This window comes from Pinus tabuliformis, chromosome X (genome assembly GCF_031772625.1).
Source record: "Pinus tabuliformis cultivar Carrire ecotype Pingquan chromosome X, CPIR1, whole genome shotgun sequence".
In the NCBI taxonomy this organism is placed as follows: domain Eukaryota; kingdom Viridiplantae; phylum Streptophyta; class Pinopsida; order Pinales; family Pinaceae; genus Pinus; species Pinus tabuliformis.
In genome coordinates, this window is record NC_142308.1 from 1,134,486,265 (window position 1) to 1,134,558,353 (window position 72,089).

General features: G+C 39.1%; 1 protein-coding gene across 1 annotated transcript; it reads left to right on the forward strand.

Annotated features, from left to right (window-relative positions):
* The first annotated feature begins 28,152 nt into the window (after positions 1–28,152).
* Positions 28,153–30,045, forward strand: LOC149143839 (F-box/kelch-repeat protein At5g15710-like). Its single transcript, XM_089448556.1, has one exon. The coding sequence runs from the start codon at positions 28,391–28,393 to the stop codon at positions 29,540–29,542; it is 1,152 nt and encodes a 383-aa protein (XP_089304682.1). The 5' UTR covers positions 28,153–28,390; the 3' UTR covers positions 29,543–30,045.
* The last annotated feature ends 42,044 nt before the right edge of the window (positions 30,046–72,089 follow it).

Consider the following 72,089-nt stretch of genomic DNA (forward strand, 5'->3'; position numbering starts at 1 on the left):
TCATGTGATGGGATTAATGGTCAAATCATACCATCTAAGAATCAAATGGAAGGAATATGCAAAAAAATCTCCCATTCTAAACATCATCCAAAACCCTGTGTATTGCATGATGTAGTCCACATGGACATGTTGTCTTGTTTAGTTTGGGGCTTGTGACACCTCATTTGATAAAGTTATGACTACTATGTTATTGTAATTATAAAATTTAATTAAAAGATAATAATAATTGAGTCAAGGTGTGTTGCCCAGTATGGGGGAAATGTTGCAATGGTGTAAGTGTGTGTTTGCAAACATTTACATGGCTCAATTAACATAAATAAAAAAATACCTATATGATTTCAAATTCAATTTGTTGTATTGTAATTTTGTGTTTAATAATAAAATTACAAAAAACAAATTCCAACAAATTACAAACAATGGTGACAAACAAGTTGTCTTAATGGTGACCTGTGAGTTGCCGCAATAGTGACGTAGATAAGTGTGATAGCGGAAACTCATTGGTCACTGTTGCGGCAACTCGTTGGTCACCATTGTGGTAACTCGCCTGTCACTGTTGTGACAACTCATTGGTCATTGTTGCGACAACTCATTGGTCACCATTGTGGTAACTCGCTTGTCACTGTTGTGGCAACTCCTTGGAACAACATCTCAGAGCAAAAATAATGCATATAATTGTAGATAATTTGTAAAAAAAAACAGTAAATTTACCTTTGAAAATGGTAACCCTGTCTCGCATGGCAGAGGAGAAATGCACTTGGCAAATTGCTGAAAACAGTAGGAAAACACTCCAGGTATTACAGGGCGCGAGATTGGTGAATTTTTTTTTGAAATTATACACCCATTAGCGTACTCCGATGGAAATTAGGTTTCCTCTCTGAACTAGTTAGATTACTCCGATGGAAATTGGGTTTCCTCTCTGAACTGGTTAGCTTACTTTGATGGAAATTGAGTTTCCTCTCTGAACTTGTCAGCTTACTCTGATGGAAATTGGGTTTTCTCTATGAATTGGTACACTTATTCCCATTAGCTTACTCTCTGAAAATGGAAACAAATCAAGGTGTGCCAGCTCCGACAAGTTCCTAAAAGTGGCAGGCGAGAACCATGAAAATGATTTATTCATGTTGCATGAGAATGGAAACCGAGTTGTTCCATTCCTGAAAATGAAAATGGCGAGCAGACTCTTGATTGTGCTCGAAGAAATGAATGGGCTTCCAAGCTCCTGAATGTCACTCGATGAAATTAAAATGAGAATGGAGCTTCCAGACTCAGCAGCAAAATTCTCCCAAAATTCTTTGTCTGTCCTCCCACATGTAGAAGATTAGTCAAAATTTCGACTGTATGCTCCATTTACTCCCCCATAAATTTTCTAATTCAAATTTCAAATTATTCTCCCTCACTCTGTATACAGCTCGTAGGTGGCCATTGATGAACACATATGCGACCTGTCACTTCAGCGAGCTGGCCTGCAAACGAGTGTCTGTAATAAGCTAGCAGCAACGTCGATGCAGACGTTGTGTGAGGAAACAAACGTTAATGCCAACGAAGTTGTTTTGTTTATGTTGAGGATGATTGGGACCCACATCGCGGAGGGTCATCAGAAGGGCCTCGCCGACGACGAGGGGGAAAAGGTTCAAGGTTGAAGGATTGATGTTTTACCTTAGCTTTAGCCTCAGTTGCATGGAGGAAAGCCCGTGGGAGTGACTAGAAGGCTCCAGTCATTGGAAGAGCAACCTATGGGAGCAGTTACAGGCTCAGTCACATGGATACAGTGCTATGGGAGTGACTGAAATATTTTCACAAGTTTTTCTACATATTTCTCATGTTTCTCAGCTAATTTTTGTGTTGAGGCGACATCCTTGATCGAAAATTTTTGGTTTATGATCAAAAAAGTTCGTGGGACCTCTAGAAGCTCATTAAAGTTGAAAATGTCAAAAAGGCTAGTGGAGTTAGTGGTTGATAGAGTCAATGAGTTGAATCCGGATCAAATCAAGTGTATGAATAGGATTGTTGAGCTCATTAGTTCTATGTAATTATTGAGTTGAGCACTTGAGTTCATCCATATATTGGAGAAAGCTCCTTGCTAGTATGGTTGATTGTCTAGTTGTGTGGAGTGAGTGTGAGATTGGAGAAGAGCCTGCAAGCTGTGTGAGTTCTCTATGCATATTTTATGAATCAATTCGCAGTTATAGCAACAAACAGATGAATTTTATTTCAGCCATTATATTATGCAGTGAGTGAGGTGTTTATGTGTGGATTAGAGTAGAGTTTGAGGAGATTGTTTTGTAGCTTGTGTGGGAATTTTGTTTGGAGCTTTTTATCGCAGCTTGTGCTACAAATTTTCTATTCGATTGTGCTTTGATGCTATGTTACTGTAGTGCTCATGTTGAGCAATTCTCGATTCCAGTATGAAAATGTATGAAACGAGAACCACATAGAGAATAGGATTTAGGCGACTCAAGCGAAATCAATATTAGTGATTAGTTTTCTCAATCCAATGGTGGTTAGATAGTTCAGCATAAATTGGGTGAGGCTTTTTGGTCGTGGTGGCTTCGAGCAGATTGGAATCTGTAGAGCTGATTGATAGTTTAGGAGTAACCAGGTGAGGATCGTTAATAGTGGTGGCCTTTGGTGGATGGTAATCTGTAGATCCACATGAGAAACAATCTCCATTTGATAGTAGCCATGTATATATCTATGTAAATAATTGTTTGACATAATAGAATTTAAGTAGCACAGTAACAATAGGGTGGTTTTTTTCCCAGTGAATGGTCTTCCACTAGACATACTTTGGTCCATTATGTTGATTGTTTTAATGGTTGCATGTTTATTTTTTATGCTTTGATTTATGGTTGTGTGTTTCAGTTTATGAGTGGATTAAAGTTTAATTAATTGGAGAAAAAGTTTGTATGTGCTCTCACTACTGATTCACCCCCCTCCTTAGCAGTGATGTAGTTTCCAACAATAGGTATCAAAGAAGGGATCTCAGGTGCAACATGATCGCTAGAGATTGGATCTTGGAAATTTTGATAGAAATTTGCAAAATTTTTCAGAATGAACTCTTAAGGAATTCCTGCTCTTACTGCTGCAAATTTCAAGGTTTGGAAAGAAACTATGAAATATAAGTTATTTTCTTGTGGATCTAATATGTGGAGTTTGGTTTGTGAAGGATGTGATGATGATTTTCCTTCATCTAAAAATAAGAAGCTAAATGCTCAAGCAAGGGAAACTAATCTTGAAAATCTCCATAATGCAAATTTGGAGGAAGTTGGAGATTTAAAATTTGCCAAGGAAATTTGGGAGAAATTGCACACATTATTTGGAGCAAGTTACAACAATAGTGATGAAGAGTTTGAGAAGAGAAACAAAAATAAGAAGAAGAAGAAGAGATCTATGAAGAAAAAAGCTCCAATTGAACTAGCTATACAAGAGGACAATAGATCTGAAGGTATAAGTCGCATTGATTTACTTTCAAGTTATATGTTTAATAGTAGTGGTGAAGAAAATGATGATCATACTTATTTTCTCCTTAAGGTTGAATATGAATATGTCATGGTTGTTATTAAATAATCTTCTAGCGAGATTTGTAAACTAACAGATGTATTCAAGGAGCATGAGAAGAAATTGTAGGTTTGTGAAGAAAATGAGAGAAATATCAAGGAAGAAATTACTATCTTGAGAACACATCTGACAAAATTAAAAAGATTAGAAGAAGTAAATTGTAGCAAGAAAACAGATAAAAGGATTATGTTGAAGCACTTGAAGTTGTGATTGACAAATTAAGAAAGGAGCTTGAGGAAAAGGAATAGCAGTTGGAGAAAGCAAAGAGAACCATAAGAGTGAGCAATTTTGGCAGCAATTTTCAAAAGGGTGAGACTAGTTTGCATGCAAGAAAGAATGATAAAGCAGAACCAAGGAAACCTGCAACAAAGAATGAAGCTTCCGGACTCGGTGGAAAAATTCTATGTTTTTCCTCCCACGTGCAAAAGATTTGTCAAAAATTCAACTGTATGCTCCATTTACTCCCCCATAAATTTACTAATTCAAATTTCAAATTCTTCTCCCTCACTCCGTATATAGCTCGTGGGTGGCCATTGATGAACACATATGTGACCTGTCACTTCGGTGATCTAGCTTGCAAACAGGTGTTCGCAGTAAGCTAACGACAAAGTCGACGTGGACAACAAGCGAGGAAACAGACGTTAAAGCCAACTTAGTTGTTTCATTTACGTTGGGGACGATTGTCACCCACATTGCGGAGGGTATTTGGAAGGGTCTCGCCGGTGGCGAGTGGGCAGAGTTTCAGGGATGAAGGATTGATGTTTTACCTTAGCTTTAGCCTCAGTCACATGGAGGAAAGGCTGTGGAGTGACTGGAAGGCTTAACTCATTGGCAGAGCAGCCTATGGGAGTAGTTATAGGCTCAGTCGCATGGATAGAGTGCTATGGGAGCGATTGAAGGATTGTCACGAGTTTTTCTTCAGATTTCTCGCGTTGCTCAGCTAATTTGTGTGTTGAGGCGGCATCCTTGATCGAAACTTTTTGGTTTATGACCAGAAAAGTTTGTGGGACCTCCAGAAGCTCATTAAAGTTGAAAATGTCAAAAAGGCTAGTGGAGTTAGTGGTTGATAGATTCAGTGAGATGAATCTAGATCAAATCAAGTATATGAACAAGATTGTTGAGCTCAGTACTTATGTGTAATTATTGAGTTGAGCACTTGAGTTCATCCATATATTGGAGAAATCTCATTTCTAGTATGGTTGATTGTCTAGTTGTGTGGAGTGAGTGTGAGCTTGGAGAAGAGCCTGCAATCTGTGTGAGTTGTCTATGCAAATTTTATGAATCATTTTGTAGTTGTACTAGCAGATAGTTGAAGTTTATTTCAACCATTATATTATGCAGTGAGCTAGGTGTTGATGTGTGGATTGGAGTAGAGTTTGAGGAGATTTTTTTGTAGCTTGTGTGGGAATTTTGGGTGGAGTTTTTTATTGCATCTTGTGCTACAAATTTGTTATCCGATTGTTCTTTGATGTTAGGTTATTGTAGTTCTCATGTTGAAAAGTTCTCAGTTCTAGTATGAAAATGTATGAAACAAGAACCACGGAGAAGAGGAGTTGGGTGGCTTAGGAGAAATCAATATTAGTGAGCAGTTTTCTCAACCCAATGGTGGTTGGATAGTTCGGAAGAAACTGGTTTAGGCTCGTTGTCATGGTGGCTTCCAGTAGATCGGAGTCTGTAGAGCCGATTGATAGTTCAAGAGCAACCGGGCGAGGATTGTTGATCATGGTGGGCTTTAGTGGATGGTAGTCTATAGATCTGCATGAGAAACAATCTCCATTTCATATTAGCCATGTATATTTCTATATAAAGAATTGTTTGACATAATAGAATTAGAGCAGTGCGTTAGCAACAAGGTGGTTTTTGCCTGGTGAAGGGTTTTCCACCAAACATACTTGTGTCCATTGTGTTGATTGTTTTTATGGTTGCATGTTTATTTTTGATGCTCTGATCTATGGTTGTGTGTTTCAGTCTATGCATGGATTAAAATTTAATTAATTGGAGAAAAAGTTTATATGTGCTCTCACTACTAATTCACCCCCCTCCCCTCTTAGTAGTGATCTAGTTTCAAACCATTGGTATCAGAGCAAGGCTCTCGAGTGCATCTTGGTCGATGGAGAGTGGATATTGGAAATTTTTATAGAAATTTTCAAATTTTTTTTTAGAATGAACTCTCAAGGAATTCTTGCTCTTACTGCTACAAATTTCAATGTTTGGAAAGAAACTATGAAATATAAGTTATTTTCTTGTGGATCTAACATGTGGAGTTTGGTTTGTGAAGGATGTGATGATGATTTTCCTTCATCTGAAAACAAGAAGCTAAATTCTCAAGCAAGGCAAATTATTCTTGAAAATATCCATAATGCAGATTTGGAGAAAGTTGGAGCTTTAAAATCTTCCAAGGAAATTTGGGACAAATTTCATACATTATTTAGAGCAAGTTGCAACAACAATGATGAAGAGTTTGAGAAGAGCATAAAAAAGAAGAAGAAGAAGAAGAGATCTATGAAGAACAAAGCTCCAATTGAACCAAATATACAAGAGGACAATAGTTTTGAAGGTATAAGCCACATTGATTTACTTTCAAGTTATATGCTTAATAGCAGTGGTGATAATAATTTAGATTTGGTTAGTGAAGAAAATGATGATCATAATTATTTTCTCCTTAAGGCAGAATATGAATTTTCCATGGTTGTTATTAAAGAATCTTCTAGCGATATTGGTACACTAACAAATGTATGTAAGGAGCATGAGAAAAAATTGTAGGTTTGTGAAGAAAAGGAGAAAAATCTCAAGGAAGATATTATTACCTTGAGAACAAATATGGCAGAATTAAAAAGATTAGAAGAAGTCAATTGTAGCAAGAAAAAAGATAGAAAGGATTATTTTGAAGCCCTTGAAGTTTTTATTGAAAAATTAAGAAAGGAGCTTAAGGAAAAGGACCAGTAGTTGGAGAAAGAAAAGAGCATCATAACAGTGAGCAAATTTGGCAGCAATTTTCAAAAGGATGAGATAAATTTGCATGCAGGAAAGAATGATAAAGAAAAACCAAAGAAGCCCGCAACAAAGAATGTGATACACAAGGATAAAAAAAATAGAAACCCAAAACGATCTTTTACATCTTAAAGATCATTTGCTCCTATGGTTGGAGGTAGTAGTTTTTAGAGGGGAATTCAAAACTCATTTTCCCCCTTGATGGACAAGATCGAGTGCTTCAATTATCACAATTTTTCTCATGTGGCAATTGATTGTAGGAGAAGAATTCACACATTCATGTAGAAGTATAATCACCTAAAAGGAGGACGTGCATTGAGGTGTAAATTTGTTTTCAATAGTCATTGTTTTGCTTGTAACATGTATAGGCATAAAGCCATTGATTGTAGATCTAGCGTAAAAAGATGGAGGTCTAGTATGAGCAGCAAAATATTAGATCCTTTGGCTACATATATTGGTCACATAGAGTGTCATGTGTGCCATAATTTTTGGCACATGCGAAAGGATTGTAAGATGCCTAGACCTTTGAGGCCATTTGTTCAAAAGCAATAGTCAAGGGAAAATGTGCAACCAAGGAACACATGGAATAACGAGAAGCAGCTAGGAAGATGTGGCATTGCACTTTTTTCTCGTGATGTGGATGACATGTGGTATATAGATAGCGGATGCTCACACCATATGTCAGGAGATAGGAGAAAATTTCATTTTCTCAATAAAACCAAGGGTGGTCATGTTGTGTTTGAAGGTAGTGAAACCGCTAGAGTGTTGGGAAGCGACAAAGCCAATCTTGGTGAGAAGAGGACAAATGTAGAAGATGTTTGGCTCATTGAAGGCCTAAATAATAATATCTTGAGTGTGATCCAAATGGTTGATGGAGGAAAAGAAGTGATTTTCAACTCCAAAGGTTGCATCATCTGGAAAGAAGGATCAAAGAGAGTGATTTCCAAGGGAGTCAAGACACCAGATAATGTGTACGTGTTGAAGGGAAGAGTGAAAAGAAAGAAGAGACAAAGAGTGTATTCTTCCTCATCAAATATTAGAGTAGATGAGATTAGTCCCTGCTGCAGTCCATTCTTTCATGTTAAATCTACTTGACTGCAGTAGTATGTATGAGAATTGCATGGTCTCAGGGGGAGTGTTGGCAACTTGATTTAGTTCCTTCATGCATTTTCATATGAGTCAGATCACTTCATGTGAGGTATATCATGCTCAAGGGGAGCTATGTTTTTCAAGGCTTGATTCTTTATGTTGATTCCTTTTCACTCATTATTTTTCCAGCTAATGTATTTATTGTATGTGAGTGGAAAAGACATGTCTATCAGCCTTGTTGCATCATCCATTGATTATTTTTCAACTATATTATTACTGATGGTTTTTGGAGCAGCTGCATGTTCAGTTCTTGGGATGTTATTGGAGATATGACAGCCACATGGTTTTCTTATGCATATGGTCAAGGTGTGATTGAGGATCACACATTTAGGGGGAGCATATGTGCTTCCTAATGTATTTTCAAAATGTTGACATTGTTTTATGCAAGACGATTTTTATTACTATTGTCACATTTTGCTTGTTGGATCATCTAGAGTTTATGTACCTCATTGATTATGGTTTCACTTCTAGATGAATCATGCATGTATCTGATATATTTTAGATGGTTGAATATGATGTGTTGGACATTCATTTGGTTTAGTGATGTTGATTCATATGGTTGATTATGTATGGAGAGATCATTGATGCTCATGATGAGGATATGTATTTGTTGTTGCTACTATTATTATATTGCTACTATCAGTTGATATTGTTTGTTTATGCACATCTGGATCATGGTGGTTGCTAGTGGATTATGATTATGCTACAGGATCTTCATTGTTGGGGTGATGGCCAAGGTGTTGAGTGGCCATGCACTATCATATGGTTTGGGTAAGTGCTCCTATCATTGCTACTACATTTTGAGAGCTTATGTCATAGCTCGTGGAGGCCTTGCACTTGATGGATATGCCATGTATTACATTTATATTGATGCTGGCATATGAAGCATATGTTGATGCTAATTGTTTCCATGTACTCATGCTATTTCATGTTTTGGACACATTGTTCATGGAGAAACCCTTGATGTCTATCATGTTGTGTCATTATCTATGTATGGGTTAATGGGAGTCCAAGTCATGTATTATTTTGCATATCTTTGATGTAGCCCCACTACATTAGGAGCATGATGTAAACTTGGGTCCATAGGAATCATGGTTGGTGATAGGTGTAGAGGAGTCATATGGCAGTCCTATGTATTTTCTCCATGAAGCATTACATTGTATTGTACTTCATTGTATATTTCACTTGGAAAGGAAGCTTATTGCAACAGACATAGTGTATGATTGCAACTCCATTATATGCTTAGGGGGAGCATGTTCAGTTTCAGAGATGGAATTAGTTAGAGACATGTTGGCAGCTGTGTTTCTTGGACTACATCATCCTTGTATTAACATGGTGTTAAACAGGATAGGGGGAGTCCTTCTCTCATCTAGCACATTATTGGCATTGTTCTTCAATGTTGGTATGGCCCTTTTCCATTGATGTCAAAGGGGGAGATAATTTGGATGGATAATTGCAACATCAATATATGAAGGTCAACCTCACTTGTTGGATGGAGGTTGACATCAATGCCAAAGGGGGAGTTTGTTGGCCTTGTAGTGTTGGCATTGATGTAAATAGGTTGGAAATGCTTCTTGTCATGTGCATGTGTGTTTGGATTGATGGTCCTAGTGGTTGGAATTTATGTCAACTTATATGTGGCATGGCTTAGTGGAGAATATTTGGAGGCTGAGTAGAGATGAACATGTAGTGTTGGAGATGTTGTTGCTGCTGGAGATTAGATTGTTGCTCTAGGTGTTGCATATGTCTCTATATGTCTTGGAGACATTGGACATGCTGCTACATGAGTTGAGTTGTGGCTGCTTGTGTTGGAGGTGCTTCTACTAGTGTTGGGGGCAGTTGTATGACATAAGATTGTTGCTACAAGAGTTGGATATGTTGCTACAAGGGCCAGAGATGTTGCTATAGGTATCAGAGGTGTTTACATAGGTTATGGTTGTTGCTTAAGGAGTTGTAGGTTTTGGTCTTGGTACTACAGTTGGAAGAATAGGTCTTTCATGTCATTAACTTGTTCTTACCCTATTTCATTAGTTACAAACTTAATACAGTGGCTTGGAGGAGTGTTCAAGAGTTGAGGAAGATGTTCCATTAGGTGGCAGAGGTTCAAGGCTGAAGGATTGATGTTTTACCTTAGCTTTAGCCTTAGTCGCATGGAGGAAAGCCTATGGGAGTGGCTGGAAGGCTACATTCGCTAACAAAGTAGCCTATGGGAGCAGTTATAGGTTTAGTTGCAAGGATACAATGCTATTGGAGCGACTAAAGGATTTTCACGAGATTTTCTCTAGATTTCTCGCACTACTCAACTAATTTTTTTGTTGAGGTGACATACTTGATAAGAGTTTTTTGGTTTACGATAGAAAATGTTTGTGGGACCCATAGAAGTTGAATAAAGTTGAAAATATCAAAAAGTATAGTGGAGTTAGTGGTTGATAGAGTCAATGAGCTGAATCCAAATCAAATCAAGTGTATGAACAGGATTGTTGAGCTCAATAGTTCTATGAAATTATTCATTTGAGCACTTGAGTTCATCCATGTATTGGAGAAAGCTCATTAATAGTATCGTTGATTGACTAGTTGCGTGGAGTCAGTGTGAGCTTGGAGAAGAGCCTGCAAGTTGTGTGAGTTGTCTATGCAGATTTTATGAATCAATTTGTAGTTTTAGTAGCAGATAGTTGAAGTTTATTCCAGCCATTATATTATGAAGTGAGTGAGATGTTGATGTGTGGATTGGAGTAGAGTTTGAGGGGACAATTTTGCATATTGTGTGGAGTTTTTTATTGCAGCTTGTGCTGCAAATTTTCTATTCGATTGTGCTTTGATGCTATGTTGTTGTAGTGCTCATGCTAAGCAATTCTCAGTTCCAGTATGAAAATGTATGAAACGAGAACCACATAGAGAAGAGGAGTTGGGTGACTAAGGCGAAATCAATATTATTAAGAATTTTTCTCAATCTAATGGTGGTTGGATAGGTTGGTAGAAACTGGGCGAGGCTTGTTGGTCGTGGTGGCTTCCAGCAGATCAAATTTTGTAGAGTCGATTGTTAGTTCAAGAGTAACTAGGTGAGGATTGTTGATTGTGGTGGCCTTCAGCAAATGGTAGTCCATAGATCCACATGAGAAATAATCTCCATTTGATAGTATCCATGTATATATCTATGTAAATGATTGTTTTTACATAATAGAATTTGAGCAGCGCAACAACAACAGGGTGGTTTTTTTCTCGGTGAAGGGTTTTCCACCAAACACACTTGTGTCCATTATGTTGATCATTTTATGGTTGCATGTTTATTTTTGATGCTCTCATTTATGGTTGTATGTTTCATTTTATGTATGGATTAAAGTTTAATTAATTGGAGAAAAAGTTTATATGTGTTCTCACTATTGATTCACACCACCCCCCTCCCCCAGTAGTGATCTAGTTTCCAACAACGAAGTCATGTATATGAATAATTCTCTTCTTATCAACCTTTCAAGGAAGTTATTTTTAAAGTTTTTTATAATTTTATGTGTGCTAACAATAATATTATTTTATTGGGTTGTTAAGGTTTGTCTTGATTTGTTAATTATTATGAATGTTCTATGAAATAATTTATGACGATATATTTTATAAGTTATTTTTTCGTTTGACTTAATATTTTATTTAAGACTAGAATTTAGTTTTACTAACTTAATATATAAATAATGAAACCAATTGAGTTTAAACTAGAGAAATTAAAGAAAATAACACACTTTTCACATAATGAATGTACGATGTATCTTATGAAATTTGGTGTGGGAATCAACTCAAAGGTAAGAATTATGCCTTGTTTTTTTTTCTTAGTTACAAAATGCAAACACAAAAATATCTGAACTCACTAAATGGAGTTACCATGGACATTGTGGCTTGTATGGCTACTACAAGGTCTTCTACTTCTTATGTTTTATTCCACTATCCCACTCCCTTACTATACTTAAATATGAAACAATATTCAATATAATAAGAATGAAATCCATTCCTTTCCTACTGGTATTGTATTTAATAATATCTTGATATTCATTTAGGGTTATGGTTGGGGATTTTGCATATCTCAACTCTTGATTAGGATTAGGGTATTGGAACATCTGAAATATTCTTAAAAGTCCACACCTGACTAGTTCTATATGTGTGAATGATGGGTGTTTGACATGGAATTCACTTGGTACCATGGTGGTCAACAACATGTCAAGTTGTACAAGCCATAACTTCCGTAGAAATTCCCACCATACATCACCTGATAATGTAATATACTAAAGCAAAATACTTGATCTACTTCTACAAACAAACTTGCGGAAGCTTAATCGATTTTGAGCAAGATCAAATAGAACACATATGACAAAGAATGAGAAATCAATCACACATGAACATAGAGAATACTCTGGGGAAAGATTCAATTGAAACCTCGCTATCTGTATTATCATACAAGTGGAAATATCTCCAGATTAGACAAAGCTTTAGCTCACAAGCTATCCATATCTCAGTACAATCCCTCAATGTTGTTCATAGACTGAATAGACATAACATATGCCTTCCCTCAGTCCTCCAAGCCTCCTATTTCCTTGTGCAGTTTCTCCTAGGTCCTCTGGCTGCCACCTGTGTGAATTGACCTCTCACCAAACTTAGAAATAACTAAGCAATCCTCAAGGAATGAATTCCTTCTGCATGCAAGAGATATCCTCAATGGAATATTCCTACCACTGATAATACACTGTCCCATACTCTGATCTCAATTGGGTCTCTGACTGAACTGACATGCATGAGTTATTTATGAGAGAATATTCAGTTATGTGAAGTACACTAGTTACATGCATGCATGCATTAACTAACTAAACTCACAATCAATTCCACAAATTGTTGGAACTAATCTAACTAGACTTAACTTAGTTAAATGAGCTAACTAATTACAACTCAAAGTACAACTCATCCTGATCTCCTTAATTAAGGGATAACTTCCTCAATCAAAGGGATAATTGTTGCATGTCTTCACATAGACTTCATGTTTGATTTTCTCCAACTAATTAACTCAAGATGAATTAATTAATTATTTTTCAAATAGTTGCTAAGATCAAATTCGAATTTTAATTCTCAATTTTAGTTCAGGGACTAACTAAAATTGGAATGTATCCTGAAATGCTATTTATAGCACTTCTATATTTAGCATTTCTTGTTGCTATTTTCAACACTCCCTCTCAACAAGAAAGGGATTATCTATCACCCCAATCCTGTCTCTATGGAACTTGAATTTGCATTTTGACAATGCCTTAGTCAAAATATCTACATCCTGCTCCTCGGTCGAAACATACAGCAACAACATGATCCTCTTCACCACACAATCTCGAAGATGATGATACCGGATATCAATGTGCTTGGACCTGTCATGAAATACTGGATTCTCAGAGAGTTTGATACAACTCTAATTATCGCAATAGATCACAGTTGGATCCATCCTCTTATCAAACAATCCGACTAGAATTTTCCACATCTAAATGGCCTCACATGATGCTTGACTGGCAGCCATGTATTCAGCCTCTGCTGAGCTAAGTGCAACTAATCTCTGTTTCTTGCTGTACCAAGAAACTGCAGCTGAACCAAGGTTGAAAATTCATCCTGAAGTGCTCTTCCGATCTGATGGACTCCCTGCCCAATCTGCATCTATGAAGCCCTGAAGCTTCACTCCCTTTGTCTGTCTATACCATAATCCATACTGAGATGTGCCTCTGAGGTATCCTAGCACATGCTTTGCTACCTTCCAAAACAGCTTGGTAGGCTGAACCATGTCTTGACTCAGCTGGTTCACCGTAAAGCACAAATCTAGTCGTGTGTTCACTAAATATATCAATGAACCCACAAGTTGTCGATAAACAGTAGCAGCTACTACCTCACCTGAAGTAGCATCCTCCTTCCTCCAGTTACCTGCTAGAGGAGTCTGCATGGGCTTGCACTTCTCCATGTAGAATCTCTTGAGTATCTCATTGGCATATTTGCCTTGAGACACAAACACTTCCCCATCCTTCTGCCACACCTCCATGCCTTGAAAGTAGTGCATGAGACCCATGTCTTTCATCTCGAACTCTCTTGCAAGGTCCTCCTTGCAAGACTTAATCAACTGATCATCACCTATCAATATCAGATCATCAACATAAAGAACAATGATCAATGGCTTACCTTCTGCCATGATGTGGTAAAGGTTCGCATCTGCTTCACTCTTTGTGAAGCCCAACCCGGTGAAATAGCTGTCGATCCTAGTGTACCAAGCATGAGGTTCTTTCTTCAGCCTGTACAAAGCTCTCTTGAGTCGACATACATGCGACTCATGGTCGAAGGTCTCAAAACCTTCCGGTTGCTCTATGTACACCTCTTCCTCAATCTTTTCATTGAGGAACACAATCTTCACAGCCATCTGCTGGATCTTCCAACCCATCTGTGCTGATAGTGCCAACATCGATATGATATATAAGTACCTTGCTACAGGAGAAAAGTCTCATCATAGTTGATCCCCTCGACCTGTGAGAAACCATGGGCAACGAACCTTGCCTTATGTTTCTCCACACTCCCATCAGCTGCTTGCTTTACCTTATAAAGCCATCGGGAACTCACTACTGACTTGTTCTCTAGTCTTGGAACAACATCCCAAACACTGTTCCGAACTATGGAGTCATACTCCTCCACCATATCATCAACCCAGACTAGTTGCTGCATTGGTTCCTCGAAGGAAGATGGTTCGGTCTCTATACATTCCCCAACTAGGGCCATGTAACCAGTGTACCGCTCGGGTGACCTCTTCTGTATGCGCTGAGAAGATGGCTGTCACACATTCTCTCTCGCATCCAGCATCAACCTGTTAGCTTCCCTTGAGCATTTCCTCCCATCTCTGGAAGACTCTGCATGAGTGGATGTCTCCACTCTTGGATCCTCTGCATGCGGCTGCTCCACATCAGTCTGAGGCTCCTCCTCCTTAGGAACCAAAAGTTCCTCCTCTGCATGCAACTTGAGCTCCCTCTCAAGGGATACTCGCATGGCTTTCTGCTCATCGAACTTCAGATCTCTGCGTACCACTTTCCTCTGACTGGTAAGCAAGAACACCTGATAGTTGTGGGGTGTATTAGTGTACCCCACAAGTATCCCCAACTCAGCTGTTGGCTCTAGCTTCTTTCGGGCATCTTTGGTCACATGGCAATAAACCGATGATCCAAAGATCTTGAAGTGACTTACATCTGGTCTCTTCCCGGAGAAGGCCTCCACTGGTGTATTCATCCCCAGTATACGATGCAGGCTTCTATTCTAGAAGTATATTGTTGTATTACAGGACTCATCCCACAAATGAAGTGGCAGGCCTTCGTCATGCAGCATCACCCGAGATGCTCTCGCAATTGTTTTGTTCTTCCTTTCAACCACCCCAATCTTTTGTGGTTTATGGGGTGCCATCAACTCCCATTTAATTCCTTCTACTGCAGAGAAGTCCTTAAACTGTTGGGAGACATACTCTCCACCAGTGTCGCTTCGCAAGGCCCTTATTTTCTTTCTAGATTCTTTCTCAACCAAGGCTTTGAACTCACAAAATCTTGAGAAGGTTTGATCCTTCTTTTGCATGAAGTAGATCCAACATCTACGAGAAAAATCATCAATAAAAATAACATAGTACCTTTGTTTAGTGGTGGAGGCTGTCGAGAATGGTCCACACACATTTGTATGAACTCGCTCCAAGATTGCTCCAGCTTGACTGTCTCAATCATGAAAGGAATATGTTGCATACTTACCCAAGGTACAACCTTTGCATGTATCCACTTGCTCCAGTTTACCCTTGGGAAGTCTAGTAGAAATCTGTTGCATGATCTTCAAGGCCCCATGGTGCAAGTGGCCCAATCTTCTATGCCATAGCTCACCAATATCTTGGCTTTGCACCAACTCTACTCTGGAACTCAATGCAACACAGTCATCTACCTCCATCTTGTAGAGATTCTTTACTCAAATCCCAATCCTCTTGGTTTGTCCAGTGCCAATGTGCCTTAAGAATGCCTTTCCTTTGCTAAAGACTACATCATAGCCTTTGTCTTCCAACATTGCGATGGACACCAGGTTCTTCTTCAGTCTAGGCACATACTTTACATCAGTCAGGGTGAGAGGAGCTCCATGCTTCCTCTAAAACACAACTGTGCCTTCACCTGAAACATGATACTTTCCATCATCACCCATCTCTATGCACATCTTGAGGTCCTTCTCCTCCAAGGTACTGAATAGACTCTTGTCACCGGTCATGTGGAATGAGGCTCCACTGTCCAGGTACCGAACACAACCCACCATCGATGAAACCATGCATGCAATGAGGATGAAACCCAATTCGAACTATGAGGCCAGTGCCTCACCATCTGATCCTTTCAAGTATCCCTTCTTGGATTTCTTCTGTGGACAATTCATAGCATAATGGCCCACCTCATGACAATGAAAGCATCTCACTTTCAATTTGTCAATCTTCTTCCCACCATGGGAAGAACTCGATTTGGAATGGGAAGCATTCCCTTTCCCTTTCCTCGCCTTATTCACTAAGGCAATCTTTTCTTCATCGTCATGCTTTGATGAAGAACCATCTCTTGTGCTTCTCCTTATCTCCTCCTGCATCAGATCCGACCACAGTCGTTCCCAATCTGGAAATTTCTCTCTTCCAATTACTGAGTCTTGGTAGCTATGCTAGCTCTTAGGAAGATCGAGGAGAGCAAGACTCACCATGTCATCATTGGTTGTTGTGATTCCTATACTTCCAAGCTCGTCCCTGCAGGTGGTCAGCTTGTTTAGATATGTAGAGATTGTGTCACCCTTTTCACACTTGATTTTCCGAATCTTGTCTTTTAGCGCCAGCTTCCTCAGATCGTTGTTGTTCTGATATAGATCCTTCAATGTTTTCCACATTGAAAACAATGTCTCCTTCCCATGGAGACTCAAGACAATGTGGTCTCGAACTCACTCCAGAAGAATCCTCCTTGCTCTAGCCACACATTTCTTCCATTCCGCCAATTCTTGGGCATTAGCAGCTGCTGGCTTGGGGACTTCTTGATCAATGAAGTCCTTCAAACCATTTTCCTCTAATACCACTTCCATGCGATCCTTCCAGGCTATATAATTCAAGTTGCCATCCAAGGCATATTTGAGTCTCAAATCATTGAATGCCATTGGTGAAATTTGAGATGTGATAAGAATTCAATTTCTATAATCAGGAACTTCAAACTTCGAACTTCTCTCTTCTTTGTATAATTTTCTCTACTTTGATCAACTTGGTTCTGATAACATGTAGAAATTCCCACTGTAAATCACTTGATAATGCAATATACTAAAGCAAAATACTTGATCTACTTCTACAAACAGACTTGCGGAAGCTTAATCGATTTTGAGAAAGATCAAATAGAACACATATAACAGAGGATGAGAAATCCATCACACATGAACACAAAAGAATAATCCAGGGAGAGCCTCAACGAAAAACCCCGCTATCTGTATTATCATACAAGTGGAAATATATCTGGATTACACAAAGCTTTAGCTCACAATCTGTCCAGATCTCAGTACAATCCCTCAATTCTGCTCATAGACTGAATAGACACAACATATGCCTTCCCTCAGTCCTCCAAGCCTCCTATTTCCTTGCGCAGTTTCTCCTAGGTCCTCTGGCTACCACCTGTGTGAATTGACCTCTCACACAACTCACCAAACTCAGAAATAACTGCGCAATCCTCAAGGAATGAATTCCTTCTGCATGCAAGAGATATCCTCAATGGAATATTCCTGCAACTGATAGTACATTGTCCCATCCTCTGATCTCAACTGGGTCTCTGACTGAACTGACATGCATGAGTTATTTATGAGAGAATATTCAGTTATCTGAAGTACACTAGTTACATGCATGCATGCATTAACTAACTGAACTCACAATCAGTTCCACAAACTGTTGGAACTAATCTAATTGGACTTAACTCAGTTAACTGAGCTAACTAATTACAACTCAAAGTACAACTCATCCTGATCTCCTTAATTAAGGGATAAATTCCTCAATCAAAGGGATAACTCTTGCATGTCTTCACATAGACTTCATGTTTGATTTTCTCCAACTAATTAACTTAAGATGAATTAATTAATTATTTTTCAAACAACTACTAAGATCAAATTCGAATTTTAATTCTCAATTTTAGTTCAGGGACTAACTAAAATTGGAATGTATCCCGAAATGCTATTTATAGCAATGTTATTTTTAGCACTTCTATATTTAGCATTTATTGTTGCTATTTTCAACAACTTCCTCATATGAAGTCTAATTGAGGTGATCTTTACTTTATCGAAAGACCCTTAATTTGTAGAACAAATTCAAGTGGCTAGAAATTTTGTTCATAAATTTTTGATGCCAAAAAATGTCGTTTAATGTTTGAAATGAGCTCCAGTTATTCATGGACCCCAAATCACCAAAATGGGATGCACCCCTAAAATGGGCTTTGCAAGCCAATAATACTCATTTTTTCACTTTGAAAGTACCAAAACATATGACAAATTATATAGTAATCTGCTTTGAATCTTGTTAGATTATCGAGCTTAATCGAAACAAGTAAATCATCCTTTCTTTATGAAACCATGAGTTATTTATTTATTTTTTCTATAAATTCTAGTAGGTACCAATGCAACAATTATTTCAACTACTTGGTCTTTTTACAACTTCTTGAAATTCGTGATATTCAATCAATATTAAAAGGCCAATTATTTCAACTAGGCCTATAATAATGATTAAATCCCATGGCTTTCTAGAAGTTGTAAGAATCCTAATTCCATTCTGTCTAATAAATCAATGAGTTCATTATTTCTATTTGAAGAATTTCAAATGCTTGAATACACTTTATTTGTTAATTTTTAAACATACAAATTTTTTAATATCTTCTTTCCAACATATAACATTGCAAGTGCCTCACAATGAGCCATGTCATAAGTTTGATAATATTTAGTATATCGATTTTGATAATTTAAAAAATCTATTTTCATGTCCAAGCATAGGTGTAACACCTTTAACAAAAGTATGAATAATAATGATGATACAAATGAGAGTGAGGGGCCTACTTATATACTAGGCAACACCTCTTCATGGAAGGTCATGTCCCATTTAGACATGCCTCTTCAGTACTAATTACTAATTAACTAATCTTTATTACAATTATCCTCATTATTTATATTTATATTATTTTTATATTTTTATTCGTAACATTGCCTTCCTCCTCAAAAAACATTTGTCCTCAAAGCTTGTTGATGAAAGGACTTGATTTTTTTATTTTTTTTTGCTGCTATGAACGTCTTCTCATCTTGGGACAGTCATATTTGTTGATACAAGTTGATATGTTCCTTGGAGTGACATAAATTTTTTGCACAGAGAAGGGATCAGACCATCCTAGATCAACCTTCGGTGGAACCTTACGGTGATCGAAAACTTGTGATGAATTGTTATCACTTCACTGAGTTGTGCGCACTTCAATGTTCTTGGGAACATAATTTTGTTGTTTATGTTCCAAGTGACATTGATTTGTAGATTGATTGAGATGTTTGTTCTTGTGATTTGGATGTAGATAAAGACTTCTTTTAGTTTCCCTTATCATGTGTGTTGCGAGATTATGATTTACTTCAAGTTTCGATGTCGTCGAGCTGGTTATAGAACCTTCACTTGAGATGTTCATCGTCTGAATTGCAACATCTAAGTTTGTATTTTCTTCAACTTGCTTGTCTTCTTCTTGAGTTGTGACATTCACTGGATCAATATCTGTTACTTTCTCTTCCACTTGGACTTCTACATTCGATGCTTCCTTCTTGATAAACTGTTGCACCTTATTTTCCAATGACTTCTTGTCCTTCTTAAGCTTATTAATTTGTGTCAATAATTTTTCACTATGGTCTTTAAGCCGAGAAACTTCTTCATTTTTGTTAGCAGTAATCTTGTCGACTTCGCTTTGCATATTTTGTAGAACTTTTTTACCTTCTTGAAAAAATATTTTTGAAATATCTTGTATGTCTTTGGGTGTTACTGAATTTGGCTTTAATGTAACATCTTAAAGTGTTATTTTCTTCTTCTTGTAAGAAAATGTAATTTTTTTTTTTGTATTTAGAATAAAGGACCATAGAGTTTCCATCCAGGGTGAGCCCAAAACAATGTAACTATCATTAAAAAATAAGGTTTTCACGTTGAATTGTGATGTAAAAGTATAGTCCCCAATACTTGGTTGTAGATGTTTATGTGGTATTGTTTGTTACTTGTGTCAACAAAAATTGTTTCGAATATATTTGATTCAGGAATTACTAATTGGTTAGCACATTTAGTACTAACATAATTACTATCTTCAGTAAGACTGATAGAGATTATAATATCTCTTCCTACGAGTGATCCTTTGATTTTAAATAGTGTACTAACACAATTACTAAATATTTTAGGAAATTTTTCATTACTGTTGGTCTCCATTTTTTTTTTTTTAAATGAGCTTAGGGTTTCAAGGGTAACCCTTTTTCAGTTTTATAATATATCACTTTTTCACTTTAACTTTTTTTTCATTAAAAAATATTCAAAAATTCTTTAAACCTTGGCATCTTTGTGTCTTGACCTTTTTCATATCACCCTTTATCTACTTGAATATCTTATATTGTCTTTGTATTTATTTTTAGATTATATATAACTCCTTATGTTTATCTCTTAACCCTTTAATTATATGAAATTATGTTTTGCTTGATAAAAAATCACCTGTACGTATTTGATAAAAAGTCACACTTGTACGTATATGAGTCACGACTTTTGACTTCATAAAATATAATGGCCGCAACCAGATAATTGTTGACTAGTGGTTCTTTAAATAGAAATATGGCAATTGTTAAAACTCTGGTTTTTCGTAAGTTTCAATACCCCGATTCATAGATTGAATTTTTCAAGGTTTTCCGACTAATGTACGTATCGATGATTTAAGTAACACACTTCCAAACCCAGCACGAATACGAATTGATTGCTGATACAACTAGAGAGACTGGTTAGGTTTTGTGGTTGTGTATAGTACGATGGCAACATACAAATTCGATGCTTCTGCTTGGCGTAGTTCCAAGAGTCGTGGAAATCCTAGCGAAAGAATCTAAAGCTCCATTATAGGTTCCGTTTGTGGCTGTGACGGTGGAGCTTCTGAATGACAACTTTTTGAACAACAGTATTATAGAAGAAGATGCAGTGCAGGTGATTCGATGTAGCGTTAAAACAGTTGCAGCGTGGGCGGATGGCCTGGTGGCTATGGTTGCGCGCAAGAAATATTGTGTTGTTAGGAGGACGATGGTACGTAGCTGGAAGAGGGGGTTTGACGATGAGTTTGACCAGCCACAGGACAGCGGAAGGGGAAACATTGGAGTATGGACAGGGAGCATTAGTTGGGGTTGCTCAGTCGAAGGCGGTGGGGATGACAACCGATCATTGTGCAGATGTATTCCGAGGCGGATTAGAAAGCGACGATGGCTACCAGAAGTGCATCTATATATATATATATATATATATGGAATCATATATATATTTTTAAATGTTTTTCCACCTGTCATGCCCCTACACCTGTGATAGTCTTTCAACCGCTTATAGCGAGGTGCGGCACCACCAAACACTTTCTTTTCACCAATACTTATGTTCATGGACTACGCCTTAACATTCGATACTTAGTTTTATTTTTCTTTACCAAGTATTTAGATTAGCCTTTATACTAATGAACACCCATACACATTCATTATCCACAACAATTATACATATACAACACAATTGCAACAGTATAAAGGGAGGGGCAACTCCCTAAACATGAGTCTGCCTGATTTCAATATATTTCCAACTTTCATAAAATTACAAGTATTACCTTGGAAACCCCAAGTTTCATACTTAGACAAATTTCAGACTTTGTGTCTTGCCCACGAGCTACCCACCTCATGCACACCTTGCACAGTGGTCACCTCCACAACCCACACTTAGCCAATTTCCAACTCGTCCAACCGTCGGGCAAGCACCTTCGTGCAGCCTCACCCGAACTCATTCACCGCGGGTGGGCGCCTTCATGCAGCCTCACCCAAACTTGTTCAACCGCGGGTGGGTGCCTTCGTGCAACCCTCTAGCCGAGTTCGTTCAACCGGGCAGGTGCGCCTTCGTGCAGACCTCCACCCGTGTCCGTTCAACTGCGGGCGGGTGCGCCTTCGTGCGGCCCTCCACCCGTGTCTGTTCAACCATGGGCGGGTGCGCCTTCGTGCGGCCCTCCACCCGTGTCCGTTCAATCGCGAGCAGGCGTGCCTTCATGCGGCCCTCCACTCGTGTCTGTTCAACCGCGGGCAGGGGCGCCTTCGTGCGGCCCTCCACCCGTGTTCATTCAATTGCGGGCGGGCGCGCCTTCGTGTGGCCCTCCACCCGTGTCCATTCAACCGGGCGGGCGCGCCTTCGTGCGACCCTCCACCCGAGTCACTTCACCGTTGGGCGAGCGCCTTCATGTAGCCCTCTCCCCGACTCACCCATTCACCAAAATCTCATGCACACCATGTCCGTTTGCCCGACGAGCGGGCGCATCAAACCTACAGTTACTATGCCTAGCTGCGGCTACTTCGCACTTCTTCATGAGCTACTTCGATTAGCGATGATTAAATGACTTGATCAGCTCATCTAAATTGCTTGAAATTCCTTTTCCTTCTCCCCAACTCGCACCATCTATGTATATGGTGGGTGGGCGAGTTGTGCCACCCGACCGACTCGTTCACCATGCTTGGCCAACTTGCTGTTCGGTTGTAAAAACTTGTTCAACATGCGGGTCGGCCCGCCCATCACACGAGACCGCCCCACCTAGCTCGCCCATCTTACAACTTCACCTTGGTCGGCCCGTGGGTAGCTTGCCCAGCTTGCCCACGCGTATAAACTCACAACCAAACCTTTCTCCATGCGCATTTCTCCATCACATATCCTCCATTTGGTCGTAGCTCGTCTATCTTCTCATGGGAGAGTTCATCCTGCCCATCGCACGGATCGCAGGTCCTTACATCCTCCTCCACCTGAAGTCATTGTCGTCCTCGACAATATACCACCTTGGTAACCATCACCAAGATATTCATATCCGAACAGTCTTATCTTGATCCATGATATCCTCTGGTCCATATACTGCAACATCCCTGCAACATATGTAAAACAACCATTTCCACCATGTTTCGTCCTCATCCTGTAGTTTGTCGTCAAGATACTCCAACACAATGCCAACATCTGTCTGTCATGTGTCGCCCTGTCTAATGCCAACATACCTCTGCACACTGGTACCCCTCATGACTCGAACTAGTTGGGTAGCTAATCCAACCATACGCCCAAACCACAAGAATGCACATCCTTATGTCATCATCAGTCTTTCCCTGACTTCTGCTACATCTCGGACTCATCAAGAATCTGCTCTATCCCATGCTCAGGTCCATGGAATCTCCATCCCATCTGCAACATGTCCAAATAGTCCATGGTCTTGTTGTACAAGAGTGTACAACCTTTCCATCGGCTCATACACATATCTCCATGTTACAACAACATCTGCACAACATCCATGCCTCGGCACTTTCCATAGGATGCCCATGAATGACACCTCTACACATGCTCCTGCATAATGTCCCTGCATTGACCGCCATGCTCCATGTCTCCAACCCAATGTCCATGACTCTAGTTGTCCATGTTGTCCAACCAAGTAGACCTCATCCCAACATCTGGCCATCTGCATCCAAGTCTGCAATCTGTCATAAAGAAGCCTTTCTCCAAGGCCCCTTGCTAAGGTGGTGCAACCCCTTCCCATCAAGGTCCCTACACCAACCCATCTCCAAGGTTGTCTATCGAGAAAGGAGGGCCAGGAAGTTTCCTCCCTGACTCTCATCCACCCATGTATCAGATTGGTGTTGTGTCCTCAAGTATTTGTGCACAACCTCAACCTCCTCACATGTACATCCAAGCTCTCTAAGCTTGTCTTTTGTTAACTGAAAGTCATATATGCCCATAGCATACCTGCAAAAGTCCACTATGCCAGTCGGATCTCTACCTGCATAATCCTCTCCAACCACTACTTCCGAAGTAGTACTCAGACTCCCTTCATTTGCAACTCCATTGTGAAGATCATCAGTAGAAGATGTCTCTGCCAAGTGCTTCAAGATTTGTGAGACTGACCTCTCACTTGCTTCCTTCTTCCTCGCTCTTGCAACAAAGTCAATCAACTTCCCTTCCTTCGTTGTTTGAGTCATACTCCCAAGTCCTCTTTGCTCCACATCCTCATGCTTCAAATTCGGATCTTTGGGATACAAAGTCATAGAATTCATCCTCGGTCTATACCCCAAGAAACTCCTTTTATTCATCATAACTAACATAGTTCTTCCTTCAACTGTGATCAAGAGAATGTCCTGGTCCACCATTAGTATGGTTTGTGCAAGCCTCATGAAGTCTTGCCCCAACACCATAGAATGATTATCCATGTCTACGATCCTCAAATCCAACTTTCCAAACCACGAGCCCACTCTCACCTGAGTGTTCTCCATCACACCAGTAACAACCTTCATGGTAGAGTTGACTGCTTTGAAAGCACTCCACTCTTTCTCCATCTCAGCTTTCTTCCCAAAAGACTTTGCTGCCTTCCTACTCAAGAAGCTATGAGTAGCCCCTGTATCCACCAAAGCTGCAAATCTCTTGCCTTTCACGGTCACCTGCACAAAATTCAGCTTCAAGGCATCACCTCCTTCTGTCGGCTTTATCTTGTGTCTCACATCAGCAACCTTCTTCAAGAATTCGGCCTCAAAAGTGTCAATTGGCTTGTGCTCCAACTTGACATTCCTCCTAAGGTACTTCACTTCCTTGCTTGGCTCCTCTAAGCATTTCGATCCTAGCTCAGCTTGTCTTCCTCTAAGCTTGTCCTCCATCGCATTCTGCTCAAGTGCACCAACCAAGTGCCCATTGACTACCTCCATAGAACTAAGCTTCCGAACATCCTCTGGATTGTCACGGTAGTAAGTCCCCAGCCTGTCAATGTAGTCGAGCTCATCCTGCTCAATTACAACAACCTCCTTTCCAAGAAGCTTCTTCTTTATCTCTTCCTCAATCTGCTTGACTTCGGCTTCCACCATGGCACTTTTCTTCCTTAGTCAAGCTCTCTCATCCAAGAGCTCTTGAAGACCAAGACCATTCTGTCAGATTTCCTCATCAAGTTTCCTGAGTTCACCATCCATCGTACTTCTGCATTGGCCCTTGAGTTCTTCAAGTTCTTTCCTTAGTTCCGAACAGCTTTCCCGAATCTTCATATTCTCAGCCTTCATCGAAACCCAGTCAGAACTCCATCTACTCACTTGTTCCAACACTTTGTACCAAAAGACTTCACCTGCATTATGGCTAGATTCACCTGCCATAGGTTCTTCTACCATCTTTGCCATTCAACCTTCTTCACCAGCTTCACCAAGTTCCCCGCAAAACTGAACCAGCTCTTGATTCCACTTATATGTGAAATCAGCTTCCTTCGCTTGCAAGGACCCTGATTTCCACTGTCACTTCGTCATGTACCAGCTCCAACCGTGAGCTTTGATACCGACTACACAATAGTGTAGTTGTGTAGCAGCTTCAACCCTTCAATGCCCGTATATATATATATATATATATATATATATATATATATATACATATATACATATATATATATATATATATATATTTCATTCACATATTTTTTTTCTTATATTACTTTTTTTTATAACCTTTTTTTTTCTTTATTTTTTATTTTTTAATAATTTTTGTAAGTGGCCAAAAGCCTAAATGGAGATATGGAGAAACTCCAAATTCTAGTAGCAAAACGCTTCAACGACAACGATGTTGACGAATTTGATGGTCAAAGACCTAGATCGAAGAACGAGCTCTGTGCAGCGGTAAAGCAACCAAAGGATCAAACTGTTATGATACCAAATGGAACAAACAAAGTTCATACCTCACGTTAAATACTCCAGAAGGCTTGGAATATCAATAACTCCATTGAGATACAAGAATATATATTAAAAGTATGAATAAGAATGATGATACAAATGAGAGTGAGGGACCTGCTTTTATACTAGGTTGTGCCTCTTCATGGAAGGTCATGTCCCATTTAGACATGCCTCTTCAGTATTAATTACTAATTAACTAATCATTATTACAATTATCCTCATTATTTATATTTATGTTATTTATATATATTTATTCGTAACACATAGGTGTAACACCTTTAGAAAAATTGTTATTTGTTTTTATTTATTATGTTCTACTACTTTATTCTTTACGACTAATATTCTATCACATATAATATTTCCTTTCCATGAGAGAAACTCATATGTTTGATAAATTGTGAGGTGGGAGGGCCTAAGCCTTTTAGTTCTAGATATGTAAAATACACATCATTCTAAACCATAATTTACACTATAGATATCTAATATTTGTTAAACTTGTGTCTTTATAATGTAATTAAAGATGTAATGAACAAATTTAATAGAGATGTTTATGATTGTGTATGTTGGATGCTCCATTTAAGTAGGTATGTTGCAAGTTTGTATAGACATACAAAGATGACAAATATCTTCATAAATAGTAATTGCAATATCCCTTTGTCCAATGAAGTATGTTAACCACAGTGATTATCATCATTTCCTAGTTTGCTTCATTTACATTCACTATTGGCTCTATAATGATGCTTGCAGATAAATTAAAAAAATTGAATGAGTTGTCATGACATCATATTGAAGTGGATCACACCAAATGCCAATATAGCCCATGGATCTTCAACTTTATATTTCTCACCTAATTTACACTTAATATAAGTTTCTTTTTTTGCAATGTTGATACTATACAACATTGATATTATATATCTAAGGATGTTTTATTGCTCATTATTTTCAAAATTAGTTTTTTGAGGAGGTAACATTTTTTCTCTTGTGACTATATCCTCTTTTTAATCTTTTGTTATCATGGCCAAATATTTTTAAAGAATGAAGCTCATGTATTGATGAGCTTCATTATTTAGAGTATATTTGAGATATCTTAAGCATGTGTGTTGACTCATCACTACTATTAAAGGAAAACCACACTACTTGAAACGACTCATTAGAAGTTATTAAAGGAAAACCACACTACTTGAAATGACTCATTAGAAGTTTGTAAAGAGTTAGACTTCCATTCCTACTAGATACCTATAAATCGTGTATCATTGACTTATTTACTAACTCATTTTCATTGTGATTATACCAAAATTTATCATTCTTTATTGTATTATGTAATTTTTAATATCATTCACAATATAAAACTATGTATTATTTCTAATCACTTAAAAATATTAATAATATAATTTATAAATTGCAATAATAAATATTTAAATCATATATTTATAATAAAATAAAATCATATTTCTATTCAAAATGTGAATAAACCCGAGTACCAATAAATATTTTGAATTTATAAAAATATTAAATATATTAATTTAAATTTTATATATTTTGTAATTTATATATTTTATTAAAAATATATAAATTTATTAGAAGAATTAAGATAATTAAAACCACATCTTTAATGAATGATTAATAAATAAATTGTTTAAGATGGTTTTACATTTATTAATATTAACCAAAAAATCACTATTCTTGGTACTAATTAATACTAATTAACCACTATATGTTAATAATTTTTCACTTTCAAACAAAAATAAACATTTTAATTATTAAAATTTTAAAATTCACTATAATTTAAATCTTGAATTTTCTATATTTTGATTTTTTTTTAAATATTTTTTCTCAATTTTATCTAAAATTTATTAAAATAACAAATTTGAATTTCTAAAATATATATAATCTATTCTAAAAATAGTTTCGTTAAATTAAATACATTTATATATTTAAAAACATATTTTAAATAATTAAACATCATAATTTAACCAAAATATTTAAAAACACATTTTAAAGAATTAAACATTATAATTAACCACAATTTATATTAACAAATTTATTTAAAAAAATAAAACACAACCGACCATATAAAATAGTTTTCGCCTTCTAATTCTACCCAATTACCAATCCATGTAAAATAGTTTTTCACCTTCTAATTCTACCAATCATTTTTAATCATTCAAACACAGACAGTAATCATTTCCAACTACTTCGACCACTGAATCATGTGCTTTCAAATTAAAAGTTTTCAACTCTCTTTCCAACTACTAGTACTAATCACTCCATATCTTTTTACGTGGATTAAAAAGTATATATGTCATGCCATTTTCAATGCAGCTTTCCATTTAAGGAAATAAATTTTTTTACTAAAAGATTTTCAATGCAACTTGCAACTTACAACTTAAAGAAATAGATAATTTTGAGGAAGATTTTCAATGCAGCGTCCTTAAGTCCCAGATAAGGAGATTAGAGTCGTCTACGGACATCTGACATCGAAACCAACGTGCCTATGATTATCTGCACTGAAATTATTGAGAGAACTGTCAGTTTGCAGTAGCCAATGACCACCCTCAAACAAATCCCAAATCCCAAAGATAAAGATTCCTCCATGGCTATTACTTGCACAGCAGAATCACTGCATACCAAACTGCTTGGCTGCAAATTCATCCTTTTACAGGTTGAGAATAACAAGATACAGGCCCTCATGTAAGCCATGAGTAATGAGGAAGGTGAAGCTGAGAATGAGGGCCTCTGGATACATATGCCCCAGGATTTACTGGGCCAGATTCTATCAAGGACCTCCATTGATAATGTGATAAGAAGTAGCTCAGTGTGCAAGGAATGGAAATCATACATAAGATCGGGAGCTTTTATTAAGCTATGGAAATCAGCATGGCCATATCAGGGACCGCCCTGGTTATTTGCAGTCTCTAAATACAACTGCAGGGACTGCTGCTGTGCTTATAATCCAATTGCGAATAGATGGTATTCAATTCCTCTTTGTTTTCTTCCCCCGTCCATTCGTTTTCCTGTGGCAGCAATTGGTCAGCAGCTCCTTATCAAGGGGAGCTCGACTGGATCACACCATCTTGCAGTCTGTAATCCAATAGCAAAGAAATGGAGGCTGCTGCCTGCGTTGCACCGTCCTCGTTTGAATCCGTGCATTTGTGGAATTGAGAGCAAATTTGGCCCTACTGACAAATATGGCTGTGACGGCAGCTTTCAGGTCATTGTAGCAGGCGGGTCTTCGCAAAATGGTAACAGCTATGAACCCACAATAGAAATTTATGATTCATGTGCTGATTCATGGCATGTGATTGGAGAAGTCCCCTGTGAATATGCTGTGAGGTTGGCTGTGTGGACACCCAATGACACAGTCTACTGTAATGGAGTTATCTATTTCCTCACATCTGCTAGACCTTATAATATCATTGCATTTGATTTAGTGAAGGGTACTTGGAGTGAGGTCATGGTGCCAAGGCCTCAGCAGCTCATGTGCTCCTTCCTTATAAAGAGAAGAGGCCGGCTTACTCTTGTGGGAGGATTGGGTTCTCCCAAGAAGTGTAAATGCTTGAATATCTGGGAGCTGCAGGGGGATGGGTGGCCGGAGATTGAAACGATGCCTGGTGAAGTCTTCAATAGATTTTTTGGAGAGAAAGCTGATTTTGATTATAAGTGTGCTGGCAGTGGGGATTGCTTGTATTTTTTCAGGGATTATCATTCAGAGATCTTGGTGTGTGAACTCTTTGAGAATCAGAGGGCGAATTGGAGATGGATATCTTGCTTCTCTTTTGTTGGATCACAGTTTCCAAGATTCTCGTTTAGGGGCATGTTAATTCAGCCAGGTTTGGATGTTTTCCAATAAGAACTGGAAATCTGGGGATGTTTTCATAGCATGGAAGCCCACAAGATATGCAACTTCAGCTACAGGTCAGCTCAAGGATGCCGTTTTAAAAAGGATTTTGATAAATAACTAGCATTATTTTTACTATCATGGTTAACTCTTAAACTGTTAGTATAGGCCTCCCAAGTCGCAGTGAAAACACCGGTGTGTAATAAGCATAGAGTTATGCTTGAGCCCTAGCCTTTGCCAATTTACAAAAACTGCGGTAAAACTCAAGCGAAAGTGTCATGACAACGCATCGTAGCAGACCTTGATCTTTGAGACTTGTTTCTCCATTATCTGTTCTGTCACCTATCTCATCTCGTAAGTCAATCTGTTTTTATTGTTCAATAATTTGACAACAATAAACCATGAAGCTGAAAGCTCTGCCCTGTCTCTAAGTTGGCTTGGAAGGACAGGGCAGAGCAGTGTTCCTGGCCTGAAACTCAGTTTATTGTTTCTTTCTAATCCAATGTGTTTTTTTATTTATCATCTTTCTGATCTATCATCTATACGGTCACGTAAATCAATCTGTTTTTATTGTTCAATAGGTTGACAACAATAAACCACGAAGCCAAATGCTCTGCCCTGCCTCTAAGTTGGCTTGGAAGGACGGGGCAGAGTAGTGTTCCTGGCCTGAAACTCAGTTTATTGTTTTTTTCTTTTAACCCAATGTGTTTTTTATTTATCATCTTTCCGATCTATCATCTATACGGTCATGTAAGTCAATCTGTTTTTATTGTTCAATAGGTGGACAACATTAAACCATGAAGCTAAAAGCTCTGCTCTGCTTCTAAGTTGGTTTAGAAGGACAAGGTAGAAAAGTGTTCCCGGCCTAGAACTCAGTGGTTCTTTTTTTCCTTTTAAATCCAATGTGTTTTTTAATTTAATTCTACGAAACTTTAAGAGAACATAGGTGGACAACGGGTTGTGGGATTCTCTACTAGGGTATCATGAAATATTATTTTGTTTGAGTGATCGGAGTATAAAATATAATTGTTTTACCACCAATTTGCATGCTATTTGCTTGTACTGTGATCGACTGATTGCGGTGGTCCAGAATTGTTGAAGCAATTTTTAGTTTTATTTAGCAATTCAGTATGGTCTCTATCACTTGGATATATCTATATCTCTATATATATATATATATATATGATCTTCCTTCCTCCAAGCTAAGCTACAGGGTGAGCATCTAACAGTTGCAGGGCATACAATTGGATAGTTGAGGTTCACCCAGTTAGATGGACCATTGCACATGCTTTTGTTGGATCTTAGGCAAAGGAAAACATCTAAGGAGATATCAATAGAAGACCATACCTACCTTTTAAGTGACTGTGAGAACATGAGCGCCTAGTAAGCATAAAGTTTCATTTGAGCCATTCCTCTATGTGAATTGTTAAAGAACTCAAGAGAACTACTGGAAGAGTATGGACAGTTTGGAATTTTGTTGAGCCATTTCTCTATTTGAATTCTTAAAGAACTCAAGAGAACACCTGGAAGAGTATGAAAAGATTGGAATTTTGTTTTGCAGCTGCTCCTTATTCCTGGCTTCATTTAGGAACCACAAGTATGCACAATGTAATGATTAAGACTTCACACTGGAGAATGCTCTCTTCAGTTATCAACAAGGTAAAACCAAGATGATCTTTTTGTGTGTCAGGTTTACAGCCTCAATTTGGAAGTAGAGCTCCATTGGAGATGACATTCACAGATTAGCAAAAGTACAATTTTCATTTTTCCTGTGTGAAGAGTTATTAGTCCTTACAGCAGAGACTATATCTTCGACCATGGTGGTTTTTCAGAGTTTTACCCCACCTTACAAAACTTTGAGGATTTGGGCTATAGGTTTGTGAAGGTTTTGAAAAACAGGTATTATACAATTTTTTCTTGGAATTATTATTGTTGTTCTATTGTTTTTGTGATTGGTGGGGTTGGCAGGGCAGATGATATGACTGATTCCTTGGAGTTTTTGGAGGTATCTGTCAGGAACAAAATATGTTGCAGAGAGGACCAGAGCCCGAAGCTGTGCAAGTTTTAATAGAGGGTATGTTGGTAGGGGGTGGGTGGAACACCTTCTTCTCTGCCCTCGTTCTATATAGCTTCTTGTTGAAGCCATTTTTTCATGGAATGGGGATTTACCACAGAATCCATGGTTCTGCACAGACTGTGAAACCCTCATTCATTTTCACAGAGAATTTGTATGGCCATTGTCTGTAGATTAGTAGTAGAGAAGTGGTTTTCTTGTAACAACACAAGGAGGCTGCTGCATTTATTCTTTGCCAGGTATGGTTTCCTTTTGGTTTTGTATTTTTCATAGATTAGCTGGTCAGTGCTTGAGGGATGCAATTACCATATGCTGCCCCTGAACTGCATAGATTAGGGGTTTTGTGTTGCCCTCTGAATCACCGCCCTTCACTGCCCTGTTCTGTTGACGTGGTTTGTGCAGGCGCGGCCCTTTGAGCACTGACTCTGTTTCCACCATCATGGTCATGACCTAGAGGTCTTAATGTTCTTGAGAATAGTATCTTTCAGTGGCTTTTGAGAGGTATCTTATCTGTTACTTTTTAGGTCAGGTGAATACCTTTTGTTGGTGAGAGAGACTCATTTAACCCACAGCATACAAAGGAAGAGTCCATCTTTCAGTGTGCATGGAATTTTATAGCTTGAGTGAGCCTAACAGTTAAGAACATGTGTTTCCTCCTCATAGGTCATCAGGTTGAATTGGAGGGGTAGAGTCTGTACACCTCTATAGATTAACTAGTCAAATTGTTGCATGGAAGAGACCCCTTGTCCCGCAAACCAAGGTGTCTCGTATGTCAATTTGATGTTCAACTAGGCTGCAACCTTAAATTGGATTATTACTATAATTTATCAATTCGGTTATTTACATCTTTGCAATGGACATCTTTGTGTGCTAGAAAGTAGCACTCAATATTTCCATTATTTTTGGGTGTATATAAGTATTCACTCTTTTAAGGCAGTTTTGTATTCAATGTTAGGCTATTTATTTTCTTGGTTTCTAAGTGTTGTTCCTCGAGATGTTTTTGGCCAGAGAACATTGCCAAGGCATCTGCTGAAGGCTTTAAAACCTCCCTACTTAAGGCCACAAGTTGGCTCTTGGATCAGAGGATGTAGCCCTCAAATATCTTTTTGAGCTGGCTGCCCAAATTCACTTCAATAGCGGCTCTATCTTTTATGCTTTAAATTCCAAATTTTGGTGGTGATTAAAAAAATTGAAAGGAAAGAAAACTACAAACTGAATACAAGCAATTACAATCAGATTTCTAGACCATGGCTTTTCCATTGGGCACATTTATCGTACATTGCAGAATCTTAAGGCTAATTTGGATGAAAGAAACAGAAGATTTAGGAGATAAACAAATACCTTCAAGGACCAGAAAGGGTGGCAGTTCTTGGCACTCAAAGAAAACAGAAATGTCATAAATGCTAAATGCTAAAACCCAAGCTTACCATTTTCTTTGTTTTTGTGTATTTCAATGCCCAAGATTTTCTTTGTTGCTCCTAGATCCTTCCTATCAAAGGTCCTAACCATCTAAGCCTTCAACTTTTTGATATCGTCCATGCTTTTGCTTGCAACAAGCATATCATCAACATATAACACTAAGATAATGAATATACCATTCAAACTTTTGAAGTGCATGCAATGGTCATACTCACTTCTAGTATAATTCTGGCTCGTCACGAAGGAATCAATTTTCTTGCACCACTGCTTGGGTGATTGCTTCAAGCCATACAATGAATTCTTAAGCTTGCAAACTAATCTTCTTTTGTGATGTTGCACAAGACCTTCCAGTTGTTCCATGTATATCTCCTCGTCCAAATCTACATGTAGGAAAGTTGTCTAACATCTAATTTCTCTAACTCCAAATCAAGAAAAACAACTAGTTCCAACACAATACAAACATGTACAAGCTTAACAACTAGCGAAAGATTTCATGGAAATATATACCTTCCATCTAAGAGTAACCTTTTGCAACCAATTTGGATTTATACCTTTAAACATTAACATCAACTCCTTTATTCAATTTGTAGACCCATTTACATACAACAATCTTTCTAACTTTAGGAAGTTCTACCAGGCCCATGTTGCCACAAAATCTAGCAGGTCAGGAAAGGAGATTCACCACGTGAGGACCAAACTCTATGGCAACAATGAGGAAGGGTTGTCATTGTCACCTTAGCAACCTTCCTCTTGTTGTTTAGTGGGATTTCAGCCACAAGGGAGGCTTCCCTATGCCACCTACAAGGTATTCTAATACTATGGCTCATTGTGACTTATTTCGGAGGTCTAAAGACAGGTAGGGGGCTTGGCAAGGTCTACGATGACCAAAATATTCTAGACTAAGGTTCAAGCTCTCTAAGGTTAGGCCTATGACAAGGCTACTATAAGTTAGGGTTTGATTGATGTTCTTTATTAGGGCATACAATGGCATATAGCAACCTTAGAAAGATCTTTAAAATGATCTTTAACAAGAAGGAAACAAGGATTTCCAATAGAGACTAGGGCTTAATGCAAACAAGAGGCTTTTAGGGTTGTTAGATATGTGTAACAACAATAACTTGTTGGAAAATCCATAGAGGTGGCAGTTAAATGATTTCCCTTATTAATGACATTATCTTGTGATATTTTCGTTATTATTATTAGTTCTTTCGATTTTTCTTTTCTTATCATCAAGACAAATGCCAAGCAACAAATAAAAGAGTACACAAGATGTAGGCATGCTGCCAGGGAAAAATCCCACTCTAGGGGAAAACCTTGTCAAAATTCTTCCTTCACTAGATTCAAGATGAGACGACCAAGACCCTTACAACTTAGACTCGAGACTACCTCCATCCATCAAGTCAACTTTGTCATTCTTCTTCATACTTTGGTCCTTGCAATGATACTGAACTTATCACTGTGATAACAATAAGGTAGCATCGAGATATTGAAGAATCGAGTCTACATCACCGAGATATTTACTGTGGTAGCAATGAGATAGCACCGAAATACATCACTGTAATATCACCAAAATGTGATCACTGTAGTAGCACCGAAACTGTGATACAGAAATAGCATCGAGTCACTTTGATACATCATTGAACTGTCTCCACTGTAATCCTTATTTTATATGCTGAGAATGGCACGAAATTATCTCTGAGATCACCGAGAGTTTTCCACTAAGATCACCCAAACTTCACTGCAACCTTCTTTGAGATCCGAGTTAGTAATATGTGTCATATCACTGAAACTTGTTCTCTGAAAAAATGCGAGTTTGTGTTGTGTTGTTAAGCGAAGATCCAGTGCTTGTATATATAGTGGTTGTCCAATATAATTAAGTCGACATGAGCATTTGAATAGTTATGTATATATATAGGCTGACATGTGATCACTTTGTGGAAGTCGACTTGAAGAGAATTCTTTCAACACTAAGGAGACTTTGATGAATGGAGGAGTCTTCACAAATTGACTTTGACAAATAACCTAAAGCCTACAATGGAGGCTTGACCTATACAATTGACCCAAGCATGAAACCCATGCTTTAACAAGTCAAATCAATTTAATAATAAAATTCTTTTTTCTTTCTTTTGAAAAATATATTACATTTTGACTTCAAGTACAATTAAGAAGACTGAACCTAGTTACATTTTCCAACACTCCCTCTTAACTAGGGAGGTATTCATATTTACATATAACCAAAGAGGTACATGGAAGATTTCAAAACACATCATCTATGAAGAATTTTACGCACCGCAATGCCATGGACTAGATTCTTGACCAGGGCAATCTATCCATTGATCTCTCAACAATTTAGGCACCGCAATGCCACGAACTGGATTCCTGACCAGGGAAATCTATCCGGGTGGGACTAAGATGGACTCAAGCTTTCAGCCTCTCTAAGTACCATCAGGCTTACTTGCTAACCATCAACCCAAAGATCCAGGTGTGTGTCAGAGCTCAATGACCAACACTACCTTTCCAACTTCGGGACCTAGACATCAACATAAAGTGCCAGCCAGATGTCCTCCCAGGAAATGCTTCACTCACAAAGCCTCAACACCCCTTGATCCGACAGATCAAGGACAAATCTCTCTCGATCAAATTGATCTGTAACCAACATGCTATCAAAATTTTTGAGAGATTTACTTGTACAAAAAAACCCCAATCAATAATATACTTTCACATATTTATAAACAAACACAAACCTTGGGGTCTTTCAGACAACAGATGTTGCTTCTCAACACAGTATGACTATCAACCGAATCTTTGACAGAAGATTCCTCAATCATACACTTTCCTTTCCTACTTCATATGTAGCGACATATTCTTCAATTAGATCCTACTTTCCTTCTTTTAGCAACACCTCAAAATGCATTCTCTAATTTCCTTCTCTCACTCATGGCCTTCACTAAAACTTACGGCTGTTAGTCCTAGTCTAGTGCATGACACATGGAGTAGAGAATTATATCTGTCACTCCCTCTTAAACAGAGAGGATCTAATTATTCATGTACAAGGAATATTCTCAACCATCCTCTTATCCTAGGGAGATTTCTTTCATTCAATCTTCCTCTTAACCTAGGGATATTTCATCCAAACTCCCTCTTAACTTTGGGAGATCTACTTCAACATCGGAGAATCTTTCATTACTTCCATCCTTCTTATCATATATCATGCTTATCCCATCAATTTCACTTACGATCTAAGTAACCTAACACGGGGATTCGAGATTCGTAGGATACGGGGATTCGAGTGTCGGATTTAGACACGTTGACCTCCCGGAACAAGACACGTAGGATTCATTATATATATATATATATATATATTAAAAATTAGATATTTCTTACACAAATTCTCATTAATGATACAAATTCATTGATTTCAAACATAGATCTTCATCTAGATGTTAGTTTTACTGTTTACAAAGTAAGTTAGTAACATTATAGCATGCATAGTACATACAAAATTCAAATACATGTCACATAAATCATGATTCATAAATGAAAGACAACTTACAAGATAGTAAGATAAAGACACTGACAGCTGTAGTTTTCTCATTAAGTCATCAAATCAAAATTTGTTACATCGGTAGTGCAATGCCAATGGCAAATAGAAATAGAAAATATAAAACAACTACAGGTATACAAGCCTCAAGGCAATAGGTAGCCCATGACTCATGAGTCATCAATCCTCATAGTCATCATGAGAATCAGCATCAATGTCCTCATCATCATGGTCACCACTACTCTCCTCTGCATCCTCCTCCTCCCCTGTATCCATAGTCGCCTCTGCATCTGCTGGTGTGGAAGATGACCCCTCTAAAATATCATCGTCATCATATCTAACAGGCTCTAGCACTGGATCATTGAGATCCAAGTTGGCCGATGCCAACTCAACACTGTTGTCCAGACCCATATCATCAGGAAAGATATCCCACATCTTTGTCTTTCCCCTCAACCACTCTTCCCTCTGCCTGTAAATAAAACGAAGGTTGGTGTGCACATACACCATTGTCTCTGCCCTAGACTGCTCAAACCTGCTCTTCTTCACACTATACAAATTCCCATATGTGCTCCAATTCCTCTCGCAACAAGAGGATGAAGTAACTTGAGAGAGGAGCCTCATGGCTAACTTCTGAAGAGGAGGGCTTGTTGCCCCATTATTTGCCCACCAAGAATAGGGCTTCTTAGCCCCCCTGTCTCTAATCGCATCATATCCTGCAAATCGACCAGTGCCAGTGGAAAACTCTGCAAAGTCATCCTCCACCTCATCAAGCAATGATCTATCCTGGAAAACCCGCTTGAATGCATCTCTCCTCCCTTATGAGATTTCACCATCCATGTGAGGAGGGAATCTGCGGGAAGGTCCACCATTCAGCCACTCATGGCTGTAGTATTTTGGGTTCAGTGAGTGAGCCAAATAATGTAAAGGTGTGCAATTCTTGTCCCATCTGCTGACAAGAATATCTTGTATAGTACCACAGAAGGCCTCTGGTGACGTCTCATACTAATCCAGGTGGCTCCAGAGACACACACAGGACAAAGAGGGCTTATGAAAGCTCAAAAATAAAAGTGTTCGGATTATGCTCGAACTAGGTTCATGTTAAAGATCTTGTCGTCATGATAGTGGTGGTGCGAACAGTTCATCAATCCGAGTCCGGATGAGGAAGATAGAGGTAGTCAAAGTTGGGTTGACTTTTACTAACTGGGCAGGGTTAAGGAGGCTGCAATTTCGACTTTTACAGCAGACGGAATCCGGCCAACTCCAACCGAATTCTGGGCAAAATTGTCGCCTTGTTAAAAAGACTCCTTCGGCCAATGTTCGAGAAAATTCAAAATTACATTATTATATATAAAAACAAATAAATAAATAAAGGAGGTGGTGGGCCACCACCCCCACCACCCCACACCCCCAAACCACATTAACGTATACCATAATGTTAATGGGCCAGCGGGAATCGAACCTGCCCAACCACGTGGCCGGCCCGCACCACGGGCAGCCTAACCAATTAATACAACGGACCAACATTTAATATGACACCACACCACCAACGGCCCAAAACCAAACAACGCCACGTTTAAACTTAAACCGTCATAGTTTTATAATGTGACAACTCTGCGCGGGGGTAACGGTTAGTGTAACCGCGCCTAATTATAACGGGCATTATAATAAACCATGACCAAGGTTGGGGGGTCGGCGGTGTTGACCACTACCGGTCAACTGCCCACAACAGTACCCCCCCTTTTTTTTTGCAAAAAGGGTAGCGCTCGATCGACATGTCCGTGCCATTCTGCAGTCATCAGCAGCTTGATCAATTTATTTGTAAACCCAGTCTGCATATTTAATTGTAAATAATCTTAGCAGAGTTGAGTCATGTATGTAAATTGCCTAGGTGGACCTAATTTTCTAGTGATAATCTACGTTCCGGAAGGTTTTTTGTCTCACCGATCTATGATCGGCAGAGTTTTCCTTCAGCCTAACCCCAAAGCCGGAATGGATTTTGTCATTAGAATCTTAGGAGAATCCTAGTGTGTTAATCTGCTAGATTATAGTTGTGTCGCAGAACTGGGTGGTTTATGAGGGTCTATGTCAAATGGGTTCTCCCCCTTGAGATGTAAAGTTGTAAAAGTCATGATGTAAAGTGTCTTGAGGGTTAGAAAATGTTTTTTCCCCTCATAAGTCCTAAGTCCTAGGTCTTAGGTGATTTTTCCAAAGGCTAAGTTCGAGGATCCATTTAAAAATAAATTAAAAAAATAAAAAAATAATAAAATAATAAATAATAAATAAAATAAAAATAATAAAATAAAGTAAAAACTTAAAAAATAATAAAATAATAATATTTTGAGTAAATAAATGCAGAATTTCAATTTTTTAATGCATTAAAAATTCGACGGATGAGATTAAGAGATATCTTGATCCTCATCGACGGTCGAGATCATTTTGACATGGATCACTCGAACTAGCTGTTGGGAATTTTTCCTTTAAATAGGGTGCTAGGGGTCATTTGAGATCAAAGAATATCTGTGAGTCTTGTGCTGAAGAAGCTCTCTTGTAGTTCATTTTTTGTACAATAAAGAAGACTTTGGGGTTAAAAATCTTGCTGGTGTTACTCTTCGGAAAATGCTGTAAGATTGTTCTATTTTTTCTGCATAATTTTATTTTCAGCCATTAATGATAGCTTAATGAAGATTGATCTAGGCACAAGTGTCTTGTCTGATCTTTGAGGTTTGAATGATAGTTTAGATTCTGAAATATATTGGCAGGTATCTCCATTTGATCGGGGTTTCACTATTGTTTTCTCCTTCTATGTTGATGGTTGATTTTAAGCTGTGCAGGAAATCCTTTTTCAGATTACCGGGCGTTAGGGGAAGTTCTCGGCTGAACCAGCCAACTCCTGGGTTGTGTTTTCTGAAAGAGCCCAGCCAGTTCTTGATCCCGGGCTTATCATTCGAAATATTTTTTTTATGAATGCATGCAGGGTTTTTTGAAGCATTTTACATTTAAATTAAATTCTGATAATATTACTGCTGTTATTGCTAAATCTGGCTGTTCAAGCGTCAAAAGCTGTAAATTACTTAGTTGATCTAGGGTTCCATTTTTGTTTCATACATATATTATACAAGGGTTTGCCTTTTCTTCTGCAGGTTACAGGTATCTTTGAAGCAAGGAGAATCAAGTATAAATTCCGTAGCAATTTCAAAACCTGCGCAGTGTCTCTTCTCATCCCTCACGTAGCTGCCATATCCGCACAGCTTCCCAGGATCCCTGCATCCAGTATTCATTCCTTACGCAGTGAAAATATCTGCATTTATCTCAACCAAAAAGCTCTCGAGCTCACCACTGTTCCACTCTGCAAAGGTCTCTGACAGCTCCTCATTGGTCAAAACCCCGACATACCTGAGCACATCATAGGCCTCAGAGATCAACTGCATGTCTCCATACTCGATGCCGTTGTGAAACATTTTTACAAAATTCCTGGCACCTCCAGTTCCCACGTAAGTAACGCAGGGCCCGTCATCCACCTGGGTAGCGACCTTGGTGACCACGTCTTCAAAATCGACCCGCAAGCATTACAATTTGGATGACCCTCATATTGAGTCAGCAACGTCGGTCTCAAACCTGAAAATACCCACGTGTTTTTTTTTTTAATCGCCGTCGTCTGATTGCTGGAAGCCGCAGGCTCTCAAACAACCTTCATCCGCCATCGAAAAGGTATTTGCTGTGATCGCATTTTCTTTTTTTGCAGGCTGCGTGAATGTTTGTGGAGTGTTTTACATGACGTTTCTTTCTCCCTGCGTATGAGGAATCGTATTCATTCTTCAGACTTTATGCGTATGGTAAGTTTCTGTGAGGTTTAGATTAGATTCTCAAATTTTTTTTTATAGCTTTGTTTTATTTTAAGTAGAAGTATATAAAAAAAAAAAAGAGGAAGGAGGGTAACGTTTTGTTTTAAATGTTATTTATTTTTAGTTAGGGTTTTGATTTTATAGATTTAGATTTTAATTTGAATTAAAGTAGATTTTAATAAATTCAGGTTTTGTTTCAGTTTAATTTTAACTTTAGGTTTTGTTTATTTTCTTTTATATAAATAAAAAAAAAAAAAAAAATTGAGTTTTCCTTTTAAAGTGTAGATTTAGATTTTATTTAGTTTTATTTTTTAGCTTTAATTTTTTTGCCGTATTTGAAAAGAATATAAAAAATATTTTTGGGAAGCTTTTTGCCAATTTCAGTCTTGGCTAGAGAATTTCTTAGATATCATCTTTTATGCTAAGGCTAAAAATTTTGATGTGGGAATTAATGTTTATCGTGCTTAAATGTTCATTCGAAGATTAACTGCATAAATGTGATCTCTGGTTAGCATTTTGGTGGTTGTTTAAAGCATTTACCTTTTAAAATTTTAATTGCTAAAGTTAAGCTTTGATGATAAATGATTGCTCTACATGGTTTATCTTTTTGCAGCGTCTGATAATTAAACGATTAAACATTAACTCCACAAGGCACTGGTCCATTAAATTAATAAAATATTTTTAGTGCTGGTTTCCTTTCGTGTCTCCCAACCCAACTGGTTCACAGTTGGTTTTCATCATCTCATAGGGTCTACCCCCCTTAGCCGCGGGAGACAGGCTTAAACGGAGGGATCGGGGATCAGAGTGGCAGCCCCCGGTCTGAGCGTTGTCGTGACAATTTGTGTGACAACAGGCGGGATTCGAACCCCGACCACCCCGCCTCCATTTTTCCGCCTTAACACAACGCCAATGACCTCATTTTGAACTCTCCGCCACAAAAACTCATATAAACCCGTTATTTGCACAGTGCGCCCAGGCGGCATGGAGGAACTAGGAGTGGACATGGAAATCGAGATGACATTTTTTAATTAATTTTTTAATGCAGGTGGAACCATGAAGGAGCAAAATTTCCAGGAGGGTGAAATTTTTGTAGTGTCCAAATTGAACAAACTTTATGTCGATCTTATACCTCTTGGCGACACAAACACGATGGCGCAGTCAATTTCCTGATCTGAGCAGTAGAATTGCAAAGGACCTGGAGGAGGGAATCTTTGAGGAATCTAGGGGGAATCTAAAAGATTCCTTGAGCCCCAGATTTTCACTTTCTCAGAATTTAGAAATTTGACAGTCGAATTTGCACTATTCGACGCCACAAATCTGATGGTGCATTCAGATTTTCCATTTGCTCATTCATTCGACCACTTTTCTAAGTGGAGTGCAGGTGTCAGCATTCATGTTCGAGCAACCATTTCCATGAGATTCAACGCTGCGAGATTCGATGTGCGACCAGCTTCAACAACTTGACATCCTTCTTCAGATGGCCCCTGGATGTTAGGTATATACAATGTGTTCATGTACTTCTTTTGCTATGCATTACGCTGCACAGATCCCTTTTTGATGTTTGATGTGGAATCTTGTTTTCATACTTGCTTCATGAATCATTCTTGATGTGATGCGGAATCATCTGTGTGATGTACTTGTTGTTATGATTCGTCATATTTTGTTCGAGATCCCTTTGTCGTCATGTTCTCATGTTTTCACCATGTATGTTTGCATTGAGATCCCTTTTATGCCATGTTGGTGGGATGACCATCATGCATGAGTTTTGTGTCATACTGATAGGAGTTTTTGACTGAGAGTTCCTGTAGCGGAACATCTCTTGGAGCCACTCCTGCATGAGGGCATTTTCCTTGTATGATAGTGACATCACCTCTTATGTACATCATCACAATTGGCAGCGCTTAATGCAGTGGCCTACACCATCTTGACACCGGGGCTTGGAGATGTAGTCCCTCCTGGACAAACTCCGTTATCAACAGCTTATGTTTTCATGTGTTGATGATTGTCATGTTCCTCTTTTTTACAACATGCAAATGTATTCATTCATGTTCTTTTAAAAATGCAATTTAACACATCACAAAAGTAAAAGGTCTTGGGAGGGTCCTTTGTCACACCCGGAACTAGATCAAGTGGTATCCGAGGGTTCTTTGTGTGGATGTGAATTGCATGCATGACCAATGGAACGTGCAGTGATGGAGGATGAAAAAACGATGTACGAGACCATGTTCAAAATTTCCAAAAGGGTGGAAATAATCTATGACACTCTATAGAAAGAGACCGAGGAAAAGGAGCGATTGCAGCTTCAGTTGCGAGCCACGGAAGAGGCCCTGGAAGAACTGAAGCACAACAACCAAAGTCTTCAAACAGATAACGTTGAATTGAAGATACTTCTACATGAAGAGAAGGAGGAAAAACATAGTTTGCTATGACAGCTGCAAGTTAAGGACGAGGCCTTGGAAAAGCTGCAGTGTGACCCATGTGAGGTAAAATGTAATTCTCCGAATTCATGTATGTGTCCTGATGATGATTTCGCTGTTTTTGAAAATCATACCACAGGAATTTGCTCCAAATTGTTGAGGAAAATGGGGTATGAAGGAAAAGGCTTGGGCATTAATGGCCAAGGCATTGTCAACCCCATCAAAGTGGAGGAATTACCCCGTCAGATAGGACTTGGGTATGTAAGAAAGGAAGTTGGGGAATGCGCCGAGACAGCTAGCGAACCACCAACAACAGATGATGAGCAGTCCTCATCAGTTCTTTCCAAATCGACAGAGGAGGTAAAAGATGTTGATTTCCTTTCAGTTTTGTCATCACATGGTATGATTTCTATTGGAGATTTGGAGATCCCAATTATAGGGACAAGCATGAGGCTCCTTACTAGGACGAGGCATGAGAAGGAAGAAAAACTTGGTATTAATAACCAATGCATAACTCAACCATTGGAGGTTGTGCAGAGACCTCAATTTGCAGGCATGGGATACACCAAAGGGGAATGCTCAAAGGTGTCGTATGCTTCCGAGACATCGTTGAAATCGTCGAGGAAAGAGAATGATGGGAACCCATCCCCATCATCCCATGGCAGTTTCCATTGCAAGGAAAGAGCTGAGGCAAGCTCTCATCGCCATACTTACACCAGAGATGGCAAGGAAAGGTATAACCACTCTCGACATTCGAATGTTCATTTCGATTATAATCATGTTGTTAATGATGGACGTAAAACATGGAATCGAAAAATATGTACCTTTTGTGGATTACATAACCATACATTTTCTAAGTGTTGGAAAAGAATGGCAACACACAAAACGATGAGGCGTGAAAGTCCCTCTCAACAGCAGGAAAAGAAACATGTTAAACAAATATGGAGGAAGAAGACCTATTGCAGTCATTGCGATGGAAGTGGCCATCAAAGAGCCACTTGTTGGAGGCTCCATCCAGAGCAGCGCCTTAAAGACAAAGCGTCGGTGCATGAACCAGGTGAAACAATTGTTCGACAAGCAAAACCACCACAAGGAGGCGACCCCTTCACATTGATAAGTGAAAAATGGTTTCTAAATATGTTGTCTTGTCATGGTCATGCTTTCGTAAATCATTTGTTGCATTTTACAATGTAAAGATGATGATGTGTTTTCCATCACTTGTTCAACAACAATGATGTCTGGTATTATTTTGAGTTGCATGTTAAACTCTGAAAGTGATGTCGTGTTTCCATCACTTGTCAAAGAAACAATAGTATTGGTCTTATTGTTGTAAATCATGTGTTGCAGTGATGATGTGCTTTCCATCACTTGTTGAAGCAACAATAATATGTTAGCCTTATTTTCATAGCTGGGGTATTGTGTCCATCTTGATGTAAACTTGACCACCGAGTATGTGTTATAAACTCGTGGCAAGTGTAGGATGGTTGGGTTATTAGTTGGTCATGAAGTCAAGCATGTAATTTGCAAAACAATGTACTACAGGTTGCAGGGGTTGCAAGTGTCGGCTCATCGCTTAAGGGTCCAAAGAACAAAGGTGAAGGAGATGGAAGCGAGGCCTTTCAGGACACTTGTGATACAGACAAGGTACAGAAAAGTTACAGATTGTTTTTCATGCTTTTGGAGGACCAAAATCTCCTCAGTGGGAAGGATTGATCCAGGTGGCTCCAGAGACACACAGAACAAAGAGGGCTTATGAAGCTCAAAAATCAAAGTGTTTGGATTATGCTCGAACTAGGTTCATGTTAAAGATCTCGTCATCGTGATCGCGGTGGTGTGAACGGTTCGTCAATCCAAGTCCGGATGAGGAAGATAGAGGTAGTCAAAGTTGGGTTGACTTTTGCTGATTGGGCAAGCTTAAGGAGGCCGCAATTTCGACTTTTCCGATGGATGGAATCCGGCCAACTCCGGCTGGATTCCAGGCGAAATTGTCGCCTTGTTAAAAAGTCTCCTTCAGCCAGTGTTCGAGAATTGTCAAAATTACATTATTATATATAAAAACAAAAAAATAAATAAAGGAGGTGGTGGGCCACCACCCCCACCACCCCACACCCCCAAACCACATTAACATATGCCATAATGTTAATGGGTCGGCGGAAATCAAACCCGCCCAGCCACGCGGCCGACCCACACCACGGGCGGCCTAACCAATTAATACAACAGACCAACATTTAATGTGACACCACACCACCGATGACCCAAAACCAAACAACACTACGTTTAAACTTAAACCGTAGCAGTTTTATAATGTGACAACTCCGCACGATGGTAACAGTTAGTGTAACCGCGCCTAATTATAAGGAGTGTTATAACAAAACATGACCGAGGTTGGGGGGTCGGCAGGGTTCGAGCCCCGACCACCCCGCCTCCATTTTTCCACCTTAACAAAACACTAACAACCTCATTTTGAACTCTCTGCCAGAAAAACACACATAAACCCATTATTTTCATAGTGCGCCCAGGCAACATGGAGGAACCAGGAGTGGACACGGAAATCGAGATGACATTCTTTAATTAATTTTTTAATGCAGGTGGAACCATGAAGGAGCAAAATTTCCAGGAGGGTGAATTTTTTGCAGTGTCCAAATTGGACAAACTTTATGTTGATCTTACACCTCTCAGCGACACGAACCCGATGGTGCAGTCAATTTCCTGATTTGAGCAGCAGAATTGCAGAGGACCCGGAGGAGGGAATCTTTGAGGAATCTAGGGGGAATCTAAAAGATTCCTTGAGCCCCATATTTTCACTTAGAATTCAGAAATTTGACAATCGATTTTGCACTATTCGATGCCACAAATCTGATGGTGCATTCAAATTTTCCATTTGCTCATTCTATTTTTCGGCCACTTTTCTAAGTGGAGTGCAGGTGTCAACATTCATATGCGAGCAGCCATTTCCATGAGATTCGACGTGCGACTAGCTTCAGCAGCTTGACATCCTTCTTCAGATGGCCCCTGGATGTGAGGTATATGCAGTGTGTTCATGTACTTCTTTTGCTATGCATTATGTTGCACAGATCCATGTTTGATGTTTGATGTGGAATCTTGTTTTCATACTTGCTTCATGATTCCTGCTTGATGTGATGCGGAATCATCTGTGTGATGTACTTGTTGTCATGATTTGTCATGTTTTGTTCGAGATCCCTTTGTCGTCATGTTGATGGGATACTCATGTTGTCGCCATGTATGTTAGCATTGAGATCCCTTTTATGCCATGTTGGCGGGATGACCATCATGCATGAGGTTTGTGTCATACTGATAGGAGTTTTTGATTAAGAGTTACTGTAGCGGAACATCTCTTGGAGTCACTCCTGTGTGAGGGCATTTTCCTTGTATGACAGTGACATCACCTCTTATGTACATCATCACAATTGACAACACTTAATGCAGCGGCCTACATCATCTTGACACTGGGGCCAAGAGATGTAGTCCCTCTTGGACGAACTCCGTTATCAACGACTTATGTTTTAATGTGTTGATGATTGTCATGTTCCTCTTCTTTACAACATGTAGATGTATTCATTCATGTTCTTTTAAAAATGCAATTTAACACATAACGAAACTAAAAGGTCTTGGAAGGGTCCTTTGTCACACCCGGACCTGGATCACATACTCAGGGCACTCACTCTGTAGAATAATACTCCTCACAAACTCAATCATTGAATCCCATCCCTCATAAACCTCTCCTAGGATGGGTTTGTCTCTATCTGCAAATCGAAGCAAAGAAATGATAGGGTCCATGATCTGAATAATTAAATCTACCCTCTCCCACCAAGCATCATCTAGCATTGTGTCCTTCACTCTTTTAGAGGCTACCTGATCTATCTTTCTCCAAAAAGACCAAAACTCAGAAATAACCATGTCCCCAAGAGCAGTCTTGACCTCCTCAAACTCTTCAACATGATGAATGAATATGCAAACCGTGTATTAGAAATCTTCAACAATGATATATTGTTGTACTCCTTGTAGACAGTGAGGGCATTTGTATGATTTTGCACAAAGTTATGGATATGTCGTGCATCCTCAATAATGTTACCAATCCAAAGCACATTAGAAGCAATGGATTTCAGTGCTAAGTTCAATGAATGGACAATGCAAGGTATCCAAAACACTTGTGGATATTTAGCTTCCACAATCATGCCAACAACCTTGCAAGCAGGTGCATTATCTGTAATGATTTGCACACAAGAATCAACACCTACATCTTCAATAACTTTAATAAATAGCTCACCCATAAATTGTGCATCCTTGTATTCTACAAGTGTATCCACTGCTTTCAAGAAAACTGGACCATTCAAGGAAGGCACCATAAAGTTGATGAGTGGGTGTTGTACCGTATCTGTCCATCCATCAGAAACAATGCTAACCCCAAATGTTGGCCATGATGCTTTAATAGGATCAAGCATTTTTTGCACCTCTTTTTTTGCCTTCGTCAACAATGTGGTTCTAAGCTTCTCTGAACCAGGAGGCACATATCATGATGGAGACCCATGAGTTAGAGCTCGACACATCTCAATAAATAGAGGTGAGCGTGCAACATTAAATGATATGAAGTTTTGATAGAAAAGGAAGGCAATGGTGAGATCAAGCTCTTCCCGTTTCACTTTTTCCATTGGACCAAGTGAAATTGCTTTTCTTTTTGTTGCTTGTCCCCTAATAGAACTCTCAAATGGAAATTTGGTGGTGCCTTTCTTCAAAAATGGAAGAGGGTCTTCATTCTTGGTTTTTCTTGATTTTGCAGCCACATTTGCCATACCAACAGTGAACTCTTTTTCCATTTCTTTCATCTTTTGTAAAGGAACAACTTTACAAGCTCCAACTCCACAACCTGGTAAAGCCAACAAATGGCCTTTCACACGGTAATATGTGCTTTTGAAAGAACTGTGGCAAAAGTTGCATCTCCATTGCACATTGCCTCCTCCCTTCCCCTTGGTGCTTGTCCCATCCTCTCTTGTGACATATTTCCACAAGGGATATTTCTCAATGTTGTCTTTAAGAGGAAGTCTTCCCTCAACATTACTTGCAGTAGACTTTGATGATATTGGGGGAGGAGGGGCATCTCCAATGGAGACATTCTTTCCCTTCCTTTGTCCCCTACCTGTTGCCCTTGATTGAGTCATGAACACTGTAAAAAATAAACAAAACATGCACAAATTTGTAAAAAAAAATCATATACAAACTACTGTAATAGAAATGAAAAAAAATAGAGATGAAATGCAGTTACTTGGTGCTTGAATCTCCTTGTCGAATGCTCCAAACCCTTAGCTCCTTGCCCATAGCTCACTATTTGGAAAAACGAATGAGAGAAATGGTAAATAATGAAAAGAACAACATTGTTTTTATGCCCCGGGTTTCGCTTTTTTGGGATTCAAATCCCAAAATCGGGACACAATGTGTCCTAACGAGACACGACCGGGATTTGATCGTGTCCCGTTAGGACACGTCGTGTCCCATTTTTGGATTTGAATTCCCATCGAATCGTGTCGGATTTGTGGGATTCAGACACGTGGCCTGTTTTGGACGAATCCAGTTTCAGAGCTTACAATCATCTTCACCAACTTGAAGACAATGTACCTGCACAACTTAGATAGCAAGTAAAACCAAAATTATTGAAGCATGAAGTTAGCCATATCAAAATCTTATAACAACAAAAGCATTTAGATTTTACAAACATAATCAACAAGAGACTATACTTCAACTTCTTGCCCAAGTTTTGTTACAAACCCTAAATCACATTCGTAGCTCATCAAGATTTCAAAATCATTATTCTAGGGTTCCAATATTCTTTCAACGACAAGTTCCTCGTATAGCAAACCCTAGAAACAAATCAAATCAATGAATCTAACAACTTTCAGAATTCACATGTTAGACCCCTCACTAAGATTTCATACATATCCTAGATTTCATACATGAGTTTCAACAATCAAGACTAATCACATCTTAATCAATATCATGACTAGCATCTACTATGGTTTGATATTCACCCTAGAGTTCTCATTTACACAATCTCAGCAATCACTATGTAGATTCATAGATTCTAGATTGTCTTTTCACACATACGTAGAGAATTTAACTACTACTAGGGTTTAGTTGCAAGACCCTAGATTTTCCAAATAACGTCATCCTAGACCATCAAAATTTGACTAGGGCTTGTTTCCAAACCCTAGGACTCATGACCATTAACACTTAGGTCAACACATATATCTAGGGATTCATCAACATATCATATACACATCATACGTCAGGCAATATTAGTTTGTTAGACATATACCAACCTAGAACAGGTTAGGGTTTCAACCAAATGAACACATACCTAGGGTTTCATTCCTAAGACTCTAAATACATAACAAGGGTTTTTCTTATCAACCAAACCCTAAAGATCTAGGGTTTCATAACATAGCAAATCAAACCCTACTATTCCAAAATTTCAAAGGTTCGGGATCTCAGACAAACATCATTCAACCCTAACAAGTTAGGTTTTCATGATCATACCGAAATCCCAAACACGACATCATCAACAAAAACTTCAAATAACTTTTTCCAATAACCCTAAGCAGTTTTAGGGTTTCAGACATTAACATTAGCATACCCTTAGGTTAGGGTTTTCCAGAGAACCTATCTAGGGTTCTTTAAAGTTAATTAAGAATATGAGGGGGGTAGATTTATCAAGTGATGAATCACCCAAAACAAGAATCATTATGATTCAAGACAACTAGACATAACGATGCAAATTTCAAAATAAGATGAATGTACCTTTTAAGGGAATTTATAAGGTGTATAGACTACGACATACCTAGAGATGGCCAAGCCTTGTATGTATTCCTTGAAGTGTTCTTCTTGTATTCAACCATGATCTGTGATACATACTCTCAAGCAAAACATGTGATACCAAGAACATGATTTAATTTCTTAAGTTAGATAATCATGGAGGATGGAATCCTATGATATCGAAGATCAAGATATTCACTCTTTCAATCAACATTGGTACTTTTGCTTGAAATCCTAGACTACTTGTAAATCCTAGAGGGAGAGGATTAAGGTTCTAATATGTTAACTAGAAAGTACACATTTTAATCCCTGACTAGTTAGAAACAAGGCTTATATGAACCATTAGTGATAATAGAAATTCAAACGCTTATGAGCATATGTACCTTGTGAATTACATACCTATGTTTTTATTAGACTTGTTGTAAGTGTATCTTGTTGGGTATGGAGTACTTACTTGATTTTCTTAAGCTGGTTTCTTGTGCTTGTACTTGATAGACCTTCATAGGAGTTGTACCAAGTTCCATCCCTTCTCAATGTAGTGAACCCCTCACATTGTAGTGACACCGAAACCTTCTCATTGAAACCTACTCACTATTGGAAGCACTAAATCCTTCACTGTGATGTATCACCAAGATCTTCTTTCTGTTGTGGCACCGAAATAGATAATCCACTGAGATTGTGGTATAGTGGTGGCATATGTTGATTTTTGTAGCATCGGTTTTGTTCTAGCCACAAATTTTGGTGGAGAGGCTAGAACACATGTATTCTCTAAAACCCAGAAACCGTTTCTGGAAATTCCACCTAGAGACGACTTAATTAAAATAATTAACTTATTTTTAATGGGTTCTAAGTCTAAACTTAGGAAATCTATGGTATTAATTAAGTTATGGTGATAATCTTCTAGAAGAAGACATGGATCGATTTCTAGTTAATCTTAGCCATCGATTATGTTTTAATCTTGGTCGTTGAAGCCTCAACGAGAGATTGTAAGAAGAAATTTGATGGGGGTTGGAGAACACAAATAGAGCCACCAAGAATTCGATATTACTGGGAAAGCGAACTCTAGAGTAGCAGTTGTGAGTTTCTGGAGGTGATTCAGTAAAGTTGAAGTAGTGAGAGAAGGGCAGGGATAGTAAGGCTGGAAGAAAGTTTTTCCAGTCTGGTGAGTGCATAGCAGAGAGACAACGTACTCCACAGAGAGGCTGACGCAATGCAGAGAGGTAACGCAAAGCTTTAGAGGGAGATCTGTATTTGTTGAGGAGAAGTCGAGTTTCAGAGGTAGGAGTTGGAGTGGGAGCTTGGAGAGCCAAAAGATCGAGTTTCAAGAGCACTAACTGATCAGTAGAGTGAGAGAGATGCTGGTCCCAGCAGGCTGACGCAGAGGCAGCAAGGGGCAACTCATCTTGAGCTAAGGTCAGTGTCGGATCACTGGTGGAAGTGAGATTTTTCTCACTAGACATTTTTCAGTCATTTTCTTTGTATGAAAAGCTAGATTCGAGCTTCCATAGATTTGTACTCAGATTTACTACTACATAATAATAAAACCCTCAGCTACTGCATTGGTTTTCCCAAGTTGGGGTTTTCCGGGGACTTTTGTCCAAAAATAACAATGTATTATTGTGTGTGTGCATCTATTCTTCCAACATTTTTATTTCTTCTGTAATATTTTATTTTGTGAAGGCTGCAGTATATATGTTTTGATATTTGCCGTAGGAAACTGCAAATAATTTGGTTGATTAATTTAACAAATAGAAGAAACATTATCAGTTGTTGCAATAGGATTCGGGATCATCAAATTTTCACATGGTATCAAAGGACAGATAGAAGCCGGAGAGCTCAGTAGCAAAAGAGGAGAAGGAGGTTCGAATTTTTGCGTAGGCAGCAATTCGAAACCCTCAGAGACAGCGCAGTCCTTTGGGCAAGGAGGGTCAGTGCTAAGGCAAATTTATTTCTCTGAGAGAGTCGACAGAGAAATTAAATTTTCTAGATCAGAGCTTACCAGAGGCAGAGGGAGACGCTGTATTTTTTTCCTTGCAGAGAAGATCTTTAGCTGGGACGCAGATTTTGCAGCAGTTTGCTAGTGAAAATAATGTTAGGAGGAAGGAAGAGCACACACTAAGGGAATTCTCTCCTCAGGGAACTTCTAGCACAGAAGTTAGAAATTTCCTGGCAGAGTAGCAGTCGCTGTGTGCAGAATTTCTCACTCTAGAAGGGAGTGCGAATAGCTGAGCAGCAGCTGCACAGAGGAGAAGAGGAGGAGTTCAACATTTTCAGAGAGATGGCATCAGCAGGGTTGAGAGATCAAGATCGATTGGAGGGAGCCTCCAACTATGTGATTTGGAAGGCTAGAATTTCCTGCCTTCTAGATGAACATGATCTCAAGACTTACATCGATAGTGTGGTAGTTGTACCCACAGATACAGATCTGTTTAAGGCCTACAAGAAGGAGATGGCGAAGGAAAAGAGGTTGATTCTCGATGGGGTTCGAAATCACGTGGTATCTCACATAGCTGGCAAAGATACTGCCCGACAGTTGTGGGAGGCACTTGCTACGCTGTACGAAGGATCTTCCGAGTAACGGAAGATATATCTTGAGGAGAAGTTGAGATGCACGAGGATGCAGAAAGGGGAGCGTATAGACCCCTTCCTTACTAGGCTTCAGGATGTCTGGGACCAGCTGCCTTCAGTAGGATCAGTGCCCCAGCCTACAGAATTGGTGCGGTTAGCTCTGAACAACATTTCCGAAGAATGGCAAGTTTTTGTCCAGAGTATCCTGGGTAGAGAAAAACTGCTAGATTGGGATCGTATGTGGGTTGATTTGCAGCAGGAGGAGATGAGGCGAGATTTGGTAAAGAGCACCATCAATAGTGGTAGCAGCAACTGTGGAATGAAGCAAGAAAAGGAAGAGGAAGAGTGGCCCTCACATCAAAGGGGCAGCAGGAGTAGTGCAGGAGGAAGAAGGACGTTTCCAAGGTCAAGTGCTTCAGATGTGGTGACTTTGGCCACTACAACACTCAATGTCCTCTCAGAAAGAAGGACAAGGAGGAGAAGCAGGATTAGCAGGCTGCACTTGCTGAGATCGACATGTTTTCTTCTAGATTGGAGGAAGAGTTTACCATGATCACCGAGATACCTCCAGGAGAGAGGTGGGGTGATTTGGAGTTGTAGCGCTAGAGAGCTACAGGATGGGCTGGATTCTTGAGGAGGTCCACCTCATGAATCAATACCTTGCTACGGGAACCCAAGACATTTAGTAGCATCATGGATCAGCGGTAGTTGGTGCAGGCAGGTGCCAGAGTGACAGATGTAGTAGCTAGTAGCAGGTCAGATACTGGGCAGCGCAGTGCAGAGTTGGCAACAATGCAGATGGCACATAGCAGAGTCAGTAGCAATGCAGAGGCTTCAGTGACAACGCAAAGTCTAGCAACAATCAAGACTCAGGTGACAGATGCATCATACTGACCACAGTTGGTTTAGTATTTTGGATGCTTTTCTATTGCAATTGTTGCAGTAGCAGCAAAAACATATGGAGATGGAGATGGAGTTGCAGTGAAGATGCAGTGTTGGCAGCAGTTCAGCAGGGCCAGCAGTAGCACAGATGCAATGTTTATCAGATTTGCGCAGTAGTTGGTGGGTAGTAGAGCCAAACATCAGTAGCGTAACAGGAGGTGTTTCAAAGACAGGGTTTTGCTTTAGTGGGTTGCAGTGCTATAACACATTCCTCGCTAAGAGGGAGTGTTGATTTTTATTGCATCAGTTGTGTTCTAGCCACGAAATTTGGTGGAGAGGCTAGAATACATGTATTCTCCAAAACCCGTAAATCGTTTCTAGAAATTCCACCTAGAGACGACTTAATTAAAAGAATTAACTTTTTTTTAATGGTTCCTAAGTCTAAACTTAGGAAATCTGGTTAATTAAAGGGTATTAATTAAGTCATGGGGAGAATCTCCTAAAAGAAGACATGGATCGATTTCTAGTTAATATTAGCCATCAATTATGTTTTAATCTTGGCTATTGAAGCCTCAGCGAGAGGTTATAAGAAGAAATTCGATGGGGGTTGGAGAACACACTTGGAGCCACCATGAATTCGATATTGCTGGGAAATCGAACTCCAGAGTAGCAACTGTGAGTTGCCGGAGGTGATTCAGTAAAGTTGAAGCAGTGAGAGAGGAGCAGGGATAGTAAGGCCGGAAGGAAGTTTTTCCAGTCCGTTGAGTGCATAGCAGAGAGACAGCGTACTCCACAGAGAGGCTGGCGCAGTGCCGAGAGGTAGCGCAGAGCTTTAGAGGGAGATCCATATTTTTTGAGGAGAAGTCGAGTTTTAGAGGCAGGAGCCGAAGTGGGAGCCAGGAGAGCCAGAAGATCGAGTTTCCAGAGCAACAATTGATTAGTAGAGTGAGAGAGACGTTGGTCCCAGTAGGATGACGGTGATCTGCATAAGCTGACGCAGAGGCAGCAAGGGACAACTCATCTTGAGCTAAGGTCAATGTCGGATCACCAGTGGAAGTGAGATTTTTCTCACTAGACGTTTGTCAGTCATTTTCTCTGTATGGAAAGCTAGATTTGAGCTTCCATAGATTTGTACTCAGATTTACTACTGCATAATAATAAAACCCTCAGCTGCTGCACCGGTTTTCCCAAGTTGGGGTTTTCCGGGGACTTTTGTCCAAAAATAATGGTGTATTATTATGTGTGCATCTATTCTTCTAGTGTTTTTATTTCTTCCATAGTATTTTGTTTTGTGAAGGTTGCAGTGTATATGTTTCGATATTTTCCATAGGAAACTACAAATAATTTGGTTGATTAATTTAACAAATAGAAGAAACATTATCAATTGCTGCAGTAGGATTCGGGATCACCAGATTTTCACAGCATATCCAAAGTCATCTCTATTATATATAGTGAAGTTATATCTTTGTTAAACTGTGGCATTACCGAAATACTGTGCCTTCACTAAAATGTTTAGACTCTGCCTCCACCGAAATAATGAGACTGTATCTTCACCGAAATATTAAGAGCCCAATCTCTGGAAAGATCCAAACTATCTCACTGTGTAGGTACTGAAAATATCTCTTGTTTTCACTGTTACTTATATGTCGAGAATCTTTCTACAATTTATAGTGAAGTCACTCCTTTGATGTACTGTGTATTCACTGAAATTTTACAAGCTCATTCTCTGAAATGATCCGACTTCATTCTTGGTGTCTTTAATATGTTCACTGTAATCTTAGTCTCATTAGTTTTATTAGCCTAGAACTGCCCTTCTTCAAACTTCCTTTGACCTTGACCATAGCTTTGATTCCATGTTGGAAAATCCATAGAGGTGGCAGTTAAATGATTTCCCTTATTAATGACATTATCTTGTGATGTTTACATTATTATTATTATTAGTTCTTTCGATTTATTTCCCTTATTAATGACATTATCTTGTGATGTTTTCGTTACTATTATTAGTTCTTTCGATTTTTCTTTTCTTATCATCAAGATTAAAGCCAAGCAACAAATAAAAGAATACACAACATGTAGGCATGCTGCTAGGGCAAAACCCCACTCTAGGGGAAAACCTTGTCAAAATTCTTCCTTCACTAGATTCAAGATGAGACGACCAAGACCCTTACAGCTTAGACTCGAGACTACCTCCATCCATCAAGTCAACTTTGTCATTCTTCTTCATACTTTAATCCTTGCAATGACACTGAACTTATCACTGTGATAACAATAAGATAACATTGAGATATTGAAGAATCGAGTCTACATCACCAAGATATTCACTGTGGTAGCAATGAGATAGCACCGAAATACATCACTGTAATATCACCGAAATGTGATCACTGTAGTAGCACCGAAACCAAGGTAGCACCGAAACTATGATATAGAAATAACATCAATTCACTATGATACATCACTGAACTGTCTCCACTGTAATCTGTATTCTATATGTTGAGAATGTCACAAAATTATCTCTGAGATCACGAAGAGTTTTCCAGTGAGATCACCCAAACTTCATCGCAACCTTCTTTGAGATCCGAGCTAGTAATCTGTATCATATCACCGAAACTTGTTCTCTGAAAAAATGCGAGCTTGTATTGTGTTGTTATGCGAAGATCCAGTGCTTGTATATATAGTGGTTGTCCAGTATAATTAAGCCGACATGAGCATTTGAATAATTGTGTGTGTATATATATATATATATATATATATGCCGACATGTGATCACTTTGTGGACGCTGACTTGAAGAGGATTCTTTCAATAGTAAGGAGACTTTGATGGATGGAGGAGTCTTCACATATTGACTTTGACAAATAACCTAAAGCCTACAATGGAGGCTTGACCTATACATTTGACCCAAGCATGAAACCCATGCTTTAACAAGTCAAATCAATTTAATAATAAAATTCTTTTTAATATATTAATAAATTAATATCATAATTTAAATGTTCTTGTTGAAATAGAACCATTACTTGAAATTATGGTCTCTACTTTGTTCTGTATTTAAGCCTTTGCCATGGTCTGCCTCTTCATCTGGTCCTGATGATGAACTGCACTTGTTGGTTCGAAACGCGTCGGCCAAAAATTTCTCTTATGTGATTCCTACCGAAAGACTTTTCTTAATAAAATTATTTTTGCTTTCTTTTGACAAGTATATTACATTTTGACTTCAAGTACAATTATGAAGACCGAACCTAGTTACATTTTCCAACATAACTAGGGATGACAACAGCCCTATTAAGGCTTGCAAGACAATTTATGATGCTATATTTTGCTTTCGCAGGGTTTATACAAATTATCATACAATTAAGAGCCACTACAATGCAATAAAATCACACTTTTTCACACAAATCAGCCTTTAAAACCCTAGTGACTGCCCTAATTGTCTAGGAAAGAGAGGTTTTAGAGAGATTTAATTAGATTTTAAGATGATCAACACGTTTTAGAGACTAGTGCCTTCACCTACAATGGGAAAATGGGTTCCTAATGAAATTAATTTCCAAGGAAGAACCGTGTTGAAGTAAGGGGGGTGCACTAGGGCGTCCACTTGCAAAACCCTACTTACTATTCTTGTGAGGGGAGAAATTAATTATAAGGTTTGCACACTAGGATTTCCCTTATAGGCTATGAAGAAGATAATTCTAAATGCAATAATGAAGCAAAGTTTCACCAATAATAAGCATTTAGTCGTGGAGCAATAGAAACCCTACTTAAAATATTTAATGCATGCAAAATATTACAAAATCAGCAATAAACTTACAAAATCTTCCACAATAGCTCTTCTTTCAATCCCAGAATAGTGTCTCCAAGCCAAAAATCATATCCAAGACAAATTTCATCCACAAAAGATTTGTTAAAATTGGCAACTAGGGCCAAAATCCATGTGGGTCATCTTATTAATGGAAGCTGATATATTTCTTGGATCCCTCTCATCAAGAGGTGTAGGATTGATCTAAAGATTATCTGATTCTGATAAGTATTCATGGAGATATGAATTTATTTTTGTTATGGGACAATTCGTCAAGGTCGGTCAACAACCAAATAAACCCCACTTGTGCTCAACGTTTTAGTATAAATAAGGTGGCCTTCAAGTCATTTCAACACACTTGGGATCTCTTCCTCTCTACTTGTTTTTGGGTTTTAGTAGGAGAAGAGATCCTAAGGTATAATGCTTCCCTAATCTAGAGGGCAGAAGCCGAAACTGCCAGGAAAAAGCCGGAACTGCCAAAACTGTCGGGAATAGCCGAATTGCCGGAACTGTCAGGAAAAGCTGGAACTACCAGGAACTGCCGGAACTGCTAGGAATAGCTGGAATAGCCGGAATAACCGGAATTGCCAGAACTGTCGTGAATAGTCGGAATTGCCGGAACTGCCGGGAATAGCCGGAATTGTCGGAACTGCCGGAACTACCAGGAATAGCTGGAATAGCCGGAATAACCGAAATTACCGGAACTGTCGTGAATAGCCGGAATTGCTAGAACTGCCGGGAATAGCCGGAATTGCCGAAACTGCCAAGAAAAGCCGGAATTGCCGGGAATAGCCGAAATTGCCGGAATTGTTGGAACTGTCGGGAACTGCTGGAACTGTCGGGAATAGCTGGAATTGTTGGAACTACCGGGAATAGCTAGAACTGTCGGGAATAGCCAGAATTGCCGGGAACAGCCAGAACTGCCGGAACAGCCAGGAAAGCTGACGCAGAGGACAGAAGCCGGAACTGCCGGGAACTGACGAAACTGCCGGGAAAAGCCAGAACTGCTGGAACTGCCATAACTGTCGGGAATAGTCGGAATTGCTGGAACTGCTAGGAATAGCCGAAATTACCTAAACTGTCGGAACAGCCAGAGCATCTGTCTCCAAAGGAGAGCAGCATGCAAGGGACAACTAACTAACATTAGGACAGTTGTATGGTACTTAGTAGCAAATACACCAAGCATGCAATGCTACAGCTAGCCTGCAACAACAAGCATGCAAAGGACAACAAGCAATCTAGGGACAACAAGCAAGCAAGATGCAGCCAGCACATAGGTCAGTATGGCAACATGGTGCAGCAATGGCACATAATGCAGTACAGTGATGGGTACAGTCATGATTAATGAAGCATGATGAGATGCAACATGGTGATGATGGGTGCAGCATGGTGAGGTGCAGCATGATGACGAAATGCGGTACAATGATAGGTGAAGGAGTCACCTTGGAGAATCAACAACTCATCTCATGTATCATTTTCTTAGAGATGATCTATGCTCTTATCTAGATAAGTCAAAGTGTTGACTTTCGTTGTAAACGTACTATCTCTCTCTCCCTCTGTTGAACTATTGAAGAACATATAAGAAGAATTGATCAAGGGTTTCCCCACATTGGGGTTTGTCCCTGGCTAGCGCCACATCTTGTGTTTTCTTGTCTCGGCTTGTCTTTTGCGATTTATATTTATGTTCTATCTGCAGTTTACTTTAACGCTGATGTGATTGCTAATCTGGAAAAGATATTAAGCTAACTGTGAAAATTGAAATAAACTGCTCTAAGCATAGAACATACCTAAAATTAACATGGTATCAGAGCTGAGGTGAAGACAATGCCCAACCAAGAGTGAAAGAGCAATCACCGAAGACAGTTGGGAAAGGACAAAAGGATCAATGGATTCCTCATCCCTCTTCAAATTCACCAAGGGTGAAGTCGAAGCAGAGAATATTATCAGAATGGCGCAGCAGAATTTTCTGATGGCCTACCTAAAGATCACTTCAATGGGAAGTCCGGATCTAAGGGTGGAAGGAAAGGCAAATGCCTTGGTTGTAATAAGTTCGACCATTATGCGAAGAAGTGTCCGAATGGCAGAGACACATCTCTTGATGAAGATAACAATCATTCTAGGGACATCTTCAATGATCAGAGGAATGACAGATAATGCAGGTCATCAAGGAAATGACCGACTCTTCAGAGAAAAAAAGGAACGCTAGGTATGAAGAATCAAATGTTGTTTTTCATAAGATAAAGAAGCGTTATCTTGTATTGGCCCTCTTCTTTAGATTCTTTGGGAATCTGGCTTATTGATTGTAGTGCTTCAAGGCACTTCATCGGATAGAAGGGTGCACTCTCTAATTTGGTAGAGATGGAAACAACCATGGGATTATACTTGGAGTTGATGCCACCTATCCCGGAAAGGGTGTAGGGAATGTTACCCCTCAATTGAATGAGGGTAACTTGATTCATTTATAGAATCTCTTTTATGTACCTGATCGCAAGAAGAACCTGGTGTCCATTTCAACAATGGAAGTCAAAGGTTACGAGGTGGCATTCATCGATGGAAAGGTATGTCTTAAAAAATAGAATTTTCAAAGATGATTTTTCTCATGGGTTTAGGGTTGGCAATTTGTATCAAGTTGCAGGATGGTCCATTGGGGATCATGTCAATTGACATATCGCATCTATAACACCGGAGGTCTACCTTTGGGGCCTTACCCGATGTGAGTTAGATGGTAACAGGGATGCTTCAATTCAAGAAGAGCATGAACGTACATGTTTGAGATGTACCGAAGGAAAATCTTACAAGGGGACCATTTCCCTCATGTAGCAGGTCCATAGGTTTGGAACAACCCGAGGAGTTTGAGATTCATGATTGGGAATCTCATGTATACAGGTGGAAGAAAGCCCTCTATGGCTTGAAGCAAAACACCCCGGGCATAGTATGAGAGGATTGATAGCTGTCTGATGAAGCTGAGATTCACTAGGAGTGAAACTGATCCAAACCATTACCCGAAGGTTGTGGATGATAGACCTCTCATATCGGTACCTTATGAGGATGGCCTATTTCTGACAAGTGCAGACCCTCTCATTTGCAAAAGTAAGAGGGAGTTGGATTCCGGATGTGGAATGATAAATTGCAAACCTGTGACTACCTCGAGGATCTTAACTTTTAGAAGTTATATGGTAGTGATGTCGGACCAGATTTTGGAAATGCCTTTGAGTTTCATAAACTCATTCGCGTTGATGTTCTTGGTGAACTTCTGTCCGGACATATGTTTTGCAGTTAGCATGGTGAGCTCATATTTGGTTGAGCCTCACTGGATTGGTGCCAAGAATCTTTTGAGATATCTTCGGGGCACAATCTCTCATGGATTGAGATATATTGCGGAAATATGAAACTGCATGATTATTTGAATGCTAACTAGGCAGGCAGTGTGGAGGATCATTAGAGCACTTCTCAGTGTTGATTCTCTTTGGATTCTGCTTCGATATCATGGATGAGTAGGAAGCAAAAGTTGGTTGCTATAAGCACCGCCGAGATCGAATACATAGCTATGAGTATGATCTCGTGTGAAGCTGCATGGTTGCAGAAGCTCTTAAGTGAGCTGTTTGTACACATGATGAATACCACTGTGATTCTCTGTGACAACCAGAGGGGGGATTCGATTATTGAGGAATCCCATATTCGATGATTGCTCCAGCAGATAGACATTAGATACTGCCTTATCTGGGATATGGTAAGTCGATGAGCGAGGAGGCTCCATCGCATTGAGACTGATGTACAGGTCGCAAACATTTTGTCAAAGCCTGGGGTAAGGTCAAATCTGTGACTTTCCCGAACAACTTGGAGTCATTGAGAGACCTTCTTACAAGGGTCCATCATGTTGCATGCATTGAGCTTTGGGAGCTCTGGGGGGCTTGGGGTACTTACTAGAGCAACATATGACCATAAGGCGAATCACCCTCCCCTAGTGGTGCACTATGTACAAGATGACAGTTCAACCTTCCCCTGTGATACCTCGTGGTGACTGTGGAACAGGATGATTAGTTTTCCTGTGGGCTGGGATGATTGGTTCTCCCGTGGCAACTGTGGAACAGAATGATTAGTTTTCCTGTGGGCTGGGATGATTAGTTCTCCCGTGGCAACTATGGAACAGGATGATTAGTTCTCCTGTGGGCCAAGATGATTAGTTCTCTCGTGGAAACTATGGAACAGGATGATTAGTTCTCCTATGGGCCGGGATGATTAATTCTCCCGTGGCAACTGTGGAACAGGATGATTAATTCTCCTGTGGGCCGGGATGATTAGTTCTCCCGTGGAAATTGTGAAATAGGATGATTAGTTCTCTTGTGGGCCAGGATGATTAGTTCTCCCATGGCGACTGTGGACACGATGATTAGTTCTCCTGTCAAGGCATCCTACCCATGCAGTCTGGGACTCATGGGAAGTACCTCTCATCTGATCAATGAGCAGGGAAATGGGGTTAGGGACCATAGTAGTACTATCAATGGACGCATCGATGTATCTACCGTACTCCCTATGATAAGATGACCTCCATTGATCAGGGATCAATGAAATTGATTTGGGATCAGTATGAGTGGTTTGAGACACTCTCTTGTGATATTGATCTAGGATCAATAAAACTGACTTTGGGCCAATAAGAGTGATGTGACACACTCTCTTCAGATCAAACTGACTTCGGGTCAGTAGAGAATGGTATGAAACATTCTCGATCAATTCTTCTTCTTCATGGTTCAACATAGCAGAGCAGAGTAGTGCAAGGCACTGATGGCAGAGATAGTACAGTCGGACATATGGATCAGTGGATGTAGTTCTCCCTAGTTGAGAGGGAGTGTTAAAATTGGCAACTAGGGCCAAACTCCATGTGGGTCATCTTATTAATGGAAGCTGATATTTTTCTTGGACCCCTCTCATCGAGAGGTGTAGGATTGATCTAAAGATCATCCGTTTCTGATAAGTATTCATGGAGATATGAATTTATTTGTGTTATGGGACAATTCGTCAAGGTCGGCCAGCAACCAAATAAACCTCACTTGTGCTTAACGTTTTAGTATAAATAGAGGTGGTCTTCAAGTCATTTCAACACACTTGGGATCTCTTCCTCTCTACTTGTCTTTGGGTTTTAGTAGGAAGAGAGATCCTAAGGGATAACGTTGCCCTAATCCAGAGGGCAAAAGCCGGAACTGCCGGGAATAGCTGGAATAGCCAGAATTGCCGGAACTGCCGAGAATTGCCGGAACTACCGGGAACTGCCGGAACTACTGGGAATAGCCGGAATAGCCAGAATTACCGGAACTGCCATGAATAGCCAGAATTGCCAGAACTGCTAGGAATAGCTGGAATTGTCGGAACTGTCGGGAAAAGCCGGAACTGTCAGGAATAGCCGGAAGTGCCGGAATTGCCGGGAATTTTCGGGAATTGCCGGAATTGCTGGGAATAGCCAGAATTGTCGGAACTGTCGGAACTGCTGGGAATAGCCGGAACTGCCGGGAACAGCCGGAACAGCCAGGAAAGATGACGCAAAGGGCAGAAGCCGGAACTGCTGGGAACTAACGGAACTGCCGGGAAAAGCTAGAACCACTGGAACTACCGTAACTGTGGGAATAGCCAAAATTGTCGGAACTGCTGGGAACAACCGAAATTGCCGAAACAACCAGAGCATCTATCTCCGAAGGAGAGCAGCATGCAAGGGACAACTAACTAACATTGGGACAATTGTATGGTACTTAGCAGCAAATACACCAAGCATGCAATGTTACAGCTAGCATGCAAGGGACAGCTAGCATGCAACAACAGGCATGCAAAGGACAACAAGCATGCTAGGGACAACAAGCAATCTAGGGACAACAAGCAAGCAAGATGCAGCTAGCACATAGGTCAGTATGGCAACATAGTGCAACAATGGCACATAATGCAGTACAGTGATGGGTATAGTCATGATTAATGAAGCATGATGAGATGCAACATGGTGATGATGGGTGCAGCATCGTGCGGCACAGTGAGGTGCAGCATGATGACAAAATGTAGCACAACGATAGGTGAAGGAGTCACCTTGGAGAATCAACAACTGATCTTATGTATCATCTTCTTAGAGATGATCTATGCTCTTATCTAGATAAGTCAAAGTGTTGACTTTCGTTGTAAACGTACTATCTCTCTCTCCCTCTGCTGAACTATTGAAGAACATATAAGAAGAATTGATCAAGGGTTTCCCCACATTGGGGTTTGTCCTTGGCTAGTGCCACATCTTGTGTCTTCTTGTCTTGGCTTGTCTTCTGCGATTTATGTTTATGTTCTATCTGCAGTTTACTTTAATGCTGATGTGATTGCTAATCTGGAAAAGATATTGAGCTAACTGTGAAAATTGAAATAAATTGCTCTAAGCATAGAACATACCTAAAATTAACAAGATCACATTATGCCCAAGTAGTGAGTAAGGAATCAAGTTGCACTCTTTTATAGAGAGGCTGAATTCACATGTGTGATGACGAATAATGAAGTGAGGAGGAGTCTCTATTTGTATGAGCATTCTTCTATTGACTTTACAAATAAAATTAACTAAAAGCCCTAAAAACAAGTTCACTTTTGAGTGTTCCACAAGAAAGACGTTGCAAGCCAACCTCATAGTTGAAAAGAAAGAAAAATACGCCATAAAAACCTGAATGGTGGGAATAAATGCTCCAATAGTGTGACATCACCCTCCAAATGAGCTCAATAAGTCGTCAAAAATGTGATATAAGGGCTAAAAGGTACTCCATACTCCAAGACATGCCCAAGGATAGTGTACAAGTCATCAAAAATATCTCCATGCTAAGATGTCGTGCCCAAAATGTGCCCCATGTAACACTCACAAGAGGAAAAGGGGTGACGTGGCATCAAATATCTCTAGTGTTAGGGCTCCATGGTGATGTGCAATCCCTCCCTTATCATCTCAAGGATGATCGTCATCATTTAGACTCTGATACACAACAACAGCTACATGAACTCTGTCAGCTTTCCCTAGTGGTTGCGGCCCGAACTCTGCTCGTTACGACTTTCCCCAACAACTGTGGCCCAAACTCATGTCCACGGTCTCCTCCATTAGTCTGCAGCTCCTCCACAAATTTGGTTAATTTCATTTAATAGTTGTAATGGCTCTAACGACTATAGTTATTCTCATCCACACGATTGTCGTTCTCCTTTCGGTTTAACAATAGTCACACACAACTCCATAGGATTCCTCGACTACATGTGAGATAGAATCAAACTCAGCCCCTTTAACCTTGGCTTTGATACCACTTATTAGTATTCAAAGACAATAAGATAGAAATAATGATAACAATCTCACACATATAAACAATGTTTTACCCTGGAAAACCCCAATTGGGGAAAAACCAACCAACAATAGATCTATTATTATCCTTGACATAAATGCATCCAAGCCAGCCAAGTGACCCTTCACAGCTCAACTCTAACCCATTAAAGTGGAGAACCTCCAAGCCTATTAAAGGCTTCATCACATGTAATATGACGGGCTCAATACCATAGGTCACCAATACTAGGTGCCCAAAACGACAACTTTTAACCTAACAACCTTAACTCTTTGATTGAGTCAAGTTTACCTAATAATTCAGATCTCTTTGGCATACTTCAAAATAATGTACAAGCATTTATCACAAAAATGCAGAGTGATAATAGATATCTCAGACTGCATAAAAATGTTTAATTGCTCATACAAAGCCAACAACTAGAAAGACAACTTATACCACAAGCTTGCTTCTATTGGTGTGAATATAATAAACACTACCCAAAAAGCTTTAGAAACAAAAATGGAGAAAAGAGTTGTGGAAGACAAAGAAGTATACAATATCAGAGAGCAACAGTTACTAAAATAGGGAGTTGAAACCTCTAATTTGCCTCATGGTGCTTTAGAAAACAAAATGGCCCATAGAGCTCCTAAGAAAGACCAATCTCTAGTTGGAAAATTTTCATCCTCCACAAAGTTCCCAGCTCTATGTTTTTATCCCCTCATGGTAGTACTTAGATCTCAAATCCCTAACTCACTTTCAAGAAATGAGAGTTAAATGACCAAAAATTTGTTTTTTAGGGACAAAGACGGGATGATAATTTCGAAATTATTATGATAATTACCTATTTTACTGTGATAATTTAAAAGGTGGAAATTATCATGATATTTACTGTTGATATTATCATCGAGGTTGGTTTTAGCGATATTACTGCGATATTTACTGCCAATATTATTGCTGAGGTTGGTTTTGACGATATTATCATGATAATTCCATAATATCATGATAAGTGCAACACTGCATGGTATGCTTGATTTCTACCTACTTTCAAGTAATTAAATTCTAAAATTAAAATGAAGGCTAAGTTGGTCAGTAGTGGCTAGACACCTTAGGCCTTAGATGTCCCACCTTTTCCTTAATAGGAGAGTCTGTTGCTATTCAACCTCCAAGTTTGTTGCTATTCAACCTCCATCAATCTCTATTGTTACAACAGTCTACCAACTATTCCACTTTTCTAAATTTGTGCATTTTTTATTGCTTTCCACACTTTCTCTGTGAATTTTACAGATCAATACCCATACCTTCACCAAAATTCCACCAGTTATCAATCAAATATGAGGGTATGTCATTTCTTGAAAGAGTTAAATCTTGCTGGAATTCCATCTGCCCTCACAGAATCATCATCTCTTTATGTTTTCTAGAACTTATGAAGGGTTGGACTTCAGGATCCTCTTTAACCGGTCATGTCGATTTTTCCATCTCAAATTGATGTTCTGATTTTCCACTAAACCATCTAATTCTAATTAGAGGGGCATAAACTGGAAGGTTCTAAATCATCATTGTCCTTGACAAAAGCATCTGCACAGTAGTCAGTTATCTATTTGACAATATCCTACCACTCAGAAGTAGCATCATAATGAAGTGGTGTTTGGCCTTCCATCTCCTTGGTGTTGACATATTATCCTTTGGATATGAGAGCTTCAATAACTCTCATATGACCATGATCCACATTCCAGTGCAGTGTGTCCTACCCTGACTATCCTCCAAATCATTAAGGATTCTCTGTTCTAAGGCTTGAAGGAGGTTAGTAATATCACCTTCACTTGCATGTGAATGGATAGCTTTCAACGTCATCTCATCTTTATGTTTGGCTGTCATATTGTTCATTTCAGGCTTATGCGACAACACCCATATAAGCTGGATGTCATCTGTAGCACAGGTCATGGATTGAACTGCTAAACTCTGTACTGCAAAAATAATCCAGGGGATGAGCATCTGACAATCACAAATGTGTCTGATGTGGTATAAAATCTAGAGGTGTTCTTGATGTTTGGTTGCAAAGCAAAGGTTATTACCCTATTCAAAACCTTGGTCATGTTCAATGTAACCTGACACTGATCCTTGGTATGTGGAAGAAAACTTTCTATGAGTGCCTTAACCAATAGCAGATATAGAGACAAGCTCTTATGGTCTGATAATGGGAAAACTTGAACCCAAAAATCATGAACTGAAGAGGAACAAAAAATCTCTAGTGAAAAATAGTTATCTAGATGATTTGAAGAACATTTGCAGGAACTTGTCAACATTCCATATCCATGGATACTTGGATATAACATTGAATTAAATGTAAGTTTATTTCCAAGTGAACTTTACCATGCTAAGATCTCATAAAAACTTTTCAATTCCCCACCCTGATATTCCCTCTCTGTAAATGATGCGTTTTTTCCCCATTACATTTTCTTGTTTAAGAAGCTCCTCTCTTTTCTTTTCAGATGGATGAGTAGACAAATAGTTTTTAATTGCAGTATCACCAGAAAGTTTTCCAATTTTCTCATAAATAGAGGATGCCATGTGTGGATCATATCCAGTTGATGCCATCAGAGTTAATCCTATGTAATGTGTTTTGAATTCCATCCTTCTGGAAAAGGGTAGTTTCAAAAGTAGATTTGACATTGCACAAACAACATTAGGCAGCATACCAATGAACTGGACAAGAATTATTTGTAAAATTGCAAACTACAAATTGTTCATTATTCCTTCTATTGCATGCCTTGCCACAGTATGTCCAACCTCATGATAGATGATTGCAAGTTGCAACAATCTTTATATTTGATGAAATGCATTCAACAATCTTTGCATTTGACAGAGATGCATTCAGCATTACAGTGAAAACCATTATTTTATCACTAGATAGGCAAAATGCATTGAAAATTGGATAATTCACCACCAAAATTTCCCTTCCACTCCTCAAGCTACAGGAATCTTGATTAGTATGAATGTTAGATGGAAAGGTGTTAGTACTACTATAGATAACGTCACTCTAGCTTTCATGGTGTCTTGTTCCCCTTTGTAATGCTTTTGATCCAACTCTAGGTTGTTGACAAAGATACCTGTTACCCACCACTAGTGGGTGACCCCTATAGGAGAAATTTTCTCCTAGATTTGTCTTCAGCCGGTAGCCAACAACTCCTTGCAGCCACCTGATAGATTTGATGTGCTACTTTTCTCCGCCACCCGAGCCAACCATTGTGTACCCTCGCTCATATGTCATGATTGTATGTTTGAAGGTGGGCCATCCAATCCCAAAGGTATGATTTTTCATTATGTAATTGGGTATTTATGCTTTTTTTCTTAGGCACACTTGGGCATGGATTATTGGGCAACTTGGAAGGAGGAAGGGCTTTGACTGTACTCTTGTTCCCTTGCCTCAACCGGGGGGGTTAATCCTGAATCCTAGTTCCGTGGGATCTCCTTTATTGGTTATTAGCTTTAGGAGTGGCACTACATGAGAAACCCTAATTTTGGTTGTGTGGTCTTGCTTCCCTATACCATATATCTCACTCCCCTCCACTGATTACAAACCCTTTTCACATTTTCCTTATCTGGGTCCACATTTGTTCATTGGGTCCACAAGATGTTAGCATCCCCTTCCCCTTGTTCATACCTTGGGTTGGGCCAAGAACGATGCCCTGGAGGTTGATGCAGCTAAAAAAAGATAAAAGCATAATATGGCCACATACAACAGGAAATGTACCACAAAATGCAAAAGTTGGTCGAGACAATAAAATTTAGCATGTAGGAAAAAGTCAAGCATGAGCTCTACCTCCTATCATTATGGCCATCACCCTAGTTCCTAGGGCCCCTATGAGTGCCCCTCGCATCATTAAGGAACCCATGAATGTCCCAACTCCCAACCCTTGGTGGGCGGTGAACTGCCCCACCTTAAGGGGGGTAATCACTACCATATCTTACACATCATGCTCTCATCCCCTTGAGCCCTGAGTAGTAAAATAAAGAAAATCAACAAAGGCAAGAGGAAAATGAAGAAGGGTGGAAAAACAAAGGTCGGGATCACTCATGTACCAAGATTTCTCCCTCCTACATTCATATACCCGAGGTGTGGGATTTCCTCATCATAGCTACCCTTGTACCATGGACCTGTCATTCCCTTAGAGGTTGAAACCACCTAATACGGTCCTTCATTAAGCTCTCTTACCTTGGGAGGTAACATTAGCACATGTTCAAAGCCTCAAATTTGGAAGGGAAACCCATTATGAAGTGTCCACTTTTGCCCTTGATTAGCAAGCTTATTTACTCAATTGCACTAATGAATTATTGTATTGGAAGGTGAGGAGACACATTGGATCTTATACAAGATTGTAGGTGGGTTTTCATCTTGGACTTGGCCTCCCTATACGGGATCCAAGCCTTCTAGAGGATCACAATGGTGTTTGTAGGGTGAGCGTTGGAGCCATGGGCCTCCACTCATACAAAGCATTGATTTCCACACCATGGGCTTCTTTAGCACCACCATTTGCTTGCTCGTGCCCCAGTTATTCAAATATGATGATGCACTTGGGCCACATTGCCCTAGCTAGCTATACATTGCACCCGACACTTGGCAGTTGTTCCAAGGCCCAAAGGAGGTTATGTCTTTCCTAGGGAGACATGGGAGGGCATGTGTCATCTTCTACCCCTCATTACTGGAGCATCGACTTGATCTTGAGCCACTTGGAGACCCATGAGACTGATTTGGAGACCACAAAGCCCAAATAGGGGTTTACAGATGTTTTGGAACATATTGAGGGTATCCCCCTACCCTTCATGATTTTTGAGGCCCTCTCTCACATTTTTAGCACATGAGGCCTCAATGCTGCCCCTCTAGGCCTCCACACATGCATGATGTCAACCTTGCATGGGCTTAAGAGGGAAATTCGATTTAATTTTTGAGATATCATGAATGGCTTGTAACCATGGGTGGGTTACTTAGTACATTAGGCACAAAAAGGGGTTGTCATTCATACTTTGAACTCTTAACATTTGTATAAATAGGAGAGACCTTGTCTCATCCTATCATCACTCTTGGGATTTTCGATACCTCTCTTGAGATTTTCGGACCTGTAATTTGAGGACGAATTTGGATGTTTTGGATGAATTTTGATGTTTGGATAAATTCACCATCTCTCTTAGAGCTTCCTTTGGCATTGTTATGGATGGATATATTCTTCATTATCTTGTAAGTGCTATTTAATGTTGTATTTCTGATTTTTTTAATGTCTAATGCATGGAATATTGTCTCATAGTTATTAATGTGCCCTAATTGATGAAATATTGTCTAAAAATTGTAACTATTGGGAAATTTTGCATGTATTACTCATAGATAGTGAATGAATGAATGTTCCTAAATGGTTTGTGGCATATGCATCCTTGAAATTCCATTAACAATTGTCATCGAAGTATAAATATCTAGAAGTACTATGTAGTTGCTTCCATTAAGGGTAGCAAAGTTGCTTCTAGGACTCCTTGAAGAGCGAGTTGCCATATTGAGATCATCTTTGACTCCAATTCTCCCAATTGTTAGGCACTAGTCTTAAATCCTAGTGATCACTCAAAACTCATGAATTTCCATCTCTTTTCCCCTTCTTTTCCTCGTCCCTTTAAGGATAAGGAGGCCTCTCTAGGGCTTGGTGTGAAATCTATTAGAGGAGTACATTTTGAATTTCATTTGGATAGAACTCTTTCTTTGTGTCCTCTAGTAATCCTCAAGTCTTGGTGGATTTCCCACAATGGAATCTCCAGAAATTAGATGCCCTATCCATCACATCAAGAGGGAACCCAAGAAGTTGATCCTATAACTTGGGGATTTCTTTTGAAGGCATTTGCTTTAGTACTCATTGGAGTAAATCATTAATTACCTTTTCTCTTGTCTACCTTGACCTTTGATGAATTCATATCTCGCTACATATATCAACCCTAGGTCTTGTGTAGCCGTCTTTCAAAGAGTTTTTTCATGGAAAACCTTACTTGCTTCTCCCAAAGCTCATACTTTTGTTGAACCTTTCCACTGAATGAGCCACCTTCCCTCACTTCATACCTACCATAGATACATATCTATCACAAGTGAGTCATACTGGGACTCCTCCTCCTGGTGAAAATTCGAGAATAGTAGGGGACTTAGGCTGTGGTGACAGTGGGCCTATGTCCCAAGTGTTGTTGTGTCCTCTAGCTTTTGCCTATTTACAAGGCCTGCTAGTTTGTACAACAACATTTTTGGTGCCGTTGCCGGGGAGGAAGCAGATCTTCCTCCTTGGTCTAATATTTGAAGAGGTGATTTATACTGTGACAATATAGATCCTCTTTTGGCGACTCCACTGCTTAAAACCCCCAGTTTTCTTGGAGGTGAAGAACTTGAAGACACAATTCCTCCTAGAACTAGGGCCAAGGATAATTTTAGGGGCGAATGTTCGCCCTTTGGCGAAATTAAGGGGTTTTAAATTTTTAGTGGGCGAATATTTTGTATCATAGTACATTTTTACAAATCACCTCAAATAGCCCACCTTATTTTAGGGGAGAGGGTAAAAAAGGTAATTTTAGCCCTTGAAATTAGGACTTACAACCTTCCATTCGCCCATTTTCAAGAATAGGTTTTATTTAAGTGAATCCATTCGCCCATTTTCAAGAATAGGTTTTATTTAAGTGAATCCTATGGGCCAAATACCATATTTATAAAAGAGGTATGGTAAATTAATAAAAATATAAATAAATGAGAGGTATGGTAAATAAATAAAACATTTTTTATATTTACTCCATAAGTCACCTTATATACATGTAAGGGTGTAAACAGATAAAAATATAAGTAAAGTGGAGGTATGGTAAATAAATAAAACGTCTTTTTATACTTACTCAAAAGGTATGGTAAATAAATAAAAATATAAATAAACTAGACGTATCGTAAATAAATAAAACCTCTTTTTTATATTTAGTCCATAACCCTCGTTCTATTTATGAAGGCTCAAGAAAGAGGTTTTATTTAAGTGAATCCTATGGGCCAAATACCATATTTGTAAAAGAGGTATGGTAAATTAATAAAAATATAAATAAACGAGAGGTATGGTAAACAAATAAAACATTTTTTTATATTTACTCCATAAGTCACCTTGTATTTACGAACACTCAAAAAATGGGTTATATTTAGGTGAAACCTATGGCCAAAATACTATGGGACAAATACCATGGACTAGATTGTTATTAATACCATGCAAAAAACCATTATTAACCCTAATATTAGAATTAATAAAAATAAAAATGGCACATGGTATTGACCCATGGTATTCACCAAAATGGCACATGGTATTGACCCATGGTATTCACCTGGAATGTAGCCTATTTAAATGGGGGAATTAAACCAGCATGTAGCCTATGCTAAGATTCACTAGGACTTTACAAAGTTTTATTATTTAGTGAAAGACTTGCCAAGATCTTACAAGATTTTATAATTGAGTAAAATATTCGCCATGCCTAGTGAGAGATTCGCCAAAAAATTATATATACATATTATATTATTGATAAAATCGCCTTCCGTTTTTCCTATATACCATGGAGATTCGCCCATTTATTATATTTATAAATTTAGGGGGGGTTCTTAAAATTTTCCCTGACTAGGGCCCCTACAAAAAGAGGGGAGAGAACTCCATCACCTATTAAAACTAACCTACCCACTGAATTTGAAGAAGTTGATAACACAAATGTCAACATGATTACGAATACTAATCAAAACCAAAACCAACCTAATGCCCCTAGGACCAAAAGATATCTTACTACTGCTTTCAAACCTTTGGAGTTGAGTGACAACCTTGACCCATTTCCTTAGAAATATCATGAATGGTTACCCAAGTTCAAAGG

Excerpts from the sequence above, each read along its gene's own strand:
- LOC149143839 (XM_089448556.1), top strand. The coding sequence starts at position 28,391 with ATGAGTAATGAGGAAGGTGAAGCTGAGAATGAGGGCCTCTGGATACAT.